General features: G+C 34.8%; 2 long non-coding RNA genes across 2 annotated transcripts; one reads left to right on the forward strand and one right to left on the reverse strand.

The window, feature by feature from the left end:
* Positions 1-30,044: 30,044 nt before the first annotated feature.
* LOC108739704 lies at positions 30,045-48,437 on the reverse strand. Its single transcript, XR_001938217.1, has 2 exons — positions 48,223-48,437; positions 30,045-30,563 (listed from the first exon to the last, which is right to left on the reverse strand). It is a non-coding gene; the product is annotated as an uncharacterized LOC108739704 (long non-coding RNA).
* A 12,665-nt stretch (positions 48,438-61,102) lies between these two features.
* Positions 61,103-67,130, forward strand: LOC108739705. Its single transcript, XR_001938218.1, has 3 exons — positions 61,103-61,356; positions 62,741-64,069; positions 67,022-67,130. It is a non-coding gene; the product is annotated as an uncharacterized LOC108739705 (long non-coding RNA).
* Positions 67,131-72,089: the final 4,959 nt, after the last annotated feature.

The raw sequence follows: 72,089 nt of genomic DNA on the forward strand, positions 1-72,089 counted from the left end.
ATTGTTGGTAATAATTGTCCTAAATAAAGTTACAAGAAAACAAAATACAATTACAATTACAACTACACCAAAACCTAAAATTCCACCTACAGTCAGTGTCATTATCAGTTAAAGGAGAATTGGTTTTTAAATTTATTGTTTTATTTACAAAATAATGTCGCATTTTAATTCAGATGCCAATCACTTTTCAAGTACCTCCTTTTATTTCAATTAATATCCATGCAATTACCAATCTGGATTAATTAAAGATGGACGATTTGTGCGTACGCGTGTGTATGTTGACATAACATAGCAAAAACGCATTTCTGCCAATTAGTCAGCGTGTCGACATCGTTACGTTTCGAGACCAGCGTAATTGCACATGTCAGGAATAATTTTATTTGGAATTTTTCATACTTGCACTGATTAGCGACATTCTGAAGCGGGAGGTATTTGCTAAATTGCCCGTTTGAAAGAAATATTCCATTCCACGCCCAGCCGTGTCCACGCTAATTTTACTCCGTTCGGAAATATTCTCAAAATAGCGGAATTTCGGCTATACCTCCATGTTATGAGAGTATTGGGAAAAACTCGGAAAAACGATTTTATGCGATTGCATGAATTGATGTTCATAAAATAACAATCGCAGCAATGCAAAATGGCTATATTGTAGCGAGCACGAGTGTGTGTGAACGGCTTATCGATTCGCCGACTAGCCGCGGGCGCCTTTCTTCATGTGCGCCGTATTTGTAAATGTGTGTGTCATACCTGCGTTCTGGAAAAGCAGTTAAACAGTTCAAAGAAAAAAGAATCTATCCAGATGTTTCGCGAAGGCTTCCGAAAGTAAACAAAAGAGAATTTAAAGACGATCGCCGAGAAGAAGAAATAAATTGACCGTTACAGAAGTGAAGAAGAAATAAATTGACAGTAATAGCAGTGAAATAAATAGCGCAGTGAATAATATATTTGGTATCTGTCGAGAACTACCAGAATCCAAAGTTTCAAAGAAATTGGCACAGGGCCTGTTTCCGTAAGGATCCAGCAGAGTCCTTTCGTAACAAGTAGGTGGTGGTTTGGAAGAGACAGATGAAACGGGCGAAAGACAGAAGAGAAGTAACAGATTGATAACCAGTCGAACAGCACTGTCGAAGCACCTTGTGCTTAATATAATTTAAGAAACTCATAAAAAGACTTTGACTAAGGTAGGTGGATACGTTGTCCTACCAAATATTAAACTACGATTTAGACCACTCGAGATCAGATAACAGCACTCGCAGTTCGTAACAACGTTTTATGTTATTATTTTTTCCACAGTAAAGCTACATCGTTATGTAGAACATGGCCAAGTGGTTTTTGATTGGGTTCTAACTTTTACGAACGAAGCATTGAAAGTATGAGTCAAATATACGAATATAAATTGGTTATTGTACTCACCCACATAATAATACAATTTGGTAATATCAAATATGAAGTTCTTACCTGGAAAAGAAGAAGAAATAAATAAGTATTCATAAAATGCCAATGGTCAAGTTGAATAAGATTTAATTTGTTAACTCTTTAGTAGGTACTTCTTAAATCCAAAAATAAGTTTTAGCCGAAAACCTTAACAACAATTAATGTAATAATCGCTAATGGGGAATTTAATAAGTCGTTAAATTTTCCGTTTTAGTTGTCTTAAGAAAAGAAAAAATACAAACAAAAAAAATGTTAGGGTCGGTCGTTCCACTCGAAGGAAGGACTGAGATAAAGCAGTCCTCTAAAATTAGAGAAAGGACCATCATATTAGCCGAAATTAGCGCATTCTGGCGAAATTAAACAGTAACATTACGCGGAGGCTAAATAAAATTTATAAAGAGAATAAGTGGCCATCTCGGCAGGAATTTTCGAGCATTAGTTAGCGCAAACGAAAACGAACAACGAGATTGGCCTACATCTTTATGACTTCATTAATTCGGGCGTACAATTCATGGCGCCGAGAAAGTTTCGCATTTTCAAGCTAAGTGCAAATTGAAGAGCGCACGGTGCGTTCGTTATAAATATTTTGCGAACGTAGAATGTATAGGTATAAGAACGAGCTCAAGATTAGTTCCGAGGGAATGACAGGATGGCAAAGGCATCCGAATAACGTAACGACGTGGCGTCCCGGAAGGTCGTCGAGCCACCCCCCGCCGCGCGATCCACACAGCTCGCAACGATTGTTTTAATATTTGAGTTGAGTAATGCAATATCGCGGGAGAAGCCGAGCGTAATTGGCTATTGAGGGAAATTGGAGAAACTCAAGTCAAATGAATTTACCAATTCGTTACGTAGGAATGGTGTCGAAAGAATATTTGATCAGAAATAAAGGAGTCAATTTAAATTTTCGGGCTCCCGACAATGGCTACACGCAACTTCCTAATTAAACCCATCCATCCAGTCTCTAAGATGTACGCAGCTACGAGTACGTATATTGAATGAACAACAGGAAAGGAAAATTGGGGTTTATAAAATTTGCGTGTTAGTTACGTGCAACTTGCCCCCAAAAAAGAAAGGATGACAAGAATGATTGCTTGCGAAAATGAATTAGGTGGGTATGATGCGTCACGTTTATGAACTGGATGGGTAGGTATAATAAAGTAAATGAGTTGCAAAACCCTAAGGTTGGTAAGGAAAACATTACGGAAACTTTTGCAAATAATAATTCTCTTCATTATAACGCCAGTAGCGAAGTTCATTAAATTAATAACTTTTTAATGGAGTTGGATGCAAGTGTACGAAAACTTAAGGAAGTTTGTGCAAAAGTATTCGTTTACATGTAAATTTGATGAACTGTATCAGGCAGGATTGTGAAGATTTTCGGCACTGCAACGGTGCAATTAATGTCAAATCTCAATTTAACTTCCTGGAATAAGAATATAGAAGAGAGTGAGTTGCTCTAATTTAATCATTTAATTTAACATTAATGCTTCTCGATAAATTTTCGTTAAAAAATGTGCGGACGTCTCATTTTGTAAAACCTAAAAGCACAATCTATCCATGTATAGGCATCAGTGGTTTGTTTTAAAATCGGTAAATTGTTACCAAAATAAATTCTGCGTACTACTCTGATGTAAATGTAGAAAGAGGTAGGTAGGTACAAAAATATATTTGACGTAGTAGGTAACTAAACGGTCCGTCACTGTTCCTACTTTAAATAAGACACCTTTTATTAACAAAGTAAACGTAGATCGAAATTTATCGTAGAGTTCAGGCTATAAAGTTGTTAGCGATGAATTGCACGTTGGCAATTTGCAACACAAAAAAAAGGATTCGCTTTTTAGTTGTTGCCACTTATAATAAAAATAAAACGGACACTGGTAACTTAGAACACGTTTATTGATAAATCCTTCGGAGAAGTTTCGTCAACAACTATGTTATATTTTGTAGCAACTGTATAAGGCAGGTAAGTTAAAAGTGGTGTGCACCGTGGAAAGGTCAGTTGCTATCTCTCGTCATTTCTCATTTCTGGAGGGTTTTACCGATCGGTTACAAAAATACTTAGGTACATCTGGAAACCCCCAAGATAATGAGATTCATGTTTCCATGGGTACGAAATACATATTACCTGCTTTCAACTGTTGGCTATAATAACAATAATAATAATAATACTAATACTATGAATGATATTTTAGAAAATAATTTAAACAAAATAAAATGAATCTATATATCTACATTAAAGTTCTTAACAAAAGTATAAATTAGGAATTTTTGTTGGTAACCATGTGTAGGCACAAGCGCTGACACGTATTGCCCATCGTCAACTTTAAAATGCTTTGACTCGCGATGCTTTTACAGTCAGTGGCTTTGAAAAAGATCGCAACGCGAAATGAGAAAACATTAGCGGAGGAACGAAGGAAGCAAGAAAACAGAGTATTGGTACGGAACGTTGGCGAGCAGTAGCAGGTTGATGTGATGAGCAAATACCATGTTCAAAAAGCGTAGAAAACGGCGAATTATATCAAAGTTTTAATACCGGGGATGGCCGTTTAGTGATTCGGGGCTCGTTCGGGCTTCGTTGCGCGGGTTAGGAAAAGTGCTGAGAGTGCGTTTTAGCAATTTCAAGCGTACAACGTCGGGCATCTATCACACGAGATCACTGAAAGTATAAGCCCGGCTGGCTGGCTGGCTGGGATGCTGCGGCTGACTCCGGATGGCTGACTTGCTTGCAGTCGTAGTGTAAGTGGAACGACTAAGCGAAACACAGACGGAATAAGAATGAGAAATGGCGGTTGTGGCATTGGCTACATTCAGTGCCGCAACCGTGGTTATTTAATGTTGATGCTGCTACCGCGCACCACCGCAATCCCTATCTGTTCTCCGGGATCAAGACGCCGGACTGCAGACACGGCACTAACATTAATTAGCAATAAAGCCGTTTTTGTCAGCAGCTTACGTCACTGTTTTTCCTTATATTAGTACAACGGATCTTATTATTTATGGAGGACGCTAAGCACAACTAACACTACAAAATATAGCAGTCGGTAAAAAATTGGATATTTCAAATATTCCTCCTTTTTCAAATTTCTATTTTTTGTGACGCGTTGAGTGGGAATTTTTAGCATGAAAAGATTTCTACTTTTTGTGACGTGAACAACGCCCCATTGTCTATGGTATACTTCCAATGCCTTGGATGCGCGCTGGCAAAACCGTAGGTAGAGAGAAAAAAGCTCATTATAGTTTCGGGCTCTTGTTCATTAAACATACTTTTTCATACAGTACCTGCCAAAAGTTTTGTTCAATCATGAATAGTAGTACGAGTCGAAAACAATAGTTTAAGCCTTTAATATGTCTTCAAATATAAATAAACATCTCGTTGATATTTTAAGTAGTAAATGGTACCAATAACACCACATTTGAGCAATGTAATTGTAGTGGACAAAAATGGTCAATTTTTTCGTTCAGTACTGTACGGATTATACGCTCCTCACCGGTTAACAGTTTGGCCGAAAGTTGTCTCCTTCCTTTTCTGGCCTAGTGCTATTCTTTTCTACTTTGCGCCGGTCAAACCGAAGGTCACATCGCTACAGAAACTAAACGAAGTATAACTACCTACTGTAATGTATAAACATTCAAGTTCACCCCTAACCTCTCAGTAAATATATATAAATATCAACTGCAGTTTAAACATAAAAGAATGTTGGTAAAAGTCTATACTGATGTGACGATATTTTGCAGAATTAGAATGGTAAAAACAAACAGTTTTCTCTCATTTAATGTCAGAACAGAACAAATGTTTATTATGCTTATTAGTATTTGCAGCAATGCTTAAACTGAAAACTGATCGTATGATGTAACTCAACAAAAAAAAAACACAAAAAGGTAAATCGTTTGTAAATTAAAACGATTTGTAAAAATGAATCACCGTCAAACATATAGGTGTCACGTGATCTGTATTCTAGAAATGGTAATATTTTTATAACCGTTGTGTAACAATTCACAAATTAAATACGAATAAAGGTACATGCCTAGTCATCGACATAAATAATATAACCACGCGGACAATGGAGACGATCGCATTGCTAATTGTGGTTTACGTATGTAGGTTTCGATATATGTATTCGTAGTATTACATAACCGTTTTAAGCATATCTGAAACTTTGAAAGGTATTTTCAACTTCCATGTTTTAAACACACACTATTCAATATTTTACATCAGGGTTTTTTTTTGAAATTTTCAAGTAAAACCAAGTAATAACCTTAACTCTTTAGCGTCATCATCATCATCATAAGGTCACCAGTCCTAAGACTGGTTGGACACGTACCTCCACTCTTTCCTATCCTGAGCTCATCTTTGCATTTCCCTAAAACTAGAACAGCCCACATCCTTAACTATTTGCGAAGAGTAATCTAATCTAGGTCTACTTCTACCCCTCCTAACTCCTGTTTCTGCCTCTAATATGTCTCTGACTAGACCTTCATGCCTAAGAAGGTGTCCTACCAACCTATCTCGCCTATTTTTTATTGACTTCCATAGAGTCCTTTGTTCTCCTATTCTTTCCAATACCTCTTCATTTCTAACCTTTTCTACCCACGATATCCTCATCATTCGCCTATAACACCACATTTCGAACGCTTCTAATCTTTTCTTTTCCGCCGCTCCCACTGTCCACGTTTCGCACCCGTACAACGCCGTGCTCCAAACATACACCTTTAACAACCTTTTTCGAATTTCTAAATTACTCTTTAGCGTATAGTCTAATTATTGTAATTTATTGTATTAATCTACCTATGTACCTACATGTAATAATTGCATAATTCACACAATTTCCTTTTCTGATTCCTTTCAGAGGTCAAAAAGGTGTCTTATTCCTGAGTGCAAGTTCGCGACAAATGGTCGGTCAATTTTCTCGATTTTTTACTTGTACCTACCGTTTCCCGTCCTTTCTACCAAGATAACTGCCTTCTGGTTTAATTTGCATACCGTTAATTGAAGCTCATTTGCGACCATATAAAAAGTGATTTATCGGTTCCAATTATTGCAGGATCGCAATTAAACCTGCTTCAGGATTACGCCTTCGGTTTCGGTTTCTTATCGGAAAACTGCTTGCTCGAGACAATCGCTTTTCCCTATCTCCTTGTGCAGTTAACGTCTGGTGAGTTTTTTGTAAAAGGAAGTTTTAAAAACACAAGCGACGAGTTTATAGATGGGAATATGCATACGGTAAACGATACAGTTGGCAATTAGCATGAGAGCCGATGATATCCGCCAAATAAAACATTACTGAATTATATATTGATCTACGCATCTACGGGATTTAGGTTACCTATCGATGGTAAAATGTACTTTCAAGTACAGTTTTACAATCGTTAGTAGTTTTTTTCACAACGTCGATGTCCGTTGCATCGGCTCGATCCATGTAGGGGAGTAAAAGCCCCAACAGTCATACCTTGTAATCGTCGTCAACTTTTTCAAGATTTCATGCTTCTGAAATGCATGCAAGAGAATCTTCCTATGGTCGGATAAATGTTTTCCGTACGTGTGTATAGTATAAATCATGTTGTAATAAACGCTTTAGGCAGGTAGTGCTTTAAGGTACGAATTTTAACCAAACAAACAACTTAGGAATATGTAGAAACTTTTCAAATAACAGTCAAAGCATTTACAAACTACAAAAGAATACATTTATTTTATCGGAAGGCAGGAAACCGAATCCGAATATAGAATTTACATATAATGATCGTCCCGAAACCATATCATATATTATTCATCGTCAGCATCAAATAAGATACAAGTTAAAAGCGTTAACCCGAATGTCTAGGGTAAGCCATTAGAAAAAAGTTTTACAAAACTACCCACGACCTTAGCTATTCAATAACATTGGTTTCGACTGCAAATCTAGAAATATTTCCGACAAAGTTAGGACATGGCTAAAAATAGAAAATACGTAATAGATACGACGTCACATGTAAAAAGAAAATTAAATTGAGGTTGAGAATGTACTTCAATATATTTCAATTTTTAAAAAGTGCGCATCTTTTTGTTATCAGTCAATATTAAAGTTACTGGACATTTTTCTTTGAATAAGCATCGTTAACTTACATTTATGTACAAATAAAAATGTCACTCAAAATAGTATTTATAAACATGAAGTTAGTTTTAAAATTTTTTAATATTTATTTTATAAAAAAACAGCAATTAAAGTCTGCTTCCACTTTTTCATGCTATTAATAACAAATAACGATTCCTGTTGATAATTATCATACTGCCAGACGAATTTTGCGGTTGCTTTTTTTAAACAGAGCAAAAACAAACAGGCTTAGAAAAATGAAAGAAGTGTTGCAATTACGTGCGTTTGGAGTTAATCCAAAAGACCACCAGCTGCGTCTAAACGGAGCTACGATGACTGAATCGATTTTCTCTTGGATGAAAGGGTACCTACTCATTCCGATTCATCCATCATCATCAAATACTAAAACCCCGTATTTCGGATATTGTACATCGAAAAGAAGACTCTTCTAAAATGGGAGCGCATGAAAACTAAATGGAAATAATAATAATAATAATAATAAAGAGAATAATAAATCCCCATTTGCTTAATGAAATTCAACAGTTTGTTAACTGTTAACTTTATTTACAGATTCATTTTCATCTTTAAAGATATTACACTTTTAATAGTTTCGGTTTAAGTTTCAAATTGCTAGTTATACGTATAAGATGGTTACTTGTAAGTCTTCATCTTTTTATTAACTTTTCAATTACCTTAAATGTCGGTTTCTTGAAAATAAACATTGTCTTTGACCCGAACGACTTCTGAATAACTCATTTCATTGATAATAATCATTAGGGAGAAACTTAGTGTTTAATTTTTAGTGAAGACGTAATAACTTCGATAGGAGATACTTTTACTTCAAAAATTTCTTTTTATTGTGACAGCATATTTACGTTTTTATTTGGTTTGCGGTTTTTAACGTCGTCTCCAATATTTTAACCAAGGATTCGTGCTAACCCTCCAATAGAAAATAAAGTCGATATTGTGTAGTATATAACAGACACACACACACAGGCACATATACAGATATACATAAAGGTCAAACGAGACCCTAACCAACATGACACAGTAAGCCGTCGGAGGTCGACACGACGCCCAGCCGATGGGGCGCCAACATGAAGAAAGTTCGAACAAATATTGCTTCTTCGGGATAGATTTAGTTCGAGCCAGAGCTCATAAAATTGAGCTTCAAAAAATGACAGAGAAACGCAATAAAGACGTATTACGTTTCCAAAAACTTCATCTTGTATTGCTGACTCATAAATTGTAAAAAAAATGATAGCTCTACATTTCTCATGTTTGTCCCAAACATTTTTCTCAAATACACTTGATAAAACTTAACAGTTTAAAGAAAACAAATGTGTATTCATTCTGACATTACAAATTAAAATTGGAAAAATGTTTTAAAATTAGTATTTTTAATACTGTTCAGACCAGGGTACATTTACTTGCCGTTTCCTTGAAACATTAAGTTGGAAATTCAAATATTCAATTTTGTTGGTTTTTACAAGTATTATATGTAAGTGGTTTAGGTGTAATTTTAGGGTATCGAACTTTGCAGGTAGCAATATCTTCAAATACTTAAATAATATCCAGTTGGTTAGCACCTTCACCCCTTCCCCTATCAGGGTGGAGATTATGTTATAAATAGGCTGACACACTCATAATAATAGAGACATCAAAAAAGAACAATTAAGACAACAACAAACAACAATTAGTAGCATCAGTGTATCAAGTTCAGGGTCTTCAATATATGTACCTACATTTGTAGTAATAACTGTCTATTTGTAAATAAATTTACTAAGTGCAGTTATTCGTGTTATTCATCAGTGAGGTAAATTATTTGCACTTACAATCCTTCCAAAAAATTCATGTGCACCCTCATAGGAGAAAGAAGTGGCGCGGCAGCGCAAAATAAATAAAACAAATACTGTGATAGTCCTAGATTTTTTGGAGCATTAGATTTCGATTAATATCATCAGTAGTCGTTGTTGTTTTGTCGGAAAAGTTTGTTTATCTAGTTATTTATAAAATATATGGATTTAACATAAAAACCACCAATTCATTTTAAGTTGAATTTAAAAGACAATTATCCTTTTATCGAACTAAATTTTTTATTAATTACATGTAATAGTAGATACAATACTGCATTCTATAATTTTAATCACTTATTATATCCTAATTTTAAAAAAAATAAAAAAAACTCGCCGTCAGGTACCAGGATCAGAACGAAGCATTTGCGATAAGTTTCCGAAATGTTGCTTATTGGAAATTTAAGCTGAAAAACGTTAAAAGTTCTAAAACATAAATCAAAGTCATCCTCTTCCGTTCCGCGGGTATAACAAAGTTTCAATTTCCCGAGTCGAACCGACGACATTAAGATTTGATTCGAGTTCGAAATTTCACCAACGTCGGAGATAACGTCAATGTCACTCGCGGTCCTCTATCTCGCAAGAGCCCATTCGCTATATTTAGTTTCCTGAGAAAGGAACGAACACAAAAAAGTTCGGCCATATCCAACAAACAATCGCGATCTAAAAGAAACTTATCGATATTAGACCTCCACCCAAAGATGAGAGGACGTTTTTATGAAGGACGCCGTAAGAAATTTGTCCCTTTTAAGAGTCCTTTCAACCTTTGTATGGGTAGCAGGCACAGTTGACTCTGTTGAAATGAATTATGAACACGTTTACATTGTTATCCGACTACGGTGAATCACGAGAAGAGTGATGTTTTCCACATGTCTGTTATACCTATATGCCCACAGTGGTGTTTAGCTAAATATCTTTTAGCAATTGAAAATCCCTTTCCATAACTCTAAAACATTTGAATTTCCTCAACGTTCCTTCAAAACCGACCTATAATGGTTTGTTTTTTCAAATTTACAAGTTAATCTTTAAATTCGAAAAAGGTTGTTAAAGGTGTATGTTTGGAGAACGGCGTTGTACGGGGTGCGAAACATGGACAGTGGGAGCGGCGGAAAAGAAAAGGTTAGAAGCGTTCGAAATGTGGTGTTATAGGCGGATGATGAGGATATCGTGGGTAGAAAAGGTTAGAAATGAAGAGGTGCTGGAAGGAATAGGAGAACAGAGGACTCTATGGAAGTCGATAAAAAATAGGCGAGATAGGTTGGTAGGACACCTTCTCAGGCATGAAGGTCTAGTCAGAGACATATTAGAGGCAGAAACGGAAGTTAGGAGGGGTAGAGGTAGATCTAGATTAGATTATTGTTCGCAAATAGTTAAGGATGTGGGCTGTTCTAGTTTTAGGGAAATGCGAAGTTTAGCTCAGGATAGGAAAGAGTGGAGGTACGTGCCCAACCAGTCTTAGGACTGATGACCTTATGATGATGATGATGATGAAACTGTACCATTTCTACTAATTGAACATTTCAATTTTATATTTATACCTACTCTCTTATTTTGTTTATATTTTATAGCAGTGTGATCAATCTGTTCGCTGACGGAACATTAAATAATGAAAAATAATATGCAAACAAATTGCGTCGTTTGTTAGTGATGATTTTAGTTTATTCGTCCTTGCCAAAATTGCCCCTGCAGTTAATTAATACTTCCCTGTACTAAAACCGACAAAGGATTCAGCGAATATGAAGACGTTAAAGGCAGAGAAAAGGACAGGATATGAAGATAGATTACAAGAAAGAGGATTACAAATAATAACCCACAATCATCTTAATGGAAACGACTCGAGTTTATATCTAATGAATTACTTGATGGAAACAAGTACGGAAGAGTGAGATGGTGTTTGAACACAATGTGAAAGAAAGCCTCCCATTTCACGAATAAGAACGAACATAATAATTAATTATTGTGTGTTTTGTTCATTAAACAACAACGAATAGTATTTTCAAATTTACAATTTTAATAAGAATCGAATAAAATGCAGATAGCAAGAACTTTATCAGAACCAACATTTTTTGTAAGGTATTCAATATTTGATACAGGATTAATGAAAATGACAGCAACTTCAGGCAAAGCCCTTCTGATGAATTGAGAAATAGAAATACTCTGGATTACTCGTCTTGTAAAGATCGAAATTGCTCAAGCATTGAAAGATGCCGGCGGAAAGCGATGGAAAGAAGAATTTAGCAGGTTTAACGGAATTTCACTAAATGCATCGATTCCTGTGCTCACAAACGAACATAATTTTATACTTAGAATTCACTTCTTTTGTAAGTAATTACTAATTAATTAGACAGGCGTTTTTTTAATAAAATAGTTACTATACATTCCATCCTTTATCATGGCTGCTTCCTCATAACTGAGAAAGTAGCACATGAAAAATGCAGACCCAAAACTATTCTGTTAGAAATATTATTGCGATTGGTTATTTTACATTATAAAAAAATTAACTCTACTGTTCACCATTTGCAACCTACGATAAATTACGGCTAATTGTTTTAGGAATAAATAATAAAGCAAAGAACGGGATTCTATGTTGATGCTCATTCTATATTCTAATGATTGCTTCGAAAGGCATTTACTCACAGCTACTACCACATCCTATCTTTACGGTTCTGTCCAAATACTGACATTTTAACACGTTTAACACCTGAATATCGAAGCTAGGCGCTTTAGTTAGTTCCATCTTTTAGTTAGACGTTTTAATAGTTAAACAGCTAATTCCAAAAAGTTATTACAAACCTATACCTCCGCAGAACCATGGAAACGTACAGTAGAGACATTTTATCCTAAAGCTTATTATGAAGGAGTTACTTTATAATTCTGTGTTAAATTAGAGTTGTAATAACTAAATAAAGAATAGGTAATAAACGTATAAAGTAGTTTATTCTTATATAAAATGAATATGCAAAAGTATTTATTGGCTTTTTAATTTCTCTTTCAAAAATTTTCTTTTCATGGTTTCAACTGGAAGACTAGAAAATATTCTGCTCATTGTAGACGAAATATGAATACAATCTAGCTTTATATTCGAAAGTAAAAAGAAAAAACAGAAGATCGATATTATGCTAGGCCATGGTGACGCATCAGTACCGAGTGATACTTGGATAAATACAATCTCTGGTTTCCGTCTATCTCGAAGGAAAACTCTCATCACAGGATTGTATTTTGTCAAGGATTTGTTGTTGCATCGGCAGAATTACATTCCGGCAATTTAACTTCATTATCTTGGACGTTTTCTCGTATTTTCGAGCGCTGAGAATTCAGAATCCCGAGGGATTTTTAATTGCTGTAAGTAGATTATGAAAGGTCACAACTACAACAACACCCTTCCTCAACTTCAAAATGCATAATTGCGAACGCTCAACGTTCTACCGAATACAACTCAACAGTTTCCGGTTAATTCGTCATTAATTGTAGAGCCTTATTTCAGGATTACAAAATGTAACTAACTAATGTATTTTACTTTTATTTTAAACAAAATATTACGTATGCGGACAAGGAATATAAACGAGTGAATAAATAGACCCGTATCAGTATTACACTTAGAATTAACCGCCAAATATATTTAAGTAGAAAACTTGGATTAATGTAATATTGGTTAGTTTCAGAAACTATAAGCTATTAAATTAAGTAGAAAACCAACATGGAATGAATAACAGCAGCCCCTCCAAAATATCACATATGGATTAAAAAAACACTGAAACCAACAAAAAGAAACACTCAAACTACTTCAAGTATTGTGTTCGATATTTGCTAAATTCTTTCAGAATAACTCGTTACTATTCTAAAGAAAACACTTAGATATTAGAATAAACTCCAATATAAACCAATTCTTAATCCTTTAGTAGGTTCTACATATACTACAGTAGAACCCCTATAACTCAAACATCAAGGGAAACGCCAATAAATTCGAGTTACAGAGTTTTCGAATTATAGAGGATTTTGACTTAGGCGGATTTTGATTAGACTTGTAGAGGTTCAGGTTTGGTGTAGTTACATTGTCGGCAAATCCTTAAAGAAATAACTTAGTTTTCAGCGAACTATAGACGTAATAGGTTTCAAATTATCAAGCTGTAAAGGTTGTAAAATAAAACATTGCCATGTTCGAGATACAGAGCTCCAATTTAATTTTTCGAGTTATAGAGGGAAAATATGTATCAAAATGGTTTGTAAAGACTCACTGATTATTTCAACTAATAGAGGGTTGAGATTTCGAGTAATGGAAGTTTTGGGGCTTGAAGGGAAGGAAACAAAAGATTTCTTCGAGTTTTGGAGGTTTTCGACTTATCTAGGTTCGACTTAAAGAGGTTCTACTGTATATACTAAATTCGTGACATTTTGACAAGTAAAATTTCGATTTTATTTTACTGCTAAAGAAATAAACAGCGTGTGTCTTGGATAAGTATGGCGAGTAGGTAATACTGTGAAATTCTTATTAAAGAGAATTCAAAAAAGTCTTTGCTTTTAGTTAGTAGCAGCATTTTCGTTTATGCATATCGTAAATGAAATATTTAACGACAGAAGTTCCGCACTTGTGGCGCACATGGAAAGTCTGTCCCGCGGTTGCGAAATAAAATGCATTATAAAGCAATTTACTGGTAGCATGGAGGAAACAAAGCGGGAAGAACGCAGTGCTTAATTGAATTCTCCGGATAGAGGCGCGCTACTTGTAGGTGTACACTACCTGTGGTTATTTGCATCACCTACAAAGTTGGTTGTCGTGTTCTGAGCGCGGTCGGAGCTTCGCGACTCTCGGCCAAATGATGAATTGTGCATTGTACAAAACACATACGTCGCCGTAGTCTACTAACTTTCGACCAAGTTGGCGCTCTTGATAGGGCAAAAACAAAACGAATTACATATATATAAGCAGAAAACCGTACCATGTTTCACGCAACCTACACTATTGATGTTGCGTTACAATTAATTTCTGGCTTATTACGTTTCAAATTAATTAGGCGGTTTGCGATTGTAGACGTACAATTTATTACAAAATATTTTTTATGTCTTTTAAAACTCATCCAATAAGACAACGATTAAAAGGGGTCTGAGGACGCGTCCCGATTTGCACCTGATCGGGACGCTAAATGTCCCGATAAATCAATAAATTTATTAAAAACCCATTATTATTAGAATAATGAAAAATTACGCATTACCTATTTTTAAATTTCTACTAGTCCAACAAGTCTGACTATTATTATGTAGGATTAAATTCTGACATAGGCCTACTTGCAATGTTAGTTGGGAAACGCAATAAATAAAAGCGTTATTTAAAAGACGTTGTTTTTTTGTTTGTCCCGATCTACAACCCTAAATCCCGATTTGTTTTACCTGCTGCCTCGATTTAAAACAAATCGGACCTGCCAACACTAGTCACTGGTGTGACTATAAAGTAAGCAACTCAATAACGGCGTATGTAGAAAATAAGCAAAAGTGCGAAGTTTGCAGTTTTCTTAACTTCTTAAACCACTAACAAGTGCTTGCTGGTTGTTAATGTAATCCGAGTTTGAAATTACAAAAAATACTACAACATAAATGTGACAGTCATTAATGTTTTCGGCACGTTTTATGGTCCTGTCCACTTATTTATGTATGTAGTATTTGCATCATTATAATGTTGCGAAAACAGTTACATGAACAACATAAAAGAAGATAATTAAGTTAAAAAGAATTTTTACATTGTATAGGGAAAATGGGTTGGAGGGGTTCAACTATAAAATAATAATTAATAATTCCAAGTCATTTTGTTCTATATTTACACACTTACGGAATATTCCTAATTATTTGCGGAAACTTCCCGTAAGTTTCTTAGTCTTATCTTATGTATTTGTTGTAACATGTAACACCTGAACGCTCCCTAATGTTAAATTACATTTTAATTTCTATCTACACGCCTACCTACAAATTTCCTTTTTTTTACGTTATAGGTACAGCACAGTGTTCGTGGGCTTAAACACCAGTTAGTTGTTAGCATATTTTCTTAATAAAAATTTTGTGTGTACCCAAAGACACAACGAGAATCACTCATACAAATTGGGGAGCGGGTGAGTGGCATTCATCTTTTTTTCCTCATTCCTTTACCTAATTCATATACAGTCACATCTCCCTTAATGGACACCTATCTTCAGAAAACACCCCTCTCTAACGGACAGTTTCGTACAATCCCGTTTTTGTTCCATAAAAATAATATAGAGCAAGACCACTCAACGCACTCTCTCTTAAACGGGCGCGCACAGTTCAAATATGACGTATGCAACCTAGGACTAAGGTTCATGAGGTCCTGAATTTCAAAAATCGCTTATTTTTCAATACATTTCCATGGTTTTCATAGATACCAAAGCGTACGTGTAATTTCTAGATTTACAAGCAACCATGTGAAAGTTCACGTTTTAAATTATTGCGTGCATAGCTCGTCGTGTCCGCGAACAATTATGAGTTATAATCGGGCATGTTGGCGCGAAAAATGACTGTCATTCTATGAATAATTCAACGGGCAAATGTGAAGCTCACAAAAAGGCCTGACATAGTCTAAAAATAATATTTATTGCCAAGAATTTTACTTCTCTCGGATGAATAATTAAACGCGGTATTCTAAAAACTCAATTAAAACTAAGAGGCAGCCGTCTGGTGTTATTCAATTATTCTATTGTCATAATTAAATATCACGATTCCGGAAATAATTAGAACTGGCAAACTTAAGGAAGCGCTTACCAAATTCAATTTCTTACATGGACTTAATATTCATTCTTCGGATAACGATAAAGAGGAATGGCACTGCAGTGTGCAGCGTAGTCGAAAATTTAATTAATTTGTGGAGAGAGGCAATGAGCAGTAGAAGAACAACTACCCAATATCCGTGACAGTAATTTCAAAATTTTCGCCAACGCAAAAATCGGATTTAAATTAAATATCTAGAGAATATGTAAACGTGTAGCGGTCAAAGATCATCTGATATATAAATCTCATTTGAAATTGAATTTTCCCGGGATAGCCACATTAATCGACTTTCCAACGTTTCCCGATTTCATAAGTATATTTGAGGCAGAGGGCTTTGTATTTCTATTTTTAGAACATAAAACTTCTGAAAATTAAAAGTCAAGTATAAAAAGTTAATGAGAAAGTCATTATATCTAAAAGTAGTAGCCGCTTCTAGTTTCTTCAATGCACATGTTCAAATAAGATGTCCATCGAGTTAGCATCAATTACAAATTTCAAAGGCGTACAATGTAAATTTGTCATGAAAAAAAAATGAGCTCATTGTTTTTCCTCTCTGTCAATTTTTAGTTTGATTTTTTGAAAATTTAAAAATTAATTGTTGCATCATCATCAGGTCGTCTGTCCTAAGACTGGTTGGACATGCACCTCCACTCTTTCCGATCCTGCGGTAATCTTCCCTAAAGCTAAAGTAATCCATATCCTTAACTATTTGCGAACAGTAATCTATTCTAGGTCTAGGTCTACCTCTACCCCTCTTAACTCCCGTTTCTGCCTCTAATATGTCTCTGACTAGCCCTTCATGCCTGAGAAGGTGTCCTGCTAACCTATCTCGCCTATTTCTTATCGACATCCATAGAGTCCTCTGTTCTCTTACTCTTTCTAATATCCACGGTATCTTCATCATTCGCCAGTAACACCACATTTTCTAACCTTTTCTTCACAATTTATTGTACATTTTACATATCATAGTGAGTCAAAAATTCTTAATTTAATTGATATTCCGAGTACTTGTACAACTCGTGTTGCTTTTCAATTGTTTTTCTCTGGCGCTTTATTCAAAGGCATTTTAATGACTATTACTTTTTAAACAAATGCGATTTTTTCACAACTTTACAACTATTAATCCACCCAGCGCGGGCCTTTGAAATATTAACTGATGGTAATTCTATCTTGACATAATTTACCTGAAATATATTAAATATTAGGGAAAAAACTCAATATCGACTTACGAAAACTGAAGTAGGCCGACATTTTTCGCTGCATCTTTGAAACGCCGTGCATGACGTAATTTTAATAAAAATCGTGTGTATATCTCTTCGACAATAGTTAAACCTCCGTTATAATACAAAGCCCTACAGTATTAAGTAATACGTACATCAAAAGCTTCATTAAAATAAATTTCAGCTTTCACGGTGTGTGCTTATATGACTTGACCTCTTGCAAAACGGCCTGAATGCTGATTAGTTCTCCACGAACGTTCGCCTTTGATACAAGAGAAAATTAAAATTGATTTGCCCCAACAAAACAAAACATCATTAAAATGCGAATGAACTGAAACAATTTCTAATTTACAGGTAACTATTAGAAGGCAGCAATTAAAAGTTAGACATAATGCTTTTATACAAAGAGAAAAGTGATTATTTGGAACAAAAGGCTGGATAATAACAGTTGTGATCGAAATATACGATTCTCTAAATGAGGTGCAGTAATGTTCCATCTCCCTATTTTATGAATTTTGTTACGAAATTTTCCATTCACTATTTACAGTTCTATTTGTAATTGTATGTATTAATTCTTAGAACAGTAGCAACAAACTAAATGGAATATATGTAATTTTTGAATTAGGTGGTTGATCATAGGGTTGTGTTTGCTGAAATTGCTAAGTAAATTGAATAAATTAAATGTGCCACTAAAGATGTGTGCTTGCTTGGACTCATCCTCGCCCCCTAATTTTATCTTCCTTCTCGATTGCTTCACGACTCTATACGAGTGCGAAACGTGAAAAAAAATGTTAGAAGCCTTCGAAATAAGGTGTAATACGCGAATAATGAGGATGGAGAAGGTTGGATATGAGGAGGCAGTACAAGGAGTAGAAGACCAGAAGGCACTATGGATGTCAGTAAGAAATAGGCGATATAGGTAGATAGGAGAGATATAAAAGACTAGTTAGAAGCATGACGGAAGAACAAACAGGAGTTAAGAGGGGTTATAGGTAGACCTAGATTCGATTATTTACAAATAATTAAGGATATGGGATGTTCTAGTTTCAGGGAAATGCGAAAATAAGCTCAGGATAGGAAAGAGTGGAGGTGCGTGTACAATCAGTCATAGGACTGACGACCATATGATAATGATGACTCACTTTTATGTAACACTGTGGATAGATCCATGACGCTCGTTTATATCAAATAAATTTTTAATTTGATACTGAAATCAACTGAAATTCGCGACTATTAGGTAAATAGGACCGAATGCATTTACAAATATACGAAGAAAATTCAAGTTTCTTTGAAGTCCTTAAACAAATAGCTAATACTCAATGTGGATGAGGAGAAACAAAGATAGAATGGTGCTAAGCGTTAAATACGATGAGAGAGACAGTGAGTTCTAGGGGTGGTAGAATATTAGTATATCGATGACGTCGGGCAAGACGAAGACCATCACGTCGCCGTCGTAAGCAACGGAAGGACGAAAAGCTCATGGCACAACAACGGCGTATATACGTAACGAAAACATCGAAGGGAAGAGAGAAAGAGAGGATGGAACAGTAGTTATTAGATTTCCAAGCAAACAGTTCATGAAACAGCTGCGAGGCGACGCTGGTAACAGCGTACACTACGATGCCGTCGTCGGGACGCGCTGCTTCGGGCAAAGTGGCGCCTTCGCTATCGATTGATACCTTGCTAAATTACATTCAGATGTATATTACAGATATATACAAAAGGACAATATCGCTAGTTGCGTGGCCGTCCGAGCCAGATTATCGTAACAATTAATAAGAGCTGTGTCCTGGTTTTCGACGTTATTAGAAATTTTTCAAATAACCTTAATCTAATCATTTCAAACACTTTGTATCCACTTAATGCAAAAAATTAACCGATTAGTGCCCTGTAATGGTAAAAAGGTGTCACACTTTCAGTTTTGTGTAACTCCACAAAAATAAAAATCCTCAAATATATAAATAAATTGTTCTAATTGCTGAGGCTTGTATATACAAGTAATAATTATTTTATTGTAACAAACAATAATGAGAAGCCCCAATCAAAATCAAATTTATCATTTATCGATTCCACTAATGGAGTGTGGCAGTATAATTACCAAAACGATAGATCATCTTTTTCAACGGAAGGAATTCGTACTTTCATTGATTCTAATTCTTTTTTAATGTAATGAAACTTTCCAATAGGTATATCTTAAAATTATCTAAAAAGTTTTTCTGTTGCCGTTAAACTGGTCCGTAAACATTGATGTTTACTAAAAGCGAGCGAGCTGTAAATTAGAATAAATGTCGGCCAATATTTTGCCTCCGAGTCGCTCTCCCTTGCTGCCATCGGCAGTTTTTGAGATGAAAAGCTAATGGTATCTATTTATTTTTGCGTTCCCATGCATTAACGGAAGGAAAATGTTGTAGCAACAGCGCCGCAAGGGCTAAGAAAGGGAACGACAGCGGACCATTAACGGACCATTTATCCTGATTAGGAATCCTACTGCTGAACGATCCACGGTAAAGAGAGTGGGAGGAACCGGATGAACAATACGACCACGTCGTTTCAAAGGAATTACCATGGCCCTACAAAGAACGCGAAACAATGCCAAAAAGATGTTGTTTTACATGCTAAATATTTTCCAGTTTTGTTCCGGACACACGGAAAGACGATAATATTATATTATTATGCCAAGTGAGAAGGCGTATTTAAATTTAGGCAGTACAATGAGGAAAAGTAACAAAAGGGCCATTATCGTCACGATCTTTTTTGTCTTTTTCGCTTACAAAAGAACACAGCATTATGTTAATTCGTTGAGGATTTTATAAGATGGGAACGAAACGAAAATAGCAAAACTAGATTTTTCTTCAAATAACGAAAACTTGTACTATTCCTTTAGATATATTACTCAATGATTTACAAATGGCAAATTAAGGCCGAAATATGTAAAACTAGATAACGAGCGGACAGTATATTTAACAAATATATGTTTGTGAAGTGATACTTAAGTAGCCATTTTGTTAATATCAAAACAAATTATTTTGTGGTACTTTCGGGGCTTATAAGTGTTACCATTGGACCACTATAGACACACATTGACGTTCGATAATCGGTAACTGACATTAAAGGTAAATTAAAGGTTTTAGAAAGAAAGCATGTAGAGTAGCTTATTATTTGTTGAATTTCGGAATGCATCATTAAACATAAATTACTGCCATTATTCTTTTATGTGACAAATTGTGTGTTGGGTTTTAGGGGTTATCAAATTATGGTTGTCAAGAACAAACATGTGGCCTGATGACCGATAATCGATTTTCAAGACGAAATGTTTTTGGAGTGAAATGTACTAGCCTGGATTGCATGGCCAAACATAAAAACTTCGACATCGGATACAATTGAAAGACAAATCCCAAACTTTTGGACCACTGTTAAGCAATATTGTAGCGGTTTGTATCTATTATATGAGTGGTGTTCTATGAAGGGTAGTGGTCTGTATACACTAGGATAGTCACTTGTAAACGGATAGTAACATAAAATGAGAAGGGAAAGGGTTCTTGTATGCCATATGGGGATGAGCAGGTTCATCAATTGGAAATAATGTAGAGGAAAACGAAAGGTAATTGGAAGTTGGTACAACAAAGTCTTTCTGTTGCCTAATTTAGTTTTTCTTATTTATAAAAAATGAAAATTAGTTTTCTGAAAATTAAACAAAAAACACTTTCCATTAACCCAATTCCCAGAGGAAGTTAAGTAGCAGAAAGGATCCCAGGCAATTTCATTCTTGATTTAGATTAATATTTAATTTTTACTTTTGGTTATGTTTAAACTAGAGATGGGCCGGGTACCCGATTTGGATTCAGTTTTCATTTTCGATAGCCGGCAAAATCTCTAGTTTAAACCATTTAAAAGTAATCCGAACGAAAATTTCATCTTGAGACCATGAAAAATAGGGCATTACAATTTAGGGTGCTATTTCTTCAAAAGTTAAGTAAGAATTTAAACGATTTACGAATTACAGAAATTTAAACTTCTCACAGACCTACTGCTGATTTTTATCCAATAACTGATTCATTATTTCGTTGTATTATTGTAATGGATATTATATAGTCGTCTAACGGTCACGTCAGATCACTAATAGGTACATTGGCGACAAACTGCGACAATAACGCTCGTTCGATGGTCAATGTGACCTAAATCCTATTCGAAGAAACTATTATGTGGCGTGTACCTATTATTGTTGATGCCGTTCGTAATGTTCGAACAACGGAAACGAGCAATCAAAGGGGTAACTCAGCAAACATGCCACCAGCTTCCCTGTAGAGCAGATTCGTGTACTGTAGTGAATAGCTCGTTTGGCACTTACCGAGTCAAAAGCGACAAGAGAAGAAAGCTGTTGCACCATTATTATTATTGCACACACACACCATCTACATGTCCAATAATAACTCAAAATAAAAAAGAACCCCCGAACAAGTGTGTGGTTCATTCGCGCACTGAAGGTTCCGAACATAATAATTATAACGACATTTAAAACTTTTCTTAATCCACTGTGTTCGTAGTAGGATGCATCTTTCGGCCTGCATGTTCTGGCTATAAATAGGGGCCAAAAAGGGGGAAAAAACAGTTTTTATTACTCATATTTTCTTTCGACGGAATATTAGGTAATTGTCGATACTGTGTTTTATCTTCCTTGTAAAACTTTATTTGATTATCTACAAAAAATTTAGTTCGTAATCACCGATCTGTTACGATTTACAACTCTTTTTGGCATTCGTCAGAACACCATATATGGTAGGCTCCAACAGAATTGTTAAACAGCGTTCAATAAACAACTACAGGCGGTTTAGCGAACGCCATTTGTCAAGATTTGTCCCGTACTTGATGGTTAAGTATACCTAGTTTGGATACAGCTACACTGTGGGTTCATATTAAAAATTCGATATTATTCAAACAAGGGATTACCACAATAAGGGATTGCTTTTAAAAATACAGCAAATCAAATGTTATTATACGAGAAAAAAATCTACTTAATTGCTTTATTTTTTTATTCACTGATACATGTTTAAAATTATCTTGATAATAAACATCAATTGACTAGATGACTCAGACGCAATTTAAATATGTAACCGTAGTGTGTTGCTATCATGACCGTGGACCGACGTTATAAATTGCAAATGTTCTTAATGTCACCTTTTAAACAAGGCTGTTTGAGTTAATTAGAGTATACTAGTATTACTGTCTAAAAGTAATTATCGCGGCTACATAAAATGAAGGCTAAAAGTGTTTTACCCCGCAATGTATTCATAAAAAACATATACGTATAATCGAATATATTATGCAATTTTTAATCTAAAGATCAGATTAACTTACCTTAAGTAAAGTTCGATCTTCATTATATGAAGACTTCATTCTAATAAATAAATAATATGTAGTACCCCTGTCTCTGGTTAGAATTACCGCAAATGGCATTATTTATTTATGAGACGAGACTGAATATAATTCTAACAAGTGTAATCCAGGATACTGTCCTGATTCAGGTATAAAGAATGTCATCAGTTGGAGTTGCTTCCCACCGTTTTGCTACCACGAGTGGCTGGATGCGGACTCATCGGAGATAAAAGGATCTCTGAAGAACCTAACCACTTGTGGTAGCGAAACGTTAGGAAGCAACTCCAAGCGACGACCGCCTTTAGACCCTAATCAGGACAGTGTCAGCTCATCTACTGATCACGAAAGCCTTTGTCAATTTCTAATCCAGGAATTTATGGTACAAAGTGTGAGTATACATATAAAAGTTTTAGATGCTCTGTTTCGTAGTTTTATTGTGTACGTCTAAGGTCATGTATTCTGTAACATCATCATCATAAGGTCATCAGCCCTTAGACTGGTTGGACACCTTGAGCTAAACTTCGCGTATCCCTAAAACTAGAACAGCCCACATCCTTAACTATTTGCGAACAGTAATCTAATCTAGGTCTACCTCTACCTCTCCTAACTCCCGTTTCTGCCTCTAATATGTCTCTGACTAGACCTTCATGCCTGAGAAGGTGTCCTACGAACCTATCTCGCCTATTTTTTAAAGACTTCCATAGAGTCCTCTGTTCTCCTATTCTTTCCAATACCTCTTCATTTCTAACCCTTTCTACCCACGATATGCTCATCATCCGCCTATAACACCATATTTCGAACGCTTCTAACCTTTTCTTTTCCGCCGCTCCCACTGTCCATGTTTCGCACCGGTACAACGCCGTGCTCCAAACATACACCTTTAACAACCTTTTTCGAATTACTAAATTAACCGTTCGCGAGCATAAAAGTGACTTCTTTTTATTACAAGCGACACGACCCTGCGCTATCCTCTGCTTTATATCCCTACTACTCCTCTGTGTTCTGTACTCTGTAAACGGCTGTAAAAATATTAATAATAAAAGGAGACCCCAAGGCGGTTCAGACACGCAACGATGTTTGATGCTAATCCCTGTCTGAAGTCACAAATAAATAGGTGTATTTTGAATCCTTCATTGATAATCATCTTCGGGTAAAATTAATGTTTACAGACGCTTTGAAGCTTTTCCAGAAATGAATAAATACACTGTTACATATTGGAACAATGGTTTCAGGTTTAAGACTTTTACGGGTTATTTCTTGTTCTAAAATATGAAGAGATATGCAATGAAAAACGGAACAAGCTTATTGTAGATGGAATAGGAGCTGCATGACACTTTGGACAAAAGCAGAATTGTTTTCTTGCTTGTAAGATATGTTTGAGTAGATGTTTCGACTTTTGACAAGTACGGCAACTACACTGTTACAATTACTTTTCCGTATTAGTTGCAATTCAAATGAGATAAAGCGAAGAGATTAATAATTTAAATATACTGACGTATAAAAAACGACGTTGAAAGTAGATCTGGCCAAAATAACGATGATGGGTTGTTTTTCAATTCCTTTTATAGTCATCCAATTTTCCACCCTTGGATGCGGAATATTTTTTTAATAAATCGGATATAACGTATCCAACAAAAAAAAGAAAGAATCATTACTATCGATTCACAATTGCCGAAGTTTATTTGAGAACCTTCTCTCTTTAGAAGTTTTAGTAGTGGTCACAAAATTGAAAATTAATTTTCACATCAATAGTTTTTAATTGAAAACTCACTCGATTCGGACACCAAAATGTGTCTCACTTTTTCGACTCCTTTGGCAACGACAATAAGAACATTCGCGGCAATATATTGTGGCTTTGTTGAATTCATAATGAGATGCGCCGATGTAATTTGGTGCTGTTGAATAATACACGTAGTAAACGTGTGTATAGGGAGAAGTAGTAATTATCGGGCATAATGCAGCATTGTTATTATCGCGCAGTATGCGCCCTTTACGGCCCGTTCTGCTACTGTCGCAACAACACTATACACGTACACGGTACCGTCACAAAAGGGACCAAATTAGGCAAACAATGGCAACGTGGGAGGAGCGCCCTGCCGTGCTCCGTTGACAAAACCTAATAAAGGCAAAAAAAAAAATGCGAGTTTCTCTACAAATATAAACACATGTTTTTGCAACAATGAAAGATAATTCCGGAACTGTAATCCATTCTATAATTCACGCCGTGGAACGGCCAGCGGATATCCAGCCGCCCTCGAAACCGTTATACCCTCGTGCATGATGCTATAAACACGCATTTTTATTTCGTAGTGGACGTCGCGTTCGCCATACCGCATTCAGATAGCACGAAACGTTTTCCCGTTTACGACAACGGAATCCGTGACCATTAGACATCTCGAAAATCCCCTTCGAAACTTAAATTTCAACAGTAAAACTTTTTCGTGCTTCAAAAATTAATTCTATTTTCCGCAAGTAATACTTCATTCAGTTCAAATGTAAGCTCCTGGGGGAGCTGTCTGTATATTCATACGGGAAATGTGTGTGTGCCTACCTAAATAAAATAAGAGGATTTAAAGGGTTGAACACGTTTCAAATTTTCATGTCCAACTTTTATTTTGTGTATATGGGATGAAGGTGTACCTACATATCGTTTCTAATTAATGCTAACACATTATAAACTTCGCATATGATTGTTAAATTAAATTCTGGCGTTTTTGTTTAATATATAACACAAATATTTCAATGACGCACGCTAAACAATTCAACACCCTTAAACTAGTTCTGTGAAGTTGGAACCCCCAAATGCAAATTATTAAATGAAATTGGGATGGCTCGTTTGCCCAAGTTTAGCCCAGGATAGTGTAACATTTTCTATTGTTAGCCCACCCTTAGGTTAAAATTTATAACAAAAAAAAAATTTGAAGTTCAGAACCACTGAAAATAAAAATTTGTCAAATTCGCTGTTTTTACACTGCCATTAAAACTATTATTCGATTAGCTAGGCTAGTCCTGGATAGCCTAGGTTTTTCTTGGTTAGCCCATTCTTTGCTTAGAAAAATATTCCTTTTGCCATAAAAAAAAACAATCAAGTATAATGTGAAAATCTCTGCTTTATTACTACCATTCGATTATCCCAATGTTAGTCCAACTCTTATGAGTGGAAACTTACAAGAATTATCAGGTTTGTATTCTGAAGTATTAAAATAAGTGGTAATTAACATTTTATACCAGAATACAAATCTTCTGTTTAAATACCGTGTACGTAATTATAAAAGAGTCTGTCTAAAATCAAATTATCAGTAGATTTTGACAATTCTAATACTGTGAAACCAAGATTATAGAAACATCGAATTTTACTAATTTTTATTTTCAGTGGTTCTCAAATTTTTTGTTATAAATTTTGACTCAAGGGTGGAATAAAGGAAAAAAATTGGCTATTATGGCTCATTTTGGACAAAAGAACCATGCCAATTCCGTTTAAAAATTCGCATTTGGAGGTGGTCAAATTCACAGAGCTTCTTAAACTGCCACAATTTGGTTTTCTCTTGAGGTATTTATTCCGTCATTTAATTATAATATGTTTATATATTAAAGCTTATTAGGTTTTTACTATGACCATTTAATATTAATACGAAATTTATCCTGCCCAGGAACATCCAAGTCAATTCACAATTAATAGATTATTGCTGAGAGATGGTAAATTTTGCATAATTGTAAATGTTATTGGGTTACATATCAACGAGATGAATCATTAGCTTCTGAAATCTAGAACGTTTCGCGAAAATAAGCACGTATGGCAACAGTACTCTCGGGTTCCAGCACCGGCGTTTTCTTTTCGGTCGAAAGGCTCGTGGAACGATCACTCATGAACGAGCATTTGTTCGGTCTCGGGAGCTGCACGTCCAAACGCTACATGCATTGCATCGTATTTTATAAATATAGTGGGCGAAGAAAACGTTTTATTCGCGTCGCGAAAACAACTTTGTGAAACCTGTTATATTTCTCCTCTTCGATTCCCCCCTTCAGCCCCCCAACAAATGTATTTTGAGATACCGATCGGCGAGGCGGCATCGTTGCTAACCGTGACGGCCCGCAGATATATTTTTACACGAACACCATCTACCTCTGCCGTGCTATGCCACGCCAGTTCTTGTTTCAAATGGGCATAAAAGGGTTGGACAACTTGTCTTCTCAAAATTGCACATAATCTTGACTTATGTAATCTGTATCATGCCAAAGCCGAAACTGCTTTCTCTCTGAATATTTACCGCCAAATACGGCGTCATAAATGTAACTTTCTTCCAGACAATAAATTAATTAATAACTAAGTTGAATCCGTGGAAAGTTGGACGGAAGGGTACCGTTATGGATGGTGCAATGCAAAATATTCTCCGAACATAAAATTTCCACATTTATTTATCGGCATTCTTCCTTTTTATATCGCACGAGACATACAATCTGTGAATCTTTGATCACCCTGAAGAAAAAAAAAACTTTTGGGTGTTTCATTTCCACCAGCCAGTATTGCTGGTGGGCGGGCAGTCCCTCCGAATTACGCCGGAAGGTAGGATGGAAGGCCCTCTTCAGCCTGCTTTCAGGAATCGTGGGAATAGGTGGGTGGTGGTTCGGGTGAGAAAGATGAGGCTGACGAAATGAAGACAGAAGAGAATGAAAGATTATCTGTGAAATATTACTGCCTCAGCATTTATCTAAGTGATCCAAGGAAACCACAGAAAAACTTGGACCAAGGCAGACGGACGGACCCGGAATCGAATCGGCGTCCTCCCGAATGCTAAGCAATGGTCTAAACTTCTAGGCCATGCCGCTCGGTACCCTGAAGAATCATTCTGCATCTAAACCTGCATACTTACAAACTTTAACTCTGTAAGTATATTATTAGTGTAGACAAGAAACGATGTTGTTTGTATGAATTTTCCTATATCACGTCGTATTTTTTTAAGGATGATGCCGTATTTGTAGCTGAATATCCCTACGTTTCGGTTCTTAACTCTCTACTGATATATTTACCATATACCAATCAGGAAAACATTTCCCACCATAACCTAACGTGAACTCTTGACGTAAATAAAGCACCATATATGTCAATCAGAAAATCCCTTACCAAAATAACAGCCTAAACTTATCCAAATTTTGACTAGAGAAAATAGGTGATAATACTTCCTATCAACAATTTTGTTTCCTTTTAACTTTTCTTTCTACTTAATTAGCATAAGTAGACAAAATTCGTGAAAGTGTATCATTTGATACGAAAATGCCGTGGTTCCTTAGGAATAATAAAGAAAATTTCATCCTCTCTCACTAAGGAGACTATCAAGCTAAAACGGTTTGCTGATTTTACAACAGGCCGTAGGTAGTAATCTTATACGTGTAATGTAAAACAGTCTACTGCATATAAATACGCTCAAATTTGAAACTTTGCTGCTCAAAATTTTTGGCTCGCACACCTGCGTTCTAAACATAGTCGGTTATGCCTAAAATTTAAAGGGCACAGCTGTTGTAAACGGGTAAACCTCCGAATCGTCTAACATGCCTACGCAACGTACAATAACTTTACTAAAAAGCCAAAGTACATCAGTTTACTTTATCACTGTATATTTAGGAAAGAAACCAAATTCAATTTATTTTTGGGTTAACAAAGACAAAGTGATCTTTTTAACGGTCAATTAACCTAAATGTTTTTGAGCTCAACACTTCATTTGGGAATTACAATATATTACTAATGTATTCTTTTATTTGTTTCTCGTTTCTGTATATTCCTACTTTTCAATTTAATTTCGCATTTATGTAAATTTAATATCAGAATTTATGTGACAACTGCCTTTATAAAATAATAATTTCGCTGTTATTTTTACAAGTGAGTCTAATTATAGCTACAGATGGAACTCACAAAAAGGATTCGGTAAACCATCTGAAATAATAACAAAGACCCAGGGGTATAGGCTGAAAAGATCCTCTTGGTGTTCATAAACATTTCAAATGCATGCTTTTTGTTATATTCATTATGTAAAAGAACATTATTTGAAACATGCAAAGGTAAGTAATGTTTTAGCCTTTTTTTTTGCTACAGACTACGTACAAATTGGAGATTTTACTCATTCGGGGAGCTTTTTCCGAAAAGCACATGTATAGGTAGTGGTCGCGTTAGAATTGTTGGCGTAGGTCTATTATAGTCATTCTCTATGATTTTATTCACTGTTATGTGATGCATAGTGGTTACTTTACAACTTTTGCTTGTTTTATTTCCACTAGTTACTGATGCTGATGGGCGAGCAGTCCCTTATACACTCTAGCAAAGCTAGAGGATAGTACGACAGGCTTTATTTAGCCTTCTTTAAAAGGACCCGTAGGAATGGGTGGATGATGGTTAGGGAGAGAAAAACGGACGAAATGAAAACAGATGAAAAGTAAAGAGCTAAGTAACTCTAGAGGAAGGCGGACCAGAATAGAACCGGTGTTTTCCCGAATGCTAATAGATGATATAGACCTCTAAACCACGCCACTCGGTTTACAATGAAATATCATAAAGGTAATTTAAGTAACTAATGAATTAAACGGTTTCACTAGATTTTTTTTTAAAACTGTTCATTACGAATGAAACTGTGCTCGCTTGTGTATAACATCATCAAAGTACGAGCTCGTTGTAAATGATTTACTTTTGAGAGGTAAGTGAGTTCGTAAAAGCGGTAGGCAGTTTTAAACAATGGCCGAACACTTACGAAAACAATAATAGCCTGGTACAAATTGGTGTCGAGAGTTGATACTTCAATGTCGCAGAACATTAACTGGGTATTGTATTCCGAGTTTTATTATCGACGATGAGTCGTCGATTTTGAGAGAATTCACCAACAAAAAAAATCGCATTTATTTATCAAGGCTACTCGGCGAACAGAGAACAGAAAAAAAAAACAATAACTGGCTAAAGAACATAACACTCACCTTAATACTATCGTAGCAAGCTGTGACTCGACCGTTTTGGACCTCGACGTTGGCTGGAGGATGGGCGAACTTGCATTCTGTGTCTGGTCTAGAGCACTTGTTCCTCTGGAACTCTCTGCAGACTTCCAGTTGGAGCCATCGGCTGTCTTTGCCATTCAAAAGGTTGTTCATGTTAACCATAGTCGCCATTTTTATTTATTTAAAGTGCGATTTACTACGCGCGATAATATTTATATTTGATTGGACACACGAATCACTGGCAACAACAACAACAGTAATACTACTACTGCACGATGCACGCGATGCGCAAAATGCAATAACAAATATCCTACGAATATACAGTTAGTTTCAAATACTGAATTTTCTTTTACGGAGAGCAGCACGAACTTTGGATTTTAGAATAATAGGATTATGCGGCGCTACGATCAGGTAGAATTATTGTCCATCCTTTTTTATTTTATTCGTGAGACTGTCGGTAGTTTTACAGTTGAAATTGAAGGAGCAGTGGCGATTACTGTTATTTGGAGGGGAAGAGAGTTCGATATTGGTATATAAGCGCTAATATTATGGCACAAAATATGCGTGTGTTTGTGTGTATGTGTGTATGTACTAGTGAATGGAACTAAACGAGATCACCGTTGCAATACGTAGGTAGTAGTACTTATAAAGTTCAACAGTAATAGGGGTTGGTTGGTTTAATTGTTTTGTTGGTCGTGGTACAGGCGAGAGGACTAGCAACAAGTGCTCCTAGAGTCTGACAGTGGTCAGTTAGCGGAAAAGCAGGTTGCGAAGCTAAGCGGCTGTTTTCTGTCAGAAGCTAACGCATGTTGTTGGTCCGAATCAAGCGAGCCCCGTGTCTTGCTACGACTGTTCGTACTTATAGCCTGAAAAAAAAAGAAAAACAAAATATTATACTAATATATATAATAGAAAACAATGCATTCAAACTAGAAATGGACCGGGTACTCAATTTGGATCCGGTACTCGGCGAATTTTTTAATCCAATACCACTTTACGTGAACAAGGAGACAAAAAATTAGGAGAAGTGACTCATTTTAGATATCTAGGATGTCAGATAAGTCAGGACGGAAGAAGTAGTAGGGATATAAAGCAGAGGATAGCGAAGGTCGAGGCGCCTTCAATAAAAAGAAGTCACTTCTATGCTCGCGAACGGTTAATTTAGAAATTCGAAAAAGGTTGTTAAAGGTGTATGTTTGGAGTACGGTGCTGTACGGGTGCGAAACTTGGACAGTGGGCGCGGCGGAAAAGAAAAGGTTAGAAGCGTTGGCAATGTGGTGTTATAGGCGAATGATGAGGATACCGTCGATAGAGAAGGTTACAAATGATGAGGTATTAGTAAAAATAGGAGAATAGAGAACTCTATGGAAGTCAATAAGAAAAAAAGAGAGATAGGTTGGTAGAACACCTTCTCAGGCATGAAGGTCTAGTCAGAGATATATTAGAGGCAGAAATAGGAGTTTTTACTTTAGGAGAAATTACTGTTCGCAAATAGTTAAGAATGTGGGTTGTTTCAGTTTTGGGGAAATGAATGGAGTGGAATAGAGGTGCGTGTCCAACTTAGGACTGACGACCTTATGATGATGATGGACTACAGTTTACAATCAGAAATGGCAATAGATCAGAAACGTGTTAGCTAATCTTATCCCCCTAAATTTTACTTTTACAAACGTTTCCTGTTGTCTGCATTTTTCGAGTACTAGAATCGAAATCGATCATTTGATGATAGAAATTGAGGGTGCGATGATTCTGCCCCGGAAGATCTCCGATTTTTTTTTTGACTGATATGCTTAGGATCATAAGGTTAAGGTAGGAAAAGACAACATGAGTGTTGTCGTGGTAATGTCCTTCTTTTTGTTGGTAATTACCATGAAAATTGAGTGTTTAATTTACATCCCAATTTCAACTATTAAATTTAAAGCTTATATTATAAAGTACTATGCCATGCTCTTTTCTAGGGCGACATTAATGGTGATCCTTTTGAAATGTCAATTAATTAACATAACGATATAATACCGATAAACAGAAAATTGTACCTTACCAGCACAACACTATTCTGTGAATTATGAATGAATAATAAGTAAAAAACATGAATTTTAGGAGTAATAATAAAGAGTCCACAATCCGAAGGTCAGGTGTTTCGAGTCAATATATGCACATACTGAGTAGCATAAAGTAAAATATTTACCTCCACATTAAACTTTGGAGTAGAGGAATTGAATTTAATTAGTCAAAGTCGCATACCCACTTCCACAACTTTGTTCATTCAAAATTCAACCCTATCTGTTCGAGATTCCACTAAAACAGATTACCGATTTGTTTCAAGGGTTTGGAACACTACAAACGTCTGAAACATGACATTTCCTATATCTACTCAAGTTGTGAGAAGTATTCGAGACAAATCTGTTTACTTCTTGAATTAGTGCCAAAAAATAAATTGCCCACAGCTGCTTTAATTAAGAAGTCCTTGTTTTGTTAGACATTCTGAACGAAACACAAACTTTTAAGAAGAGTTACAGATGAAATAACCACTTAAAAACAAAAATTTAATAAATAAAGCATCAAAAAAACATATCGTTCTACAATTAATTTTAATAAATTTTTTAGCACATGCATAATGTTCACCAAAAAACAATAAAAAACTGTTTTAATGTTTGTAGATGCTATGGGTGGGGTTTATCTTTTCAAAGAACCTTTTGATCTCAGCATATTCCACATTTCATCATAGCATCTTAATTCTGTGAAAATACATTTCACATTTGATTTTCGAGATCGTACATGAAAGTACAGGTCTGACGAACGAAGCTGGCGAGCGGTCGCGCAGGTACTTGCCCATTTATGACCTATTTGGGTAAGTCACTTGGAACCGATACACAAATAAGCTTTAAGTAGGCGTAAATTATAGTATTAATACAGATAGGACAGTAGCGTACTAGAAAATAGTGTAAAAACATGACTTATCAAAAAGAAAAAATTAACCTATTGCTTTTGTTTTATAGTTAGTTTTCACATTCACTGTCATCATGGGAATCTCTATCACTGTCACCAACATGAACAATTAGTTCTTCTGTTTGTCTGTCTATTACTTGCTCACTGATCCCTATTTTGAAATATTTAATCTATGCCCCTGATAGGAATACTGAAGAAAGAGGGCTGCAATCATTATACCTAAAACTGCCTACTTTTGCCACCTCGCATCCACGCCATTTTAAAATTTCCGCCAGCTTCCAGCGTCAGGCCAGTATGCTTCGGGCAGAATTGGAGGCCACACACTCACCGGGGACGTGAATGCAGATATTTGTACATAATATAGACATTTATGTATAAGTATGAGCGATATTCTACCTATATTTATGCCCCTATGGGGTGCTTTGTGTTTATATGCACTTGGATGTGTATATTATACAGATATTTTAATCCATTTAATATTCTCCATAAAATATGTGACGAATAATATTATTCAGCAAAATACTACGTACGTACCATTACATAGAATACACTAAAATCTAACGCATAACTTTCTTTGCGTTTCGTCAAAGAAGTGTACTTCTTCGTATGCTCAGGAAGTAACGGGTGCGTGAAGTCTTTTGCAGCAGTTGTACTGACTGTGAGAGTTTTTCGCTATGAAAACAGTCTTAGTAAAAGTACGGTTACTGTCCCTGAAGATGTCAACCACAGCTGTTAGCGAAACGCTAGATAAACGACTCTATCGGTGTTCGGCTCACTTAAAAATGAGAAAGATCGAGACCGCAGTCATCAAGTTCGAATATCATAATAATAATGATGGTACATGTAACGTCACTTGTTATACCATGATGATCTCCGACCCATAGGTACAGCGCTTCTATAATTGTTGTAAGAATGTGTTTGCAACTTTTGCCACTACATTTTAGTAAATCCTAAGACGTCATGAACTTCATTTGAAATGCATAAAAATGTTCGTAGAATCTCAAGTACATCTTGAGAATCTCTCGCTCCTTGAGAGTGGCGACTCAGAATATTGCATGAGTAAATGGGAGTGTGTGCTCACATTACTAAGTGCTTCTTTCAAAAATAGGAGTATCTCTAATACCAGACTTTAAGTTAGCAAAGGATCAACTTTATATACTTAAATGCCATGGTAGGGTAGGTTAATAGATCGCCTTTTACGAAGTTAGGACTAGCCTAGTTTTTACAGTAGCACTAGTGCAAGCATACTTTCATTTATGGATATAAAATTTTGAGTCGGTGCACTCAAAGAACATGTGGTTTCTCAAAAGAGCAGACACTCACATTCTTATACATTTCAAAAGAAATCTGTGAGACTATACTACGCACTCAAGTTATTAGTCATTCGGAATACAAATACAAAAAAAAAACTGACCAGCACATTATACGTTATAGGATTGTTTTATTATTTCAGTCAAATAAGTGTTTTACAAGACGTTCACTTACTGTAAAGGCAAATAAAATGCGCCCGAATTTTGTGTGTGTGTGTGTACTTATTGGTTTTTCTTAAAACACAGTCCAGTGTACAACTTACTGCTTACCGAACACTATAAATACGGCTAATTTTCTAACGGGTCTCAAACAAATTGAGTGGTTAGAAACGAGAATAAAAAGGAGCTATCTCCAGTTCTCTCACAATTACTGAGTGAGACACAATAAGGAGGTGACGTAAGCTCGAAAAGCGAACAAACGAATTACGTGCCACGTACAGCGACAGCGATGTAGGTTCTCGCCGCCTTCTCGCTCGTATCCTTGAAATTTAATAGAATTTACAATTCAAATTAAATAGTCTACCGTAAAACATGGACCTCAGTGATCTGAATGTATATACGGCAAATTTGTTAATCTTATCTCCCGCTGCTAATTACCAGATATTAGAATTATTCAAATAGATATAGGTAATCTGCAATTACTATCCGTCACCCTACATAATGTTCTAATAATTACGAAACAAATACAACATACATAAAACCTCACATTCACTCTCATAACACCTTAAAAAGCTGAATAGCTTTCGCAAAAACATCCGAGTTTAATTTTACTGGTCGTCAACGAATCTGGTCTCATAATTGCTTCAATAAGTCAAACCCTATTCCTAAATCAGGCAATTAATAATCAACGTAGAACCTTACATGCAACGGAAGTTGCGCGCGCACAACTTATGAAAACTCGATTGGTTCAAACACGTAATTAGAACGAGTGTTCTACTATTTGATTGGATCTAATTTGGTTTTGAAATTAGGATATTTCGAAATTTCAATGACTTAATTCTAGGCCCAGATATAAGTTTGCAATTGAAATGCGTTTCCGACTTTTCTGATTCTTCTTTATTCCAAAAAAACGACATATGTACTACTTACGGCTTGTGAAAATAAAAAATAAAAAATAAAAAAATTGTGGCTGTGTATTTTCTCCGTCAACATTGCTACTCGACTGCCCCCTTGTTGAACGGTTATCGTCAAATATGTTGCAGACTCTACTGCCGCATTTTAAAGTCAATCTATATTTACTGTATACAATATATTACTTTTATCTATAAATGTAAATGTATCGCAAGAACAAAATTTTATCGTCGGTATTCCTGGGGTGATGGTAAACTATCCCGAAGTACTCTCAATATCTTTTACGCTTTAATGGCACCTCCGGGCAGTTATCGTATCCGTAAGTCCGTATTAAACTTATAGGTCTTCTTGCGTTCAATATGTGCTTCGGGACAGTTATGCACAACAAAACTCCTTTAATAAAAGGGTTACGATATAATAAAAACGCCTAGAACACACCATAACTCGAGATAATTTTTATCCATTATCGTAAAAATACATGATTTAACCTGTTTTAAAATAAAGTAACTAAGTACAATTTTTAAACGAATTATGCACCCACCGACTACGTCATTACCATCAATCCTCATGATATGCATCTTCATTCGTCCCAATCGTCAGTCAACCTTCGCATTTTCCGAAAAATAAAATACATAACTACATATTTTCGTTTAGCGATCTACTCTAGGGCTTCTTTTGTCGCTTCTAATATGTAAGGAATTAAAAAGTATGCGTTACTTATAGTATCAAGAAAACGGTCCTTCGAGCCGGACTAAAAAATTGAACGTGTTTATTCATTTACATAAAACTTTCATATATTTAACAAAAAAAAACACCGAATAGCATTGAGTTTTCAAACAGCTTGAATTTGTTGAATTATATATATAATAATTACTACTCGATTTATAATTTTACTTCAGAAAATAGGGGTAGAAAAATTACTTTCAAACTACTTTTTACGTATATTATTGCAGGACTACCTTGCGTTTTGATGTTACGAAAAGAAGTATGTTTTACTGGTAGGTATTGGTTAAACGAAAAAAGTGTAAGTACTAAAAGAAAGAAATAGGAAAAAAGTTTGACAAATTCTCTACAGATTCGTATCGTGAGTAAAAGATCATTTTGCGGATCACTCAACAAACAAAAAAGAAAAGAAAATGCAGCGCGATCCATCTATTCTATAAGAATAACTAACCGGCTTTGCAACGGAGATTTTCTTGTCAGACTATCATCATCGTATTTTTCTTTCGTGTTTTCCACCAGACACTTCCCTTTTCAAACAACAAACGGGGTGTTGCCAACTACTATCGTCGCAGTCCTGTCTAAAGATATTCGCATTGGTGTGGTATTACTATTTGCTTTTTATATCTTTGTACCTACGCCTGGGTCATTTGTTACTTTCCGTGCCGCTCATTGTTTCATTAAGCATTGCTTTGAGCTGTGATTTTATCTATTTAGCCAGCCTTTGTCCAGGTCAGTGCTCCAAACGTGACAAATGGTTAAAGAAACAGCGATAAAGCTCTGCATATATGCATGAATATAAAAGAAAAAACCAATAAAAACCAATTTACTTTTTCAATTTATCTGCTATTTTGTTTAGAATTAGTCAGTCGGCTATGCAAAATAGATCATATTTGCATTTCCTATCTGCTGTCTTTGAAGGTGACGCAAGTCTTATAAATGTGTTTCATCTCATTTTGTCATTTTTTTGCGATTTTAGATTAAGGTCATGCTTAACGATTAATAAATATTTTTTCAATATGTTACCAATTCTTGTCCTTTATACTCCTATGATCTAGGTTGACCAACAGCGCTACTACTTTTCTTTGTTCTCTTTTTATCATTTCAATGAATTGTATGCTTAACTTTGGTGTTATGTACAGAAAACAACAGTGGTCAGTCAAGCAAATTACAAAAAGCATCATCGATCAATATTCCTAAAGAAGGAATTCAAGCACGAGCTCTGCTGTAGAAGTATTACTTTATAGATTTTTATTGGATAATATCCCGTTTAACAAATTGATTGTAGCTTTGTACAGCATGTGAGAACCCATTCTGAATGTAGAAAGGAAGGCAATTAGCCAATTTATTTACTGAACAAAGACTCGCACAGTAAAACAAATACCTTTTTGTTTTACGATATAAGTTTATACGTTTTTTACGTTGTATAAATTTTAAATTCGTTAAATGGCATTTAACTTTCAGAAAAACCATTTACAATGTATGATACATACCAATTTTACTCTATTTGTTGTATTCTGCAGCTTTTAAATTGTTATTTAATTTAATAACAATCCACTAGCTTCAACAGTGTTACCGTTGAGACGTTTTGATTAATCAAGAAAACATTCTGTGATAATTTTTAGCCTTGATTATCAAATTCATTAAAATCCTCTACCATAAAATTATAAGAAAATTAATTAGTTTCCATGTTACAAAATTTAACGGCTGCCGTTTTCTTTAATATGTAGTTATACGATTATGGCATGAAAAGCGTAAGTTCACTTACAGGTAAGCAATTAATTACCTTTAAGTTTCGCCATCCGCTGCTATTTTCACCGTTAACGGTATTGAAGTTCTTGAAATTGTGCGATAATTTCTTACTCACTGAAGTTTCCGACTTCCTCTCGACATCGTCGAGTTGCACCTTTGTTAAACGCTTAAAACTTTAATTTTAACCGGCTGGCTCTTGTCACACCGCTAACATTTTACATTCAAATAGTCCGAGGGTTCATGTTAAACGCTATAATAACATTTTTAATAATGGTAAAAACTCACTTGAACTCCGACAGTTCCCTAATGTACTCATAAATACGTAATTTTTATGAATGTTATATTAGGTTGAACTACTGCATTTCCCCATGATTATTATCTCTCCCTTAGACTATTGGTAAAATATTGTTTTAAAAAGATATAAGTGGGTCTCTATAAGTATTTTCTACTGTTCTTCACTATTATTTGCTAAAATTTTAGGAGAAATTTTTAACCATTCTACAAAGATGTCTTGGATAATATAGGGTTGTTCGGAAAGTCATTTCGTTTTTTTTTTTGTGGAAATGAAAGACAGTTTTCGTATAATAAACAAATACTTAAATAGATAATTAATTAAATAAATTAAATTATATATTGACCGTTCTGGTCCAACACCTTTTGCCATCTTTCTGGAAGTAGCATAATTCCACGCTCATAAAATTTTTGGTCTTTGCTGGCAAAAAACTGATCGAGGAGTTTTTTGAACTCCTCATTTGAGGTGAAGGTTTTACCGTCTAAAAAATTTTGGCGAGTGACCAAACTTGTGTGAGGTCTCGCGTTGTCTTGGTGAAACACTACACTATTCCTGTTGATTAGTTCTGACCTTTTCTGTTGAAGTGCATCATTCAGTTTGTCCAGCTGATGACAGTAGATTTCTGAATTAATCGTTGTGTTATCCGGTAAAAGCTCAAGAAAAACGATTCCTTTAAAATCCCACCAAACAGACAGCATCACCTTTTTTTGGTGAATATCGGCTTTGGAAATGGTTTGAGCCGGTTCATCTTTTTTGCTCCATGACCTCTTGCGTTTGACGTTGTTGTATACAACCCATTTTTCGTCCCCAGTGATGATGCGCTTCAAAAACGGATCATTTTCGTGACGTTTGAGAAGCGAATCGCAGACGTCAATGCGGCGACACAGATTTCTCTCTGTGAGAACATGGGGAACCCATACATCGAGCTTCGAGGATAATCCCAGGCCTTTCAAGTGGTCATAAACTGTTGAATTTGATAAATTTAACCTCAATCCGATCTCACGTGTTGTTATTCGCCGGTTCACATCAACTAATGCCTTTATCGCGTCTTTATCAGCTTCAACCGGCCTTCCCGAACGTGGTGCATCTTCGACATCAAAATTGCCGGATCGAAATTTAGCGAACCAGTTCTGGCACTGGCGTACTGTCAACACACCTTCTCCATACACATCAGTCAATTTCTTTCTGGCTTGAACAGCATTTTTACCCTTTCTGTAGTAAAACAGTAAGATATGTCGAAAATGCTGCTTATCGCTCTCCATATTTAAAAGGGCACCAACCAAAAACTACTGCGTAGAATTAATTGGAATTTTTCACACACAAGCCTTGCTATATGAGCTCTCAAAGCATATAAAAATTATACGGCTTAAATGTGAAGTTGGGTGCAAAAGAATACAATTAAATCGTCTGTCGGGAAAAAACGAAATGACTTTCCGAACAACCCTATACATATAAGATACACTTTTGTGGAATTAATAAACTATTTTAGTTGCAAAATAGTAAATAGCATTTGGTAAATCTTTCTTCTTCCTTACGTACAATGGAAATTGCAATTACGTAAATAAAATATCATGAACAAATTTGACTAAGACACTTGCCCCGTTTTTAAAAATAAAATCAACACAGTTTGTGTGACTTTTTGCATTTTAAACTAGCTAAGAAAGGAATATTTACAGGTAGACGTGGTTAAAAAAAATGTATTTCACGTCCACCAAATTATGTATAATTCCGCTAGTGGGACAAAAAGAAAAATGAAATGAGTAATTTCTATGTTCAACCAACATTTATCATTATCTTATTATTATATTTATATTGACGATAAATTCGTAAATATGTACCCGAAACAAAAGATGCATGAATACGATTTCTCAGACGGAACGATTTATTGGGCGCAATCAGTTGCTGTCTTTACTGTAATATTGATGTTTAAATTGAAGACTTGGAAACTTTCAAATAACCATGTAGGTAGGTAAATTGTTTTNAATTCGTAAATATGTACCCGAAACAAAAGATGCATGAATACGATTTCTCAGACGGAACGATTTATTGGGCGCAATCAGTTGCTGTCTTTACTGTAATATTGATGTTTAAATTGAAGACTTGGAAACTTTCAAATAACCATGTAGGTAGGTAAATTGTTTTGTAATCGGTACGCAGATGTTGTGATGTAAAGAACACATATGGAACATTAGATCTACGATAATGGAACTTGTCATAGTGAATACCCTAGCAGCTACATATGTAAGCTAATAAAACATACAAATGGAAAGTTATTGCTCCAACATATTTCTCCTTTGGCAAATAAACCGTCTGTTAAACAGGAGAACCTCTATAATACTGACAATTATAACAATTGATAAATCAGATAGAGCTTTGCTAATGCTTCATTTTCACAACAACTATTAAATTACTTCCCACTAACCTACTTTTTTCATTTTCGTTTTAATCTTGTACAATTTTATGAAATGAAAAATGCGGCTGTATACGTCGTGCTCCAAAAATTTACGGACTTTATAACTCTGGTATTTCACCGAAATTTTACATTATATACCGTAATACGAGTCAAATGCGAACTATTGTACATAATATTCAAATGTGGACAGTTAGAGAAAAAAGAAACATTTCCGAAATTGCATACAACGAAACTAAAAAATTGTGTTTACAGAAAAATCCTTGCAAGCCGGTAATTCAGTTGAGTTAACTCAGTGCCAGAATACCTAATAATAGATGTGTCACATATTTCATACAGAGCAGACAAAACGTTCTCGATGTGTTAAATTTCACCTACACATGCAAACTGTTTTAGTACACATCCCGCGTACATGCATACATTTGCAATTCAATTAACTGAGTCATGACTTTCATTTGCAGTTTTATAACAGTTATTTGTTTGTTTATTTTGTAAAAAAGACACAAGACTGACTGACTGTCTCCAATTTTTCCACTTAATCTATAAAAATAAATAATTAACATCGGCTACTTCTTACAGGAAAATTTCACAACAGAAAAGAAACACCTATGGGGAAAACCAGTTACAAATTAAAACAGGTTTTTTGGGTGTTTATTAAATTTTAGGAACAATTGTTAATCAAACTTCCTAACATGTAAATGTCTGAATTTGTACGTATTCCAAATAAAAACTTAATGATAAAACTGCATCATGTACTAATGTACCTACATATTTCCAATACTAAAATAAGCATCTAATTTTTTTAGTGTTTCGGCGTCATTTAATCTGAATCGTGTTACCTCGTACGTTGATAATTTTTTGTTTGGTTTTGCATTTACAAAAAAAAAGAAAAATTGAAGCGATAATCATAATCGCTCGCAGAGACAGCTGGGGGAATTTTACCGGCAATTGTTACCAATATATGAATCCCAATGTTCCGCCAGAATAAATAAAAGCCGCGCATCGAGCAGATAACGCTATAATTAAAATGACACAATCCAATTTCATGCAAGAATGGCCAGCAAATCTAAAACTGCAATAGACAGATGATGGCATTCCGAATTGCGAACTTGCCTGCCTTTATACATGTGTGTTATTCCTTTCCACCAGAACTCAACAACGAATTTTCACAATTATAAAATTTCCTGTGTACAAGATTCTCAGAAAACAATAACCAAAACGAGTGATAATTTAAATTAGAAATGCTGTACATTCCGCAGATTACTTTTATTAGATTATAGTTAGGGATGTTCTACTGTCCAACCAATCGGCGGACTAACGATGAAGTTTACAGTTAATATTAAATTGTACAGCTGGATAATGCCTAGTTCCCTCCCATATACCTGTTTTTAATTAGGGTTCAAGTTTTCCGTATGTCGAATTCCCTCCTAATTATACATCAATTGCCCCCCAACGGCAGCGGATGACCTTGAGTGCTAATTACCACTGTAAAGTCATAAAGAGTTGTTTGAATATAGCCTCACATCACATATTAATCTTAATATAAATACGAAGTGTTTCATCTAATTTTAAAAAATTGTTAACAAGACAAATTAAAACTAATAAAGTTTTTCTAGATGATTGCATCAAAAAGCTAGACGCACACGAATTTCCAAACATTGAATTTGTTAAGGTAGTCGGAAACCATTTTAAAATTAAATAAATAAACATTTCATAACTGATGTATGAGTTTTCTTTCTGAAATGATTTTGTGTTTAATTTACTGAAGTACTGAAGTGCACTATAAATATATATTTATTNCACGAATTTCCAAACATTGAATTTGTTAAGGTAGTCGGAAACCATTTTAAAATTAAATAAATAAACATTTCATAACTGATACGTGTTTTCTTTCTGAAATTATTTTCTCTTTAATTCATTGAAGTACTAAAGTGCACAATATATATTTATTTACGAAAAATAAAATCGGTAAGTAATCGTTGGCTTAATTATCGGAGCTGATATGAACGGGAGGGAACTCGGCTAGTACGCAGTAGGGAATTCTATATTTTAACCAAAATTACCTGCGGGAGGGAATTCGGCATCACTGGTATAGCTTACAAGTAAATCGGTACGGCACTAGCACATACTTCGAGCACTGAAAATTACGTATATATTATGACTGAAAGCATCAGTAAGAAGAAAAACTAATATAAAATCTTTTTTCTTTCTTCCCTTACATTCCGCAAATTTTTCCGGAACCCCTCGTATCGCAAATGCTCTGCACAAGGTCCCCTAACCATGTGTATTTAGCCTTTCTTTTCATGTAACGTATTAGTATAATTAAATAACAAAATAAGTAAACACCTAACTAAATAATGTTACAGTCCAACATACATGCAGGTAATGCAGTTGGTTACCGTAAAGTGTTACCGAGCGCAAATGCAATGGATAATATTATGTGCCGATTTAGCTTTGAGTCCGCATTTAATTCGTGTCCGTTGAGGTAAGCTTCTAAATGTCAGTAACTATAAATTATTCAAAGCTGGTAAGTGAAAGGACAGAAATTGAATTAAGTACAAAGAGAATTTAACGTAACGTTACGTTGACAGTTAAATTAATAGCGAAAATAAGAATTCAATTTTTTGCAGTCGGTAGCGTTTTCTTTTTTTTGCTGCTATTAAAATTTTTTAAATAGCCGATCTCAAAATCAAATTATTTATTAGACAGAGTGCTTTAACTGCACTAAAATTTAAATATACTATAAACCGTTACTGTTCAGTTTCATTTGCGATTAGAAATTAATATTCATTTGGTATTTTAATGCATCTAATTTACCAGTAAATAGGTACCTACATGATAAATTTATGAGCTATAGTGCATGTATTTACTGTGTATTTAATTTTCATTGATTAGTTCAACATAAACATACTAATCTTTTGTTCCTGTATACCTATCCCTATAGTTGTAGTGTCTATAATGATGTTTTATAGTAGTATTAGCATCTAGCAAGGAAGAAAATGTAAAGAAAAGGCAAATATAAAAGTAGGAGACGAAAAATTAGAAGTGACCGAGTTTAGGTATCTAGGAAGTCAGATAAGTCAGGACGGAAGGAGTAGTAGGGATACAAAGCAGAGGAAAGCGCAGGGTCGAGTCGCCTTCAATAAAAAAAAGTCACTTCTATGCTCGCAATATCGTAGATAGAGAAGGTTAGAAATGATGAGGTATTAGAAAGAATAGAGGACTCTATGGAAGTCAATAAGAAATAGGCGAGATAGGTTGAAAGGACACCTTCTCAGGTATGAAGGTCTAATCAGAAACATATTAGAAACCGAAACGGGAGTTAGAAGGGGCATAGGTAGGCGTAGATTAGATTACTGTTCACAAATAGTTAAGAATGTGGATTGTTCTAGTTTTAGGGAAATGCGAAGATTAGCTGAGAAAAAGAAAGAATGGAGGTGCGTGTCCAACCAGTCTAAGGACTGATAACCGTATGATGATGATGAGTTCAACATAACAGCATTGTTGACGTAGGTACAGGATTTTGGGTGCATATTTTTTGTGGTTCTAATTTAATTTGTTTCTTTCGTTCTCATTGGTATGATAATTTGTTCAATAGGAAACTCAACCGTCCCAAAATTTATTGTGAGGATATATACAAAAAGACGATAATAATGAAGAATAAAATAGGATGATCAGGTGAGCAGGGGATCAAAAAACTTGCTATCAATTAGAACAAAACAATTCCATCGTGAGTTTTAAGTTGAGTGACATCACGGGAAATCAGGAGTAATTTGTCACCGTTAGATAGCGCGCTCGGATCCATTACTTATAGCACGAGAGCCGGCCGGATCCGAATTAAAAAAGCCAATGTTTTGCGAAACTTATTTAATTAACCGGTTCACGGTAACGTTGACGCTTTCTAAGCGAAACGACTGGCGGTATATTGCCGCAGTTTTGTTGTTGCGAAATGGGGAAAATGGCCGCATGATTTACAAGCTCGTGATTATTCGTGCAAAATTGCATTTTCGCTACTTGCTGTTTTCTAGCCGACTACATTCAGCAAAAAGGAAAAACTGTAACAAATAAAACGGAAAAGAGACAGAAAAAAGGTCTAGGACCTTTTTATCCAAATAATTTTTGGTATTAGGACACACTTAGGCACATAAAACTAGAACTCTGTATCTAACGTAAGCAAAATTGTTATTGCAAACGCTGTTTTGAAGAGCTTCACGAAATGCAAACATAACAAACGGAATGAACTACAACTTTGTTTTGACTAGAGTCACCTGCCACGTGAATAAGTGTTGATCTGTCTAGTTTTATAAGATAGAAGTCAAATTGTTTTTGTTTGAGCAGGGTAAAACTAAATCATTTTATGTCGACGAAAAACATCTAGCTGCTAGAATACAAAAATTTTCTTTTTTTTTATTTGTGCGTTTCATGCTGAATTGGTAAAAAATACGAGGCACATACACTGGTTTACAAAATGCGTACACGAGCTAAGAGGCATAAGACAGGTCATAGACAAATTCCAAAACAGGCTGTATAATTAGTTTATTTTCAAATGTTAACCTAAAAACAGTCCCAATTCTCTTTAATTTCACGTTTTTCGTTGAAATTTCGATTGAATCACCATTTAAAGCTCAGATATTTAAACTTTAAAAAAAAAATTAACATCGGGAAAATACAGTAAATCAACTTTAATTTAGTTTACGAATGCAAATGTGCATTTTTCTTGGTCTATGTCTATCCATTTGACTGATAACGCTATTTCATCTAGTAGAACTGTTCTTGTCGTTTCGAAATGCTCTACCATCTGTTTTTGCAAGAATTTCTGAAGCAGGTTTGTGTATCAATCAAAATACTACTCGCACATATGAAGCAATTCGAATTGTAATTCAGTCAATATAATAATTGTGAAGTGTTATCCGATTTGTATTCTTCTAAATCATAATAACCACATGGCAGAGCTGAGGATAAAACGTAAATCAAGCTCAATCAATTTTGATTGTAACCATGTTAACGCTTTGTTGATGGTAGGCAAGCCACAATCCACATACTCACATGGAAGATCATAATAAACGAAAAAGCTTCTGCTAAAGTATGTGTTTGGAACCAAGTGGCAATTCGAATAGTATAATTAATGAATCACAAGTTACATCATTGCTCTGCCTTTAGCCTGTACACATTAGATGATAAACTGAAAATAGTTTAGAAGGACAAACCATATATCTGAACTGAAGTGGGTTTTAACATCGTTACGTCAGGGCAAGGCGCATTATTAACACCGCCAGCATACAGCATGTGCGAATAAATGAGTCACAAACGACTACTTCATTATGTGAATTAGCCACTAAAAGTGAAAATGAGTAAGAAAATTAGAAAAGTCGTGTTAAAGTTGACGCCATGTACACATAAAACTGGATCGTAGCAAACTCGTTTAGTTCTATAACGAAAGCGCCAGACGACCGGGAACAGCCTGCTTTGCTTTTAAGCCACAGAAAGGACATACAAAGGAAGTTTAAAAATGTTTATTCTCCATATACATAGGCATGCTACTTTAACACCTTTTCATCCCCGCATACTGAACTATCAATGACACCTTATGAAATATCAAAATTAAAATTTCTGCTATAAAGTTCAGTTTAACTGTTTACGGAGCTTTTTAATGAGTTACCCAGGACACAAGAAAATGCTCTATTAGTGCAGTACCTAAGTTAATCTCGATTTTTATACAACATGAAGGTACGAACTGGAGATTGTATATACACAATGTAGCACTCTAGCAATAATTTTGAAGGTTTTATAATGGAGTTTATATATTTTGGACTTTAACTGAAGTAAACCATTTCAAAATAACTATATATATTGAACTCTATATAAGTATCGACAAGATATTTTAGAGTATTTTGTATATCGTAAGCTCATATTTCACAGCACTTCATACAAGTCCATCAGAGAAACCTGCCTCACCATAAAAAATTCACATCTAATTCAATATACCTGAAAACAAAGGGAAGGACATGAACACGACTTTCTTTTCTTGTTATAACTTTATGACCCTAAGCAATCAGACGAATTTATTATTTATTGGATATGTGCCTTTTTGACCACCCAAAACTGTTGACTGCACTCCAGACTCATCAATCTATCTCCCCTACATCCCCATATAGGAATACCTTCTTGTCATACAGGACACATATGTACGTAAGTTATAAAACTAATTAGTTCTAAGTTTAATTCTTTATCAAAAAAAAAATGTTAAACGTGCATCATATGGCGTTTAGCAGTAATTTAAATAAAGCTTACAGGTTTTGGACCAAAAAATTGCAAATAACTGTATAAAGACACACGAAATCCTGTATATTGTAGCATATGAGACCTAATTTGTAATATATATTTATTTTTAACTTTAATTCGTTAAAGAAAAAGTATGTCAAACATCAATTTTTAGATTAGAACAAAATAAACATAAAAATTCAATTTAACTCATTTGGCACTTACAAACAACAACTAAAGATGATGGTAAGAATGATATACCTATATTTATTATGAAATTATATTTCAGACTATTTTTACTATGGATGTAACTAGAAAATTTTGATTTGTAAGTCAAAATTTTTGTTACATATATCTAACTAATTTAACTCGACAATTACTTAATAATAAAATTGAATCCTTTTTATATCGGTTACGTAAATGAATCCAAGCAAACACAATTTTAGACAGTACTTAAGTTGTGCTAGAAAATATGCAGCATTAAAAAAAAGCTATCCAAGCTATAAGCTCACACGAACACCGCATTATGAGGATTTAAAATTTTATATTGAATTGATTCCTTAGACTTAAAGGATTTCCAAGCTGATTTTATACATCTCTACCCGTATGCTCTGGAACAAGTATCATTTGAACTAATTAAGTATACCCAATTAGACGCAATTATCGTTAAGTAAACACTTTCTAAATACACCTATTACTTAATTTTCGATGTTACATAATTTAGCGTTAATTATTAATTAATGCACCCACATGAATACAAGATATTTACTACATGTTCCTGAAAAACTAACATCGTTTTCTCAGTAAAATTGATTACTGCAGAAATAGCAAAATGTGTTATGCTTATGGGATCAATATCAGCTTTTTTTTATCTTTACGGATTACACTGCAGGTAGGTGTAATCTATTTCATTTTTATCTGTTGCTTTTTTGTTCAAAATTTGTAATGGCTCTATGATCATTTAATGGGTAACAGTTCTTTTTCCGAACGAACAAAACAATTTCAGGTAAGTACACTGTAAACGAGTAAAGGGATTCGGTGCTTTACTTATCTGAGAATAATTGAAATCTTTTAAGTTTTACGTAGGTTACAAAAGTAAGGTGATTATTTAATGATTCCTAAAAAGCAACAAGTTTCTGTATGTATTCATTTTTTCCACATACAATTCAAAATAATATTTTTATCGCGAATGATAAAAATTTTCTGCTTTTATTGTGGTCAATAAACGAATACGTTTTGATAAACGTAATTGCCATATTACACAATTAAAAATAATCGCAATAAAAAGTTCAAACTAAACGAACCCCATTACGCTAATCAATTTCTATTTGTAGCGTACCTATTCGGCTGCATTTCTACATTTTTTTGTTTGGATACGAATACTGCATCAAAAAAATAACTCGAAGCTAATAAAAATCACTTGTATAAACACAAAGATTAAACTTCGAAACATAAAAATTTCATGAATACCGTAAAAAGTTATTCAAAGGCTATCGCAACATTTTAACCGCGGCAACTACCGTGGTTCGTATTTTGATTGCTCGCACATAAAAACACGGTAGGCATGTATAGGTAACTAGGAATACCTGACTGGATCGTGACCAATTAGATCACACGGCGTCCGTCTGAACGCGCGAACAAACTACAGTAAAACAAATACAAAACATTATGCGTTTATATGAATTGTGAACGAACATATGAGATTATTTGACGATGAAAGTTAACAAATAACATAAAATAACAAACATGATGATTATCACCTCGAGACGTAGCAGAGTAGTCGTCGTCGTCGTTTGGTTGTTAGTAATCGACGCTGGTATTTGATAGTAGTAGTAGATAAGAGAGAGTAAGTAGTAGGTATTTAGTTGTAATAAACACGCCTCGATACAAGACACTGACTGGTTTGAGAAGCGTCGCGAACAAGCGAAGCGGTCTGGCGGTAGCGAGGGACTGCGGTCAGTAAGCCGGCGTCGCGAAAATGCACATGGACGCGCGCAAGCGCCGTCGGGGTCGCGGGCAGGGCGAAGGGTCACGACGCGGGACGCCCGTGCGCTTGCGTCCTGCCCGAACCCTGAGATCCCGACTAATTATATAAGAGACCGGCTTACCACCACCCGGAAGAAACGTTGACTGGAAAAATTTCCCGACTGGCGCTGACTGGCCAGGCGCCGCTTTTCCACCGCGGAAAATTCCACTTTTCGAAAATCGTAGTTTTTAAACCGTAACATTATTAAAGCTTTACTTCTGTATTGTCTTAGCCTTCAGCATTCCATGAATTTACTACAAAATTTACCTGTTTTCTTATTACATGAAATTTTTCTTAACTTTCCTCGAATTTCACGTTAATTTAGGGGAGGAGGAAATGAACGTCGCATTTCTTTTTGTTCTCATCAGAATTACTGATACTGAGATAAACAAAGAGATAATGAATAGAAAAGTTTCTGATGCTTTTCTAATTTTCCCCTGCTACTGAAATTTCCCGATTTCTCGGTTTCCAGGAATTGGGTTACCCTGTAGTTATTTATTTTTTTTTTCTATTATTTGATGTTAACAAAAAACTATGAATTTCTAAGGAAACTAATGTTTTTGTTTTACTAACAATATGATATAAATAGTATGTACATTTTTTTCGTTTTTCTACCATTCTAGTTTCTCATTTCATACACTCTTCAAAAAAATGCACTATCTAACGGTGAAAACTGTATGAGAATTCGTTCAACGGTTTCGTAAATTGCCTGTTATGAACTGAAAACTTAATTTTTTAAGGACTTTTTATTGCTACTGATTTAGAGGTAGATTTGGTGCAGATTTCCACTAACAAGACTATAGAGAAGCCGGACCCTACATCATTACCATTACTTAATCTTTCTATATTTTTGCGGAACCAATCATTGTGCTACTTTTATGTATCCGTACTTTGATCTATCTTTCCGTATCGCGCTTTATGCTCCAATCACAAACTACTTTGGAGAATGGAGTTTTCCTTGTATAAAAGTGAAGAATTATCAGAGGTTTTGATAATCTCTTTGGCTCATTTATTGATAAAGGCAGAGATAATGAACACCGTAAACTATGACGATATTATTGACTATTTCACCAATAAAAAGTTGCCCAGTGTCATTTTTTACAATAAAATGTTTTAGTATTTTATTTTCCGTATTCTTAAAAGAACTTCTAGAGGAAAAGTTGTACGGAAGCATTTCATACGAACGTGAGCCACATCTGCATAGCAGGCTTAACTGGATCAGTCGCTCGCACCGACTTTTTGTTTTTTCTGTTTATAAAAGGTCCAAAAATAACCGAGGTAATATAATGTAAGTGCGTAAGAACAGAACAAACTAACCAATCCGTTTGATTTATAAAGCCGCTCGTCAAAAATTAATTACGATAAAGTAGATTAAAAGCTGGATAAAATTGCAGCTAAATTAAAGGATTCCGAATTCGTGATAAACTTCGCAATCGTTTCGGCCTTTTAGTTGAAGGTTTTCGCCATTGTTTAGAACGTTTAACTCAGAACTTTTTATTATATTGTACAATGCCATGCTATATCGCGTAAGTATAATTGCCAATTTCCAAGAATATAATCACTTTTGAATTGTGAACCCACGGTACTTATACTATAAATAATTTAACTCCAGCTTCAAAAAAACGCGACACTAAATATTCGAAGTACGTTTCTGTAACAAAGTTACCTTCTTCTGGGACTGGAAAAACTATATTATATCTAGTGTATTTTACAACACCACCAACTGTTTCCGTTTCTTTTGATGTTCCATAAGAATAAGCAGGAATACAATTCGAATTAGAAAGCTTCGGATTGACATGTGAATGAGGCATTTAATTCTTTAGCGAAACATCTCTACTTCTATGTTTGAAGTGCTGAACCTTACATTTACTGAGCCCACTGTTATTACATTATTACAGAATAATGACTTTATACATACATATTACTTACATATATTTTTTTAATTACATATGGCATTAAAAGAGTCGGTATGACCATTGCTGTCTTTGGTATAAACTAGAACATTCGTATTTACGGTAATGTACGGGATTATTAATTAAGTAAATAGTACAATTAATTACGAATGTGATTTAATTTAATACAATCCTTTTACTGAATAAGTTGCCAGTAGATTCACTTCAAATCAAATCTGGTTTATACACAGAGTATTCTTTTAACAAATAAAGTATAGTAAGTGCAGCCTTTCTTGTGTTTCATCGAAATCAAACAGTATTACGATTCAAAATGAAAAGATATTAATGATAAGTTTTCTGTCCTTACTACATATATTTATTAATCTCAGTTCTTTTGAAGCCAATTTATTCTAAATATTTAGGTCAACTAGCATCCATTATCTTTCCGAGATTGAAAATAAACGCAACGTGTGGTTTCGGTTTCCCCTTTCTGACTGAAACCTTGATGCTTCTTTAAGAATTCAAAATTCCATTCTTGGCAAGGTACCAAATAAACGTAAAAGAATGAGACCCTCCAACTCTCAAGTTATGCGATGGCATTATGTTTACATTAGGTACTGTTCAATGTTTTTACTTAACCTTTGGATTTGTTCCATAATTTTGGTAGTTAAAGAACTATGAAAAAATAACAAAATATTAGGTCCTATGATGATTGATGTTCAGATCGATATGAAAGAAAAATTGAGTTTATAATTAGGCACACTATAATCGATACCTATATTCAGTAGGTACAAATATGTAGGAATACGATCGTTTAATTAACGAATAATTAAATAGACTATAAGGATCCATCTGAAAGCTAGAAATATGAGGGACACTTCCTTGAATAATTCCTTCAAAAGGAAATAAAACAGCAACGATCAAATGGAATTTTCGTTATTTCGCAATTTTAATGAAATACTAATGCACTCCTCTGTTAATCCATACTGAGCTTTCTATTTCCGGCATTATTAACACGAACTAATACATCCTTATTTTGTGACTAAATGCAGTCACCCTGATTCTGTTTGATTTAATAGGTTAGTAATAAAACCCACCAAAACACGTAAAATGATTCTTTCATTGTAGCCTAAAACTATTTTGACAGTGCGCACTTTATCATGGTGACTATGAAGTCAAAACATAGCTGTTACAACCATCTATATTCCTGTAGGGATTTTCGAGTTTTATAACAAGTAACACCTAATCAAAATCGTTATATTTTTTTGATAGAAAAGAAAATAAAAACTACGACACGTTTTGGATTAATTAGTAAAATATAGAGACAAACAGATAGAATAAACTTCGCGAATAGATGAGGGTAACTACAGAATTGCTTATTTTCTAAGTGCAGGTAACTGACCCATTGGCTGTTTATTATTTTTTACTTCAATTTTTTCATCGTGAAAACATATTAGGTCCATTAAAACAGCAACGGAATTAATTTTGCGACAGTACAATTTATCAAGCTGGTGAGCAAAGTAAAACACTTGCTCAGCTGTTTTGTATTTTGTGACATTGAAGACGCTAGAAATGCAGTTTTCTTCACCGCCAATGTAATGCTAAGGATTAAAGGAACTAGTGATCTTTGATCTGTCTTTGTTCATGTCAGCTGCGTCGTACGACGAGTGCGCATATTCACCTTCTAGGAGTAAAGACAAATCGTTTCGTTTAGCAACAATGTTCTGTTTTTAGTAGGTTTAAGGTTACCTAGCAGTACCTTGGAAGTTGTTTCGGGAAATGAAGTTCGTAAAAAAAGTGAAAATCCGTAAATCTTTAACAGCATCCGCAGGACAATTTGGAAAGGCACCAACGTTCCGAGACAATGTCCATGTTGGCGAAACCTTCTCGTGTACGTTGAAATTTTCCGAAACCCGAATTTATTGCCCTTTAAAGTTTATTTCCGACCGACGCCGACGGCGACAATAACAACGACGACTACGAAGGCAGGGCGAAAACGGTGCTTGGTGCATTCTCATTACTTATGTTTAAGGAATTTACGACGAGCAACGCTCTTAAAGCTTTTTTTCTAATTTAAAGCTTACGATAAAATTAAATAATCACTATTTACTTTGGAATTCAATTTTTTGTTCATGCTCAGAGTAGCTCCCGTCGTATTCTTTTATAAGGGCGTAGTCATGTACTTGATAATAATATAGATACTAAATGATAGTAAATGTTATGCATACGGCGTACTTAGCCGGCTGGACTGTTATAAATTTGTAGAAGTAATAATGTAAAATTTTATGACCAACAGAATTTGCGCTTGCACAGTTGACAAAAATTCGGTAGCATGAAGTTATACTTCTTTAGTTTCTCTAGCGATGTGACCTTTAGTTTGACCGGCGCAAACTAGAAAAGGACAGCACTAAGCCAGAAAAGAAAAGAGACCACTCTCGGCCAAAGTCTTAACCGGCGAGGAGCGTATAATCCGTACAGTACTGCACGGAAAAATTGACCATTTTATCCACTACAATTGCATTGCTCAAATGTGCTGTTATTGGTACCATTTACTACTAAAATTATTTACGAGCTGTTTATTTATATTTGAAAACAAATTAAAGGCTTTAACGCTTCTTTCCGACTCGCACTGCTATTCATGATTGAAGAAAACTTTTGGCAAGTACTGTATGAAAAAGTATGTTTAATGAACAAGAGCCGAAAGTATAATGAGCTTTTTTCTCTCTACCTACGATTTTGCTAGCGCGCATCCAAGACATTGGAAGGAACATCGCTAGAGAAAGTAAACGAAGTATAACAGTGTGGCTACCGAGTAGTATAGATATCAAAATTTGTGTGTCTCATCTCGACGGTTGCCGCTCTTCACTGATTATGGTATCAATGTTTCAAAGTAAGATTAATTATGAATAAAACTATAGATGAAAATATACCATTCTAAGACATAGGAATAGTTGGTCATCTATAAGCAAATTGTAATTTAATGTTGTTGAAAAAATTAACATCACAAAGTTTCCTTCATTTTAATTGCTAATTCAATAAATGATAAGACACTTGTTGTCATTTTTCGTAAATCCTGGACATTTTCGGTATGCAGATTGATTTTTACGTTTAACTGAATAATTTTTGAAATTACTTGGGGATACTAAAATGAATCAGATTGAATAATTGTAAAATATGTATATACCTAGAGACAAACACGCGAAGATGTGAGAAATTTGGCTGAAAACCCTGGATAAATAGTTGCGATTCAGGCAGGAAGACAGGCTTACGAAGAATTTAAACTTTATAAAGAACAAAAAGTAAAAGGAAATAAGTGTCAATGCTTTCGTTATAGTTTTCCAAATTCATGAGGTTAAATAACGATTACGATTCACCAGCTTTAAGCAAGTATGTACATATTTCATGAGTCAAGTTGCACTCATTTCTGTTCGCTTTTTGCGCACACAGTCAATGATCATCAGGTGCATAAAGAAGTTGTCATTTCGATATTAAACTGTACTTATACAAAAAAGCCGGATAAAAACCAAACGTTCATTCATTTTTATATCTATATATACTATTAAATCGCTGTAATATTGCATCGTCGGCAACGCGTCCCGACGTAGAACTTTTAATTTCAAAGACGACGCAACCAACGTTCACGGCCGGCGCGGTGCGACGTATTCGTTCGCCGTAGTACTTATATGCGGTCTTCAATCTTGTGTCGCCTGTACTTATGAGATTTCTGTGTAAGTACTTTTTATACAGAGAAACCCACTTGATTCTCCCACGTTTACTTTATGTTATATTGTACGTACGTAGCTACATGTCGACTTTGCTTTTAAGCTTAAATACCGCAGACTGCTCCTTTATGAAAAGTTCCTTTTTAGCATCGGCAGAGATACGCCGTAAACTCGCACATAGACGACGGACCATCCAAAAATTACAAAATTTTTCAGTCTATACACCGCACGGGTACATTGCCTGCTACGAATATTCAACATGCTCTTATTATGATAATAAGTAAATACTTAAAATTTAAGAGAAATAAAATGTTACTTGGAGATGACAAGGATAATATAGATACCTACCCGGAAGTCAGCTATTACTCACGCTTCCTAGGGCGATTTTCGGGATATAGCTCCATAATAAAATCACCTGATGTAGGTACACCTTATTTATTAAGAATTATGGTAGGTATAAGTACCTAGTGAACATGCAGGCCTGTAATTATTTATAGGGTTGTTCGGAAAGTCATTTCGTTTTTTCCCGGCAGAGGATTTAATTGTATTCTTTTGCACCCAACTTCACATTTAAGCCGTATAATTTTTAAATTGCTTTGAGAGCTCATATAGCAAGGCTTGCGTGTGAAAAATTCCAATTAATTCTACGCAGTAGTTTTTGGTTGGTGCCCTTTTAAATATGGAGAGCGATAAGCAGCATTTTCGACATATCTTACTGTTTTACTACAGAAAGGGTAAAAATGCTGTTCAAGCCAGAAAGAAATTGACTGATGTGTATGGAGAAGGTGTGTTGACAGTACGCCAGTGCCAGAACTGGTTCGCTAAATTTCGATCCGGCAATTTTGATGTCGAAGATGCACCACGTTCGGGAAGGCCGGTTGAAGCTGATAAAGACGCGATAAAGGCATTAGTTGATGTGAACCGGCGAATAACAACACGTGAGATCGGATTGAGGTTAAATTTATCAAATTCAACAGTTTATGACCACTTGAAAGGCCTGGGATTATCCTCGAAGCTCGATGTATGGGTTCCCCATGTTCTCACAGAGAGAAATCTGTGTCGCCGCATTGACGTCTGCGATTCGCTTCTCAAACGTCACGAAAATGATCCGTTTTTGAAGCGCATCATCACTGGGGACGAAAAATGGGTTGTATACAACAACGTCAAACGCAAGAGGTCATGGAGCAAAAAAGATGAACCGGCTCAAACCATTTCCAAAGCCGATATTCACCAAAAAAAGGTGATGCTGTCTGTTTGGTGGGATTTTAAAGGAATCGTTTTTTTTGAGCTTTTACCGGATAACACAACGATTAATTCGGAAGTCTACTGTCATCAGCTGGACAAACTGAATGATGCACTTCAACAGAAAAGGTCAGAACTAATCAACAGGAAAGGTGTAGTGTTTCACCAAGACAACGCGAGACCTCACACAAGTTTGGTCACTCGCCAAAAGCTTTTACAGCTTGAATGGGATACAATGCTACACCCACCATATTCTCCAGACCTGGCACCATCGGATTATTATTTGTTCCGGTCACTCCAAAATTTTTTAGACGGTAAAACCTTCACCTCAAATGAGGAGGTCAAAAACCTCCTCGATCAGTTTTTTGCCAGCAAAGACCAAAAATTTTATGAGCGTGGAATTATGTTACTACCAGAAAGATGGCAAAAGGTGTTGGACCAGAACGGTCAATATATAATTTAATAAAGTATTTGTTTGTTATACGAAAACTCTTTCATTTCCACAAAAAAAAACGAAATGACTTTCCGAACAACCCTATAATATGCTAACGCTACTTTCTTATTAATTGATTAACCGTATTCTAAAATTCTAAATTTTACATTGATGTCTACATTAGTCCCAATAATAAATAATAAATAACACAGGTCGTAGACGTAGACCATTACACTAAGATTTTGATGTATTTTAATTAGCCATCCTAATAATGGTAATTTGGGCTTACTATCGAAAGAATACATCTGGATGATTACTTTCCTTTCTGATTTTGGGGTTCAAATATGTCAAAATATTACTGAGGTAGTTGTAAGATCAGATTTTAACTCACCAACAAAAAGATACATCAAAAATTGTTGTTTTTTTTTTGTCCTTTTACATCAAGTGTTAATATTTGGGACAAGGTCACTAAAGCATCGCAATCTGGATCGAAAATAACTGCCCTTTTTTTTGATTTGCTGATTTCGTTGGCCTGTGTAATTATAGACAATGGTTGTCACAAAAATGTCCCTAAACAAGGGCTAAAAATGTTATCACAAAAATATTTATCGGTACCTGTAAACACTTTCACTTTAATGAAAGGAATAAACCTTACATAAATAGTTGCGGTTCACTGATTCTGAATAAAGTTATCAAAACGAGTGCATTCGTGTACCGTGTGTTCTAATTTTATCTCGTAACCCCACTGTTGCCATGTCATCCAATGACAATGTTATGGTTCGTATAATTTTGAACAACAAATAAATATATATCGTCTGATTATAGAGTTCTGCGTTAAATATTAATCTGCAAAATTCATGTTTAACAAATTTATAAGCCGACGTATTTTGAGAACTCCATAATAAAAGTAAATAAAGATAAGTTTTCTCGATAACAAATCAAAGAAAAATAAAAATAATACACGTATATGACACAAGCAGGCAACTTGATTGGTGTTCTATCAATAATGGTATAAGGAGAAATTAATAAATGAAATCATATTGCAGGTACACTATTTCGAAGGAATTTTCCGTTAGGAAGTTTATAATACCAAAAAGTTACAAACAAATAAATAAATATCAACATTTCGTTACCTTAAATATGAAAAGATTCCAAGGTGATTGTAGTAGGCAAGCTTAGTTCGCTTCTTATATCCGGTTAAATCGATTCTTTTGTTCTTTAACAATCTGTATTACCATTTTATGCAGGTAACCGACTGCGAAAGGTTATTAAGTGATATAAGTGCAAGATAACTTTAAAAAATTAGCGGCTTATGAGTACAAAAAGGTTCTTGTTAGGAAATCATAAAAAAATTAACAAATAACTATATGTTCGGTTTGCGAGTTAAGTCATTAAGAGCAATTAGAGAGAGGCATATTATGTACGTTAGAGTATAATTAGAGCATGTACTACAACAGAATATGAATTGTAAACTTGACCTTGTTTTTTTTGTGGGCACACAATAATCATAATTCGCAGTGTAAGACTATCAAAATTCGAATCATAATTTTGAACATAAAGTGGTGTTATATATTTTAGTGGAACTATAATAACTTAATAGTAGTTGTTCTATGTTAAACGTACCATACCATTGCGATTGTGGTACATATTGGAAATTGCAGCCAAAATTTAATCGTTATAGAAGCATGCAATAAAAGAATCATAGTATGATCATTAAATATACTTAAAAATGTAGGGATGAGTTACAAAGATAGGAGAGTGATACTTAGTTTGTATAAAGAGCAACAGGCAGTTATAGAGCTAGGGATGCAACGTAGAGAAGTAAATATTAGGAAGGGAGGCAGAAACAGGAGTTAGGAGGGGTATAGGTAGACCTAGATTAGATTACTGTTCGCAAATAGTTAAGTATGTGGGCTGTTCTAGTTTTAGGGAAATGCGAAGTTTAGCTTAGGATAGGAAAGAGTGGAGGTACATGTCCAACCAGTCTTAGGACTGACGACCTTATGATGATGAATCATTAAAGTAAGAAACAGAAGAATACTAAGGATCTTTTGACGGGCATAACACTGCTGTCCTTAAAGAAGTCATAATAAGTCAGTAAACCGTCCGCGAGTAAATTATTGAAACATTTTGATAGATCTGATGACTTTGGTGTTCAAAAACCGAAAACCGCAAGAGCTTTGCACCTGGTGGTAGTGGCAGCAAACAACAACTTCACTACAAACGACTGCCCAGCCAAGACGAAGCTTTCACGCAGCCTGTGCGATGGCTTAATTAATACTGGATAGGTAACAAGAACAACAGTGTGACCAACAGTAGCGCGAAAAGTTTCCCTGAGGTTCTAGACCATTAGAAACTCTACTATTGGGATTAGAAGTGTAAGACGCTAATCTTTTGTTCTTTTTTTTACCTTTCGTAGTATGTGATTATTTATCGATACAAATATTATGAAATAAATGAATCATCTCTTCTCTCACGGAAAAGAAAGAAATTAAAATTGCGCAACATTATTTAGTCGACTGTTATCATGGATAGTTGCTTTTGTGATTTGTGTTACGAATCGCAGAGTAATCTTTATGCTAAAATTTGGATACTAAGTTTTTATTATTTACTAAGTTTTACCGATGTAGGATGATTTAATTCATTCAAATAATATGAAGCTATGACCGTAATTTCGATGTAAACGTATTTGTATTTCTTTACGATTGTCTTGAACACTGTGGTGAGACTCTGCCCTTCAGTGTTTATCTAATTATTTTGAGTCAAACTTATGCTAGCAATTGTACTGTCGTGAGACTCTGCCTTTAAGTACTGTAATGACATAAATATTTGCAATGAGGTATTTCGTGAGACTCTGCCCTAATACCTATTGCACGTTCGAAATATTTGATGGAATGATTGGAGTGGACACTTCGTGAGACTCTGCCCTTAGTGTCTACGCACACTCAGCATTCCTGGAGTAGTCACTGTGTGACATTTGCCCGTAACTACTCTCAAAGATAATCTTAAAGAAAACGTTAAAGTACTCGATTAATTAGTAATAATTTCCAAAGTGGGATCTCTATAAATAATATTCTTTTCCTAAATTAAAATCGTAATACTAATAGTCACATTATTTCCTTAGTTTTCTTTGGCACATTGATTGCTCAGGTTGGTATATTTCTTTATTTCAGATAAGGCCATGTGTCACCTCGGCGACCAGATGTCGAACTCCTCAGTTAAACTTTAAAATTATTCAATAATATTCCTTCATATATTCACATGATGCAATAGTTTATGTAAATAAAAAAAAAGTGCAATGAAATTGCGTATTCGATGTCTGCCTTCTTTCCTACTGTTACAGAAGTTTTACAGTATATATATATATACAATTTTGTATGAAATAAAAATTCAGCTAAGCTTAGAAAGTCTAAAGTTTGAGAAAAGAAATGACAATAGTATCATACTTTCATATTTCCTTAATTATATTTTTTAGCGTATGTGCTACTTTCAAATAACAATGCACATACCGACCAAATTGTAACATTCAACTAGCAGTTTGAAATATATAAACCTTAAACTACAATTTTTCAATTTAAAAGCTCGTTTTTACGATGATTGTTACAGCAAATGATTAAAAGACATTGTAGGTAGTTGAGCAAACTGCCGCCGATAAGATTTTAAGTACCCATCTAATAGAAGGTTGAATCTCCGATCGGAGAACATTCGAGCGCGCGTTCTAACTTTTGATTGGTCGTCGGGGGTTGACGAATGCGATTAAAAGTAAGCGGGTAAGTTGAAAATTAAATCACAAAACTGAAGCAGCGGCAAGCACCCGAATTTCCACCACTACATGTAAATCCGCGCGCACACACGAAAATCACTTTAAACTTTTCGCTACGTGTGCTGATGTCCGACGCTTGTCGGACTCAACAGAACGGAAACGTGACACTTGAGAGGCAGCGGTGCCCCACATGGAATATCCCATCAAAAAGCACAACTACTATAACTTTACCATTTGTTACACAATTGACAATTGAAAAACTCCATTTATTCCATCATTCGACTCAATAATAATAATAATATCTAACATTTACCATTTTCTCCCGCTACATGTCGCTGTTACTGTGATCCTAAGGTTCGACAACAGAATAGCAGAATAGTAAATTCACATTTTTTTTTTTTTAGTTTATATCATTAAGTTTATGGATTACTATTGTTTAGGTCTTTATAAAACTCGTCATGTGAATAATCATAACTTCATCTTATTCTGATTCTGGGGAATGCAATTTACCAACGAAGTTAAAATTTCTTTCATATCTAACAATCTAATCTACAAAAAAATATCTGTAAAAGTATAAGATACGTTTTCTCAACAAACAATAGAAAAAGTACATAAGCATTTACAGTATTGTTATTGTGACTTTAACAAAAAAACCATTAATAATTTTCATTAAAAATTACACATATCCAGGTGGTTATACTGATCTTTTTACATTTCTATAACTACATGACACGCATCTCTTTTTTAACTCTGACATAAGCTGCTCTTATTTCCATGTGCAATACATTGCATAGGAAGGAAAGTACTAATTAGATTCCTTAATAATAAATTGCTTAACCGGCTTAACCTCAAACGAAATTTAAGGGTAAATAGATCATACGTGTGGCTCCCGCTATTCCTACAATTTTCCCCATTCATTTTTACCTAAATCATAAAATGACATCAGACAAAACAGTAAACAAATGAATAAATATAGAACACAGAGTGCAACTGCAGACGTTTGAGGGCATTCAGTTCTACTTTAAATATAAGTAGTCAATTAAGCAATGAATTATGCGCGTTTATCCTAGTATTTATATATATATTTATCCTGCGCCTGTTGCCTTGCAAATATTTTTACCAGCCTTCCAAAATTTTTAATTATCTAAACAACTGGGTTTAAAGAAACCCCTAAAGGAAATTGGGATTCTTCAATTACTGCTTGATAAATGCCACTACCACTGTGATGCTAGTGCATTGCATTTGTCTATGAAAAAAAAAATAATTTTTGCTTTCACCTATTTACCTAATTTCCTGCAGTAATATAATCTATTGTCAAATCCTTTTGAATGCACATTGTTTTACATCGTTGCATGCAAAAGTACTCATATCAAAAAAGATAGGAGAATTAACGTTTAATACTATCGAATAAAAATATCAAAACCGTCAGTTTATTTTGTATCAAACGGATTAGCCACTTCCGTTATCAAATGTGACGATGATGGGGATTAACGAGATTACAACGGAGCTTAGATGCATCCTTATTATGGTTTAATAATAACTAAACTTCAGTTAAGTTGATGTTGAATAGATCGCCAGTATGGCTGTTTCAGAGAATACGCGGAAGTTGAACGGAACTGTTAATCATTAAATGACATTTTAACGAGAAAAACAGGATTACAGCGAATCCGCATCAACTAAATTAGATTTCATTTGCTGTACCTAAGTGTCTCCCTGCGTCAATTGTTGTTAAATCCAATACGGCACATGCTCGACATGTGACGCTTCGCTTCATGGTATGTCCAAACACAATACAATGACTGTAGGTTTTGAATAGGTATGTTTTTGTATATGTATATATATAATTTGTACTTACAGTTGAACAACAATCACAACTAAAATAAATAATTAAAATATCAATTCACACAGATTTGTCGATTAGAGTGAGATATGATTCTTGTTTAACTTTGTCACGGAAATTTTTTAACATTATTTTTAAGAATGAATACCCATAACCAATTAGCATCATCAAGTCGTCAGTCCTAAGACTGGTTGGACACGCACCTCCATTCTATCCTATCCTGAGCTAATCTTCGCATTTCTCTAAAACTAGATCAACCCATATCCTTAACTATTTGCGAACAGTAATCTAGGACTACCTCTACCACTCCCAACTTCCGTTTGTTCCTCTATGTCTCTGACTAGACCTTCAAGCCTGAAAAGGTGTCCTACTAACCTCTCTCGCCTATTTCTTATTAACTTCCCTAGAGTCCTCTGTTCTCCTATTCTTTCTAATATCTCTTCATTTCTAACTTTCTCTATCCACGGTATCCTCATCATTCGCCTGTAACACCACATTTCGAACGTTTCTAACATTTTCTTTTCCGCCGTGGCCACCGTCCATGTTTCGTACAGTGTCGCGCTCCAAACATACCCCTTTAACAATCTTTTTCGATGTTCTAAATTAACCGTTCGCGATCATAGAAGTGACTTCTTTTTATACAAGACGACTCGACTTTACGCTACCCTCTGCTTTATAGCCCTCTCCTCCTCCTTCCGTGCTGACTTATCTGACATCCTAGATACCTAAAATCGGTAACTTCTTCTAGTTTTTCGTCTCCTATTTTTATATTCGCTCTTTCCCTACTTTTCCTTGCATACTAGTATTTTTGTTTTACTATTATTTATTTTCAGACAGTAGGTACTGTTTTGTGAATACCGCTTCCATTTTATTTAAATCTAAACCAAATAACAAAACCAATTAAAATAGGAATGCCACATGAAACAAATCCAATATCTATATAAAAATATTCAATGACTGAAAAGCACATTGTCAGAAATAACGATTATAAAATCTTAACACCCAGATTCCGGATGAAATTAAAAGGAGCGACAAAAGTATCTCTTGGTTATAAGTACGTAAGAGCAATTTTTTGGAACGCGGATAACAGTTATAATACCTATATTTCAATTAGCACTTAATGTTATCGTCAAGCATGGTGATTTAATGACGACTATTTTCGCTTCCTTTATAACCCCTTCGTGCGCTATTAACGACTTGCTGGCGTTTTTATTACATCACGATCCTACGCTCCCTGGCTCCTCTCCATCCCATCCATGCACTCATTGTCCGAAATAAGGCCTTGAACTTATTAGTTCATGTGCTTGGTTGGCCTTTTTTTTGGTCTTTTTGCAATTTAATCGTTCACGTTCGCAAATAGGCTCTAAATTCGAAGAGACCCGGACCGGTTCAGAAGCTGCATGGACCAGTTTTGTAGAAAGAGAAGGGAAAACAAAGATTCGGTCAGCTGCTCTCTCCACGCTACTGCTGTTCGATGTAGACGGATGAGTCAAACGAATGTGAAAGGCCAAAAACTTACCATGGATAGAGTCCGAGTTACTTTATATTACATACACACATAGTATGGGTACACATACAAGTATACAAATTATGAACAGTTCACCCTACGTAACTTTTCAAAGACGATCCTTAAATATTCGCTGTTTTTGTTCTTTTCTTTCAGTGACTCGAGAACCCTAAGTAAAAGTATTAGACTAAAAGGGGAAAATTTGAAGAATAAATTCGAATTTTAAGAAGCCAGGTGATATAAGAAACGTCGACGATGGGAAAGCAGTTTTGCATGAAAGAGAACAAAGTGAATCTAAAACAATGATAGTCAGAAAGCGTTTCTTTACACATTCGTTTAACCGAAATAAACCCTTAATGTGTACTATCTTCAATTCATGAACACTAATGAATATGTAATTCCATAAATGACATTAGATAAATTTATGTACATTTGTACCTGCTTAAAAGTAATTCAGAATTAGAGTTTGTATATTAAATTAAAGGTCTTGGCGTTCTACGTTAATTACAATATAGACGGTTCACGCGTACCTGACCAAAACGAAAACCATAACAAGAAGACATGCGTTTTCATGAGATTTTTCGAGTTTTATTAGTGAGTGATATCAAATGAGAGACACATTTGTGTTAATATGTACTCAAAACTCAAAAACATTAACAAGGTGAATTGATTTGGTCATTTTTAGGAATCTCTAGTGTTTCAATATTGCTAATATAAATCTTTGTATAATCACAAAGCGAATCATCAAAATCCATTCGGGTTACGTTAGTTTTGAAAAGGGTTACTTACTGTAACACGGGAGATGATTTAATTTAAATGTTCTTTGATTAAAAGGATAAAAGTGCAGGTAGCGACTACAATTATGTTTTTACGATTCTCCGAAAAACAGTTTTTATATGACAGATAAAACTCCAAGCTCATCATTTAATGTGTACTCAGTTCAGGTACAAATATAAGTGCTTTACTTTACAAAAGTAATTAGTTTCCTTCTTGTAAGTGAATTCAACCATTTTTATGGATGCAAGCATCAGTCAAAGTCAAACATTTTACCTGGAGTATCAGCCAAGGTAAATTAATTTTTAAAAATGGCAGTCGTCATATTTTTAGGATGTCTTAGCAAATCAACCAAGCACCAGCAAATTCGTGCGGTTGCCGATGTCTGCACACAAAATGAAAATTTATGTAAGTACACAATATCCTATTGACTTCAAAAGTTTCTATTTATTTGTCGCACTATAAAACACAAAATACCTTAAATATATCTTGCAATTATGTATCTATCTACATATAAGAAAAACATTACGTTAGTAATCAGTGAGCACTCGACATTGTCTGACTTGAATGGCTATTTCAAATAGGTTGGTTTTGAGTGTGTGGCGCGCGCGCGTGTAAGGCATAAAATTCACCGTTCTTTCTGTGCATTTTGGTGAAAATTTCATCGGCTTCTGTGAAAACTGTCCTAAACTAGTTAAAATCTTTTGAACAAAGCGTAACATCTCTCAAAATTACATCATATTTTTCGAAAGATGATGCTGATGCCCTATGATGATTGTATGTAACAGAATATCCGTACGTTAGGTTCTCAATTCGCCACTGGTATATTAGTTAGTGAATACATAAGTGTAAAAATAATTATTATTTTTTAATAAATTGGTATGGGTCTTATTATTTATTAATTCAAAAAAGAAAAACGAAAAACAGCTTTGTATACACTTTAATTGATATTTTATGAAAAAAGCAGGATGCTAAAGAAAATTAGATCGTGAACAGACTACGAAATTTTTGTGCGGAACGTGTAATTTTTACAACCCCCTGCGTTATATGCATAATAGCATATGTCAACGAATTATTCGCAGGCAAAATAAACCGCATTATTATTCATAACGGCTCACGGCTAGACGTGATAGCGATGCAAATCCAGCCACATGCACAACTGGAAATTGTATGTAACGAGCTTTTCATAACCAACTAATATTATTATTACTGTTACACCGAATAAAATGAACCCCGCTTCCTAAAACTCAACTCACTTTCGAACTTGTGGTTTGAAGAACTTGGGGACTTTTTTTAGGTGATGTAATCCTCCTTTTATGACAAAAAACAGAACCTCGATTACAGTACGGTCATGAACGTTCATGCATATAGTCAATTTCAAACATGTACACAGCAAAAAGGCTGGTAATTAAGAGTTACCTAATGAAGTGAACAAAAATATTTACTGAAAAAAAAATTATTATATTAAGTACTTATCGAATTTGACCAGTAGAGAATTAATAAGAAATCAATAATTGTAATTGAAAAGCATGCCAAGCTTATTAAGTAAGCTTAATGACCTGATGAGCAAAAGCGATCTATTCAAATCACCCCCAAAGTGGTGGTGTTTACGCAAATATACAGAAGGGATTTACCTTATTGTAAATAACAATAAGTAGCTTATTAGCTTGGATAACTGTAATCCCGTGCCTGCGTAGAGCAAGATCGTATTCCTACGTTTAACCGCTAGCCTAATAAACAGATGAGCGTCTCTTGTAATTTGTAAAGCACAGTGTCTTGCCATACACAGTGTCTTGCCATGTTTGACTGTTTTATTCCGTGGATGATCCTAAAAATATTTTAGCTCTAAAAACATATTACGGAAATCCTATGACCTTGTTAGTTACTTAACAGTGGATTTATATGCAATATTAATTTGAAATCATTTTTTCGGTTTTTTATTTACCCACTACAAACTACCTCAAATTAATGAGGGAAAAATTGAGGTAGTTTGTAGTAGGTAAATAAAAAATCGGAAAAAAATGATTTCAAATTAATATTGTGTAACTTACATTACGAAATAGGAATCTAGAGCGAAGAAATGACACNCGACGGATCGTTAACCTTGTAGGTCGGTTGGTCGTGGTTGCTGTTGTCACCTCTCGTAGTTTAGTGGTAGAACATTGGTGCGTAAAGCCAAAGGTCCCGGGGTCGATTCCCGGCGGGGGTGTGACAACAGCAACAATTTCTCCCTCATTAATTTGAGGTAGTTTGTAGTGGGTAAATAAAAAATCGAAAAAATGATTTCAAATTAATACTGCATATTACGGAAATATGTAAACTCCTCTTAGTTTCGAAACTACTAAACCTACAGTTAAAAAAAAAACAGGGAATATAGGAAAATAGCACTTTCTACATTCTCTTCAGCATGCATGCCATGGAATGCGTTGAACAATATGAATATTTCGAGTTAAACGTAGGCATACTAATGAGTATCACCCTACCTATACTGCAAATATATAAACAATAAACGTACGCGTACAATAAGCATGCAGATATAGTACACCGATAGGGTTGCTTCGATCTCTTCCATATTCGGATACGAATGAGGAGCGTAATGCTGCTGATGTTACCGTTTGTGGTGGCAGAGAAGAGGCAGCTACACGCTTAACTCTTCACTTGCGCACTTACTACCTTAAGTAAGGTCATAAGAAGGATCATTGAAAACATTTAAACGCACTCTAAACAGATGCTATCATTTTATATACTTTTTTTGCAAAATTACATTTATTTTGGGTCAGAAGCAAATGACGATACCATCGAGAAAATAGGTGAAGAGGCTCCTTACCTACATCACCTGATTAAATATAAGATGAAAATATCAGTACTTATACCGAACATATCTAGTCCTATCAGTTATTAGCAACTTTTCGTTCGTTCTAGAATTTCAATGGTACATATACCTTCAACAATGTGGGTCATATAAATAATACCTAATTGATAGACTGACAAGAGACACGGCATGCTAGTGTCTAGCTACAACGTAGAGAATGTCCTCTAGGAAATTAATTTATTCTACACGTACGCAATAATTAATAGATCACTCATTACCTTTAATAACTGTGCTCGTTTTGTCGAAAGATACACAATGCCCGACCCTTGTATATCTGCAGCAAAACAACACACTGATAACATTAAAATTAGACGTGTTAATCCAACAATTTTGTTACGTTATACAAAAGGACTCCAGAGGGTGAAAGTTTATTCTATAGTTGCTATCAAATAAAATATGTTGTAGAAAGCAGCGTCTATCTGTTGTAAAGCTTTATACTCTTATTCTTCACGCAAGAATTACTTTATTCAACTTTTGTGTTATTGCAGGTACCCTCCTGTTAGGAACGAGATAAGCAGTTGTTATCATAAGCCCTTATCGATTCACGATAGCATCTCCGCTAACTCTTTTTAACAAAATTACAAAAGGGAGAATCCAATTCAGCATCCCTTTCATTTACATAAGTGTTTATATTTATGTAACAATAAATGTGAATAAGCACATTGATTAATAAACGATTTGTAGATGAGTATGAAACTTTTGATGACTGTAATAACAGTGAGGCCAGATCATCTTTTAAAACGAGAATTAACAGTCATATTAAGAATGCAATGTTCACAAAATCGTAATGTTCTTTAAAATGAGATAGAGGGAAATAAATAATAAAAAAAATAAAAAAATAAAAATAAGTATTAATGATAATATAAAAAACTATTCAACACTTATTGTAGGGCAAATTTAACGTTTTTTTATGAGTGCGTTTTAAGGTTTTTAGTGATTTCAGTTACGAAATAAATTTTAAAAATTAGTTATTTCACATTTCACTGTTAAGTCTACTACGGGGCTACATTTTAGTGGAGTACAACCAAAAAATTATTCTAAATTTACCAAATAGCTCTTTCTAGAACGATAAACGGCTGTAGACAAGACAATTAAAATTGATTTTCACTGTAACATTATGACCAAATTAAATATTCTTAATCTTAAGAAACTAAGTAATTTTTTTAGTTCAAAATATGTAATCGATGATTCAATGAAAATTTTATTTCTGTGTGGGTATTGACACACACAAAGAGCTATAAAATTTAACAATACATTATCGATCGTGACCACTTTATACGACAAAAAATCAACAAAGGTAATTGTTAAACATAATAATATAGCGATATATAAACATCTACAAAAATGACATTTTGTGGAATTCTTTAAACTCCTCTTTATTACGCATTACATACATACGTAAGAATAACAGAAAATTTAATTCGCAAACCTAATAATATTGGTAGATAACAAAAACACGAATAACTTTTACAGCCCATCCAACAGGAAAAAATTTATGTTAAAAATCCTGCAATTACAAAGAACTTCGTAAGAACAATTAAACAAAAAAGATCATTTCCAAGACTAAAACCAAGACCGAATAGATATTAACATTAAATAAAGGAAATATACCACTCTTTGGAAAAGGGGATCTACAAGAATGTCCTCGGAGTAAGTGTTCCTGGGTCTGGATAACACATAGTTGAAATATAGAGACAAATTAATTTTTTTGATATTTTTACTTCTTTCAAGTACCTACCTTGTACTAGTTTGTTCTCTAAAAGGTCAATTTAAGCGTTGAATTAAAGGTTAATTTATGCAATGGAGGAAAGGTAAGTTCTCGAGTTTTCATAACCCACAACTATCGACTCTATTTTCTTTAGAAGTCATGACAAGCTCGCATGTATGACAGAAAATTTCAGCACTTAAGACAATTACTATGTCGGTAAATAGACAAATTTGTGCTTAGAATTATTAAAAAAAGTAATGTCAGATTAAATGAACAAGACCAAGATTTAATACGCAAGACCAAGACCAATACCAAGACTATGACAAGTTCTTGCCTTCATCATCGCTACATTACAAATAGAAACAAAAAAACGTTTAAAAAGAGAGCATCAGATAAATATGAATTGCTTAAGAAAATTGATTTTACAATGTAATTTTTATAAGTACCGAAACATGCACCGCGGTTTCAATATTAACATAGTATAGGGTCGTCCAAAATCGTTCCGATAGCGTTATCTTATTTATGGGTGAATTATATTCAGAGAGAACCGACGAGATACGGGGTAGTTTATTGTTAGAAGTTACAGTTATAAAGTCTGTGCAAATTGCTATGAGACTGCACTTTCCTATCATCGATATGCACCCCTTACAAAGTTTTGTAAGTTCCGGATTCGATCAATGGTCCGTATCACTAAGATTTACTACATCCGCCGATACAAACTAGTTGAGGAAAGTAGGGACACTGTACATTTTCATTTCAAGACATTACTGTCAATGTTATGTTCTCTTCACATGACTAATACGAACGACTGATAAGGAAGATTACTCCTCGCATAGCACACAACGGGAAGTATTCTTATAATAAACTTTATACATTACTGTCGACATTGAAAACGTAGTGAAAAAGATTAATTGAACTGAACTAAATCAGCGAATGAACTACTAGTGTCAACCCTAATTCTCTATCACTTGTCTCTTATTTAATCGCAATGGAATCCTCGGTGATAAAAACTATTTTTATGTGATATTTGGTACCAAACTTTCACTTAATTTTTATTTAATTCTTAACAAGTTTATTTATCATTATCATTAATCCTTCTTCTGAAGGTGGCCTTGTAGGTCGAAACTTGTTAAGAATTTAATAAAAATTAAGTAAAAGTTTTTAAAAAGTGTTTTTTTTTACCAGATATCATTACGATAAATTTCATATAGTAGAGGCCAACTCTATCAATTTTCTAAAGAATATTTTTATGTGGTTATCGTATAGTACGTTTCATTCAGATAAATCGCAGCTTTAATATGTACGTAAAACATGCAGTAGCTGATTGTATGTCGCTGTCAGTAGATTTTGCTGCCAACTGTAGTATTTCACAGTACATTCAGTAGAACTTGAATATAGGATCACCAGGTTTCATTAGTAACCGAATTTGAGAACACAAACAAAATTAATAAAGAACATCATTAAGTTCTTGACCACCAATTTATGGAAGCAATATCCAATGTGAATCGTTCTTTTAAAGTTATTAGTTCTCATCAGCACAACATTAGCAGTTTTGATAAATCACTGACAAAAATGATAACTCTGCATGTATTTGCTCTTAAGACTAGTTACTATTTCATACTTGGCAAGTAGATGCCTTCGTAGAGCTTCTATATCGCAAACTATTAAACCCTTGATCAGCAAATCCGCAGCTTGCTTGTACGATGCACCGCCAGTTTGGTAGGTGATTTATTGATATAACCTATGGTGCTCCGATAAGAACCCATAACTTTGAAATCGCGATTGTAAACTAAAAATTTAATGTTCTACAGTACATAAAATAGTTTCTCGAATTATATAAACGATACAAATATCGGAAAATACTTTATAAGGCGATTATTTCCGAATTTGGGTAGAAATATTTGGCATACGTAGAGTGATGTTCCATGGGTTTAGGTGGGAAAGGATTTCCTGACTGGCTTACTGTAAAACGCTATGCACCATTTAAAACGGTACCAGATTCGGAAGGTTGCGTATTCGTATTGGATTTAAGATATCACAACGTCGTGGTTATTTGCGTGGTTCTCCAAACGTGGTTATGGATTTAGCAGGCGAAAATACTGTCCAAATGTCTGGTTTGACCTTAAGAAAGCACATGGCAACGACAACATACTTCTACGTGTTGTCTTCTCCTGCCGTAACCATACAAACCTATGCATTTGAACAGCATTTTCGCGCGCTGGATACATATCCACATTTGAAGGAGTTAGGAAACAACGATATCAATGTTCGAACAAGTTATACTAATTCCATCACCTTTTGTTAGGTGGTTCTTGACTTATATAGATAAAACCAGATATTATTGCAATCTTCCAAATGTGATACTCTAAATCTGGACGGTAGTGAAAAGCGTACCAAGTTTTCTTCAAAGGTTCTCGAATTTGATAACATACGGCCAAACACACATCTTTAGACATGTTTCATTGACAAGCATTCTTTAATAACTCTTTTACCATTTAATTTCTGCTTCATCTCAACTGAAGATAAAAAGTTTAGCTTGCAAAATAATGAGCTATTTTTAAGTACAACAGGCAATGAACAAGCATCGAGAGATAATTTAACGCTTTCAGATTCCGGTAATTCCCTATTTCAACGTTATCGACTGGGCATATGTATGGAGCACAACTGCAACGACACAAGAGAAATTGGAATTCATTTCCACTGATACAGATAGATAAAGTTTTCCTCTATTCTATTGCACCCGCCCGATCAACGCTTACATTTGAACAGTAAAAAAATAACAATAATAATAGAAAACCGATATCTAATTGTACAATTGAACAATACAATTAAGCGTTGGTATGGATAATCAACAAAGGCTTCTATCAATTCGAAATCAGTTTCGGTAAGTGGCAACGATATTGATTGTGTACGGCATGTGTGTATATCGAGGTCAAAGACACTATTACTTATTAGTGCTTACATCTGATATGGTCGGGACAAATCTAACCTACGCCTTGTCTGCTTAAAATTGCATCCTGCAACCTACGCGATACTGTTGCTTCAATAAGCCGAGATGATGGTTCGAAGAACACGTCTCACTCGTCAACCCAACAATGGCCACTTAACTAGCGTCAACGGGAGGCGAGCAGTTACGATACGGAAACAAATTAGTACAGTAACTAAATTTCGCCAATTCAATTAGGATTTTTGTTTTTATGGAATTAAAATTTCTATTTTGTACATTTTGATGGTAAATGTCTACATTATGGCCCCCACTCCCGAAGGAGGTGGGGGTGGATGGGATCGAAAGAGGAGGTCTCCCCCACCACTGTACCATAAAAAGTTCGTGGCGGTCTCACCCCCATAAAAAGTTATGGGGGTTAGATGGGGGTGAGGGTAGGGGGGATCGAAAGAGGGTGGTCACCTGAGTAAAACCCCATAAAAAATTTGCGGCGGTCTCACCCCCATAAAAAGTTATGGGGGTTGAAAGTTGATTATTTTGACAATTTTCATACACTATAATTCAAATAAAATTCAATAAAAAAATTATTTTCAAGCGGGTGGAGGTGGGGGATCGAAAGAGGGTGGTCACTTGAACAAAACCCGATAACCTAACCTAACCTAACCTACCCTATTGATAAAGATATTTAAATAATGTTTTATATAACTTTCTCAATATTTTTATGTATTTTTCATTAGTTTTACCATTGAATATTGTTTAAGAATGACTATATAAATATTTACATGCCTAGAAATGTATAAAAATTGGCATATTTATTAACTTTGAACCCTTATAACTTTTTATGGGGGTGAGACCGCCACGAACTTTTATGGTACAGAGGCGGGGGAGACCTCCTTCTTCGATC

Source organism: Agrilus planipennis, unplaced genomic scaffold, assembly GCF_000699045.2.
Source record: "Agrilus planipennis isolate EAB-ADULT unplaced genomic scaffold, Apla_2.0 scaffold93, whole genome shotgun sequence".
Classification (NCBI taxonomy): Eukaryota; Metazoa; Arthropoda; class Insecta; order Coleoptera; family Buprestidae; genus Agrilus; species Agrilus planipennis.